Source organism: Gracilinanus agilis, chromosome 3 (genome assembly GCF_016433145.1).
Source record: "Gracilinanus agilis isolate LMUSP501 chromosome 3, AgileGrace, whole genome shotgun sequence".
NCBI lineage: Eukaryota > Metazoa > Chordata > Mammalia > Didelphimorphia > Didelphidae > Gracilinanus > Gracilinanus agilis.
The window spans coordinates 594,819,305-594,891,393 of NC_058132.1; the positions used below are offsets into that span (position 1 = coordinate 594,819,305).

Sequence of the window (72,089 nt, forward strand, 5' to 3'; positions counted from 1 at the left end):
TGGAATGATGATGCTTCTGGCTGGTCTGATCCCCACCCAATAACCACATACACAGCCCTGCTATGGGCCTGGGTTTGAAGTCTTTTCACTTTGGTGGGCTCTATCAGAATTGGCACGCCATTGGCAGAGCCTTCAAGGATGCAGACAGAAACTGTTCTGGTTTTGTCTTTGAGGCCTAGGATGGAGCACAGTGCTTAAAACATAGCCTGTGCTTAATAGATCCTTACTGACTGACTGACTGACTGATTGGTTGGTTGAGAGTCCAAGAGTCACCTTCACACCAGATGGGGCATTAGAGGAAGCTTGAATCAAGGACAAACTCCCTGTGAAAAAGGAATGCAGGTGACAATGCCCTGGTTTGCAACCTGGAAAATGCCCACCCAAAGCAAAAGGAAATTACTGTTTGGCATCACCTGGATCAATTGTACCTGCAGCAGAAAATCAAAACAACTGAGTCAGGTTTCTACAAATGCATTTAGGGATGTGAATTATTCCATCTCTGGGTCCACACTGATCCAATTCAATAGTTAATTGCAGAGTTCTGCTTTGTGCTATGAAGACACAATCACAGCAATACTTGCAACCTTAGACTTTAGTTTGGGCCCTAGTTAAATGGACAATGCTCTATTGTTGTTTGGGGGCAGGGGGTTGAAAGGGAGCCCTGGCAGACCAAAGAATTCTCCCACCCTATGATGGCACTGTGGAGACAGCTGTTAGCTTCAGTGAGCCCCTGCTGGAGAAAAAGGGCCTCATTCCCGCTCCAATTTTTGTAAGTTTGACTATTGATTAGGGATGATTTCTGATTAAGAAGTGTAATTATTAAGTTAAACCTGTGATTGGATTGATCTGATTTTGTAGTCAGAGACAGTCCCAGCTGTTAGGAGGTTTAATAGCTGAGTTGAATCGACTTTAATATTGAGCTTAATGTTTAAGATAATCATTTAGTAGCAGATAAATGAAGTAATAAAGACCATTTTCTAGGAATAAATATTAGATTAAGCTAGAATTCATAGGCTTTAATTCTCCTTCTGATAGCTGGCTGCTAAAGGGAGACTTCCCTTCTTCAGCAGCACCAGCTGGATCAAACTCTTTAAACTACCAAGTTTCCCTGCCAATTCCACACTCTGAATGCTGGCAATAGTGGGAAAATTGAATGTAAGAAGCCACAGAGAGCACTCTGGTCAAAGTGACTTGTCAGGAAAAAAAAGGGGGGGTCTCTTAACATTTTTTTCTCATGTCTTATAAGTCCCTGTTATTGGTCAGGAACAACTCCTTTAAATTCTCCCTCAAGTTCATACCCCTTTTCTTTTCTTTCTTTTTTAAAATCCTTACCTTTTGTCTTTGAATTAATACTGTGTATTTTTTTCAAGGCAGAAAGCAGTAAGGGCTAGGCAATTGGGGTTAAGTGACTTACCCAGCTAGGAAGTATATGAAGTTAAATTTGAACCTTGCACCTTCCATCTCTAGGTCTGGCTCTCAATCCACATAGCTTCCCCATTGGCCCCCCAAACTTTTTTTCATTATAAATTTGTTTCTATAAATCATCTATTTGACTCGGATCACTTTTGGTGTGTCTGCAGACCTTTTGTTTTTGTATGACTCATAATTCATATTAAAGGCTAATGTACTCGGAAGTTTTCTTCCCAGGCTTTTTCTTTCCATTTCTCAGCTCTTTTGTGAATTCCTTTTCTAGCCCAAGAATTTCATCTAGGTCTTCCCTGTACTCATCACCACATCAGTGAGATGGAAGAGACCACGTGTTTAGGAAGAGAGGACTTAGGGTGAGTTTGGTCCAGAAAATGAAATGTACTTAGGAGAAGAAGGGGGCCAAATCCCAGATCTTCCTAATGAAGTTATTCTATTTTTCCAAAAGATTTAATACAGTATACCCTATCAAATTGCTTGCCTTCTTGAGGAGGGGGAAGAGGAAGGCAAGAGAGAATTTAGAGCAAGAAAAAAAAAGTTATAATTTTTTTACTTGTAGTTAGAAAAAATAAAATATTTAAAATATATTAAAAGATTTACTCTGTCCATGTTCTAGTGCATTGCTTAGGGTTTATCTGAGAGGTTGGTTGGTTTGTTTTTGGTCTGGATTTGTGATTTCAATGGTTTGATTATTTTATTATTTTTTAAATTTATAAATTATTTTATTATTCCCATCAGGAGGATAAGATAATGTCTACTTTAACCTACCTATGGCAAGTGAGCAGATCAGAAACCCAGGGAAAGACTCTTAGGGACTCACTAGAGGAGTTAATGAACTCCTCTAGAGCAAACTCCCAGTCAGTTAGGATCAGTTGCCTCAGGGCAAGGAAAAGGTGACTTTACCTTGTCCAGAGTCAACTCAGCTTATATGTGACAGAGATGGGACTTGAACTTGGGTCATTCTAATTCCAAGGTCAGCTTTTATTGAATATAACACCAGAGTTGTGAGTATTAACAGGGAGAAAGAAGCTCAGGCAAGTATTGGTTCAGAATTCACAAGAATTTGAACTTGGCTTTTGGTGATTTGTAGAAGACAGAAGCTAGAAGAATGGGCCCATTTTGTTCATGCCTTGAGAAAGAAGTACCTTAGGCAAGGTTGAGCTGCCATGATTTTTATGAGCTTTGCCACACTGTCTCTGCTGAAAAAGATACATGTATTTTACAGGGGGAGAGAAGGGAATGGGGGAACAGGAAGGAAGTTCCCCCCCCCCCATCAAAAAATTTCCTCCTTCTCTACATCATAATATCTTTCATTCATACAGCACTTTGCTAAGGCTTACAAAGTCAGTGTTGCAACAGGGGGAGCAGCCCCAGCCCCAGAACATTTGCAGCTTTGTAGGTATAGAATGAATTTGTCCCAACCTGGACAGTCTCATGTCCTCCTTTCAGCTCCATAGTGAGTCCCTAAGAGACTTTCACTGGGTTTCTGGTCTAATACATGGGCCTCCCTGCTCACTTTCCATAGGTAGATTAAGATGGATGTTATCTTATTCTCCTGATGGGAATAATCAACTATTTGAATAATCCTATGGATGACATTGGTAAAAAGATTATGAGAAGTATCAGCTCATAAAAAAGAGAAGAAACAAAGTGAACATCAAACAAAGCTTCATGGGCCAGGTTATAGGAGAAGACCATCAATTTAGAGAAAGAAGGGAACCTCTATGAGGGTTTTAAGTTCAACCTTCTAATTTTACAGATGAGGAAACTGAGGCACAGAGATTAAATTACTTACCCTACGTCATATAGAGGTGGATCAGTAGATAGAACAGAGGGGGCCTAGAGTCAGGAAGACCTGAATTCATATCTAACCTCAGATTTACTAGCTGTGTGACCTTGGGCAAGTCACTTAATGCTGTTTGCCTCAGTTTCCTCACATATAAAGGAGTTGGAGGAGGAAATGGCAAACTATTCTAGTATCTTTGCCAAGAAAACCCATGAAGAGTCAGATACAACTGAAAATGATTGCCAAGAAAACCCATGAAGAGTCAGATACAACTGAAAATGATTGAATAGCAACAACAAAAGGGAGGATTTGAATCTTGATCTCAGGCCTTTCTATGCCATAGATATTAGTATTTTATAGACTGTATTAGAAATTAAAGGCATGGCCTTTGCCATGACAACAGAAATTTCGGTATCAACTGCAAGCTTTTGCCCTTCTCCCTTTAGTGTTTTTAGTGCATTCTTAAGGCAATTTTCATGGCCCATCCCTAGTTACTAGAGGCATGCTAGGACCTAGAAAGGCAAGTGGAAAGGGGTGTTGGTATTTATTCCCACTAAAAAAAAAGATTCAGTGGAAGTTGTTGATCACATAGGAGAATATATTGCTTATACCCTCAGTCAGGGAAGAGATGAATGAGAATCAAGGACCCTAACTCTTAGGATTAGGGGCTGTAGACCTTTTGTGAAGAAGGTTGAGTGTGCAAGTCTCACACCTATCTAAGTGATCCTTTTGAAGAAGATGGCTGATAAGAACAACTAGTCAAGAATGAGTCAGCTGAACAGGATGATTTTACACTAAAGGAATGAGACTGCTTCTTTAAGGAAAAAGCAGCAGCCACTGTAATATTATCATAAGAAACTTGGTAAAGAGAAGAAAAATGGAGAGCAGCAGGCAACAAAAGTTAGGAGGAAGTTCAAAACCATATTTGATATCTGTAAGCCAACAAAGTGAGTCTTTTTCATACATGTATAGAGTGTGAAGAATGCTCCTACTGCTATATTTTCTCTTTATGCTTTCCAAAATCCATACTAATCTATGTGACAAAAAAAATCCTCTCTGTGCTGTCTGCTAAGGACCAAGTTAAAACTTTGAAATTTGCATTTTCTTTTTTTAATTGTTATTTTTAAAAAATTATTTAATAGTTTACTTTTCCCAATTCCATGTCATTACAATTTTTAACTTACGTTTTCTGAAATTATAAGGTCCAAATTCTCTCCTTCCCTTCTCCCATCCTGAGGTGTTTTCTTTGATACTTTCTTGCAATAATAATTGTTGATTTTGATGATTTGATATTTCTTAGAATATATCTAAGCTTTTAAAAAAATCATGGCTTCCAGATAGTCCAATAATTCTTAAATTATCTATCCTGGATCTATTTCCCAGTTCAGTTATTTTTCCAATGGGATATTTAATATTTTCTTCTATTATTTCATTCTTTTGATTTGATTTTATTGTTTCTTAATATCTCACTTGTCCAATTTTAACTTTTAAGGCATTATTTTCTTTTTCTTTTTTTTAAAACCCTTACCTTCCACCTTAGAACCAAGTATTGGTTCTAAGGCAGAAGAGTGGTAAGGGCTAGGCAATGAGGGTTAAGTGACTTGCCCAGGCTCACATGGCTAGGAAGTATCTGAGGCCAGATTTGAACCTAAGACCTCTCATCTCTAAGTCTAGCTTTCAATCCACTGAGCTACCCAGCTGCCCTTCATTATTTTCTTGAATGAGCTTTTGAACTTCCTTTTCCATTTAGCCAATTCTATTTTTCAGATTTTGCACAATTCTGCTTTTTAATAAATTTTTCTCTTCAGTGGATTTTTTGTGACTCTTTTACCTTTTGGTGAATTCTGCTTTTTAAGATGTTATTTTCTTCTGCTTCTCTTATTTGACTTTTGAATACCTCTTTGAACTCTTACATGGACAATTCCCATTTTATTTTGAAGTTTTGCACATAGTATTTTTTTTAACCCTTAACTTCTGTATATTGGCTCCTGGGTGGAAGATTGGTAAGGGTGGGCAATGGGAGTCAAGTGACTTGCTCAGGGTCACATAGCTGGGAAGTGTCTGAGGCCGGATTTGAACCTAGGACCTCCTGTCTCTAGGCCTGACTCTCAATCCACTGAGCTACTCAGCTGCCCCTGCACATAGTAGTTTTGATCTCATTGTCCCCATCTGAGTTTGTGCCTTACTTTTCCTTATCTCCATAATAATTTTCTATGCTTGTGTTTTTTGTTTTTAAACCCTTATCTTCTATCTTAGAATCAATATTGTGTATTAGTTTTAAGGCAGAAGAGTGATAAGGGCTGGTAAATGGGGTTTAAGTGACTTGCCCAGGGTCACACAGGTAAGAAGTATCTGAGGTCAGATTTGAACCTAGGACCTCCTATCTCTAGGGTTGGCTCTCAATCCACTGAGCCACTGAGCTGTCCCTGTTAAATGTTTTTAAAAATGTTTGCTTATTCTCCCATCCTTTTTCTTAGCTTTTATTTTCATCCTAAAAGTGTGCAGTATTCCCTGGGTAGGGGACATTCTTAAACTTCAATTTTTTCTTGCTGCTACTCTTAGTTCTGGATATCTGCAAATTTGAATTCTTCCAAGGTAGTTTGATGATCTGTGATTCAGTCTTCCCCTTAGCCTGCAGTTGGCTTGCATAGCCAGGTACTCAGTGGTGGCTCATGACCTCACCAAGAGATTTTTCTAATGGCTCAAGACTTCCTGTGGGTTGTAGTTCAGAACCTTGAGCAGTGTGGCAAGTGGACAGGGGAAGTATTCTGCTAGAGCTCCTGGGTGTGGCCTTTCTGGGGGCTGTACTCTCCTCTCACGCCAGGGAAACACACTTTTTCTGTCTACCTTCCCAGGAGTCTTTGTTATCAAGAAGTAAGTAAATAATCTGAGTAGGGTCAAATGAAAGCAATTTGGGTGTGAGGAAGGATAAAGGGGGTATTAGGGATTATAAGGTGATTGGAGGGGGAATGAAGGTAAGGGAAGGTATATAGGAGATAGAGGAAATGGGGTATGTAGGAGAGGGCAGCTCAAACAGATTTATTCCCAGGGGCTTGAGACAGAGAATACAGGAAGGAAATTAGGGCCAGTAATAAACGTTTAGGCTTGACTGGAGAGTTTCTCTTGTTAGTTTCTCCAGTCTCTTTTGGGAGGGGTCGAGAGGGCCCCTCCCTGCCAGTCAAACTGATGGCTGGAGAAAGTCTCGGGGAGGTACTTCCTGCCAAGATGGATGCTCAAGTTTTCTCAAGAATGGGAATGGAAAAGAGTGAAGAATCAAATTAACACTGAAGTGGAAGTCCTGCATAATTGAGACTATGGGAGTACATTCCATAGTAATAGGAAAGTTGGGAAGGAGGGGAAGTTTTGGATAGGGAAAAATAATGAATTCTTTTTTGGACATGTGTTTGAAATACCAATTTGAAATGTCCAAGAGGAAGGTAGAAATATATAAGGAGCCTAGCAGAGAGATGTGGTAGATATATAAAATCAAGGAATCATCTGCGTAGTGAGGATAATAAAATCCATGGGGAGCTGATGAGATCACCAAGCAGTATAAATGAGAAATGAAAGAGTGAGGAGGAAAGAGTTTTGTGAGAACCCATGAAAAGTGAGCAAGCTATGGCCAAAGATCCAGGAAAGGGTAATCAGACATATAGGAGAAAAAGAGGAGTGAGCAGTATCATGAAAACTTAGAGCAGAATATCTTGAATGAGAAGGTCAACTACAAGATCTAATGCAGATAGATTAAAGAGGTTTGCAATTGAGAAAAGGCCATTAGATGTGACAGATTATTGATAATATTGGAGAGATTGATTTCAGTTGAATAGTGAGGTCAGAAGCCAGATTGCAGAGGATTTAGAAGAATGTCAGAAGAGAGGAAACTGAGGCACTGAGTATAGAGGGTTTTCTAAAGTATTTTAGCCACACAGGAGGAAAGATATATAATGACAGCTATGGTAGAATCAAGTAGAAGGTGGAATCAAGTGAAAATTTTTTAAACATGAGGAAGTCTGGGGCATATTTATAGGCAGTAGGGAAGGAGCCAGTAGATATGGAGAGGGTAAATAGTCCCTATAACCCGTTGACCTCTCTCATTTCTTACTCATAGACTATATTTTACAATGTCTATAACTCCATTCCCAAAGTCCACTGATATGAGACTCTTTCCTCATAGATGGAGGTGAATACCCTGCCCTATGTAAGGGATGAGTTAAATTAGCAGTAGTGAGAGAGCTCTAGAGTGTCTAGTCTTCTCTGAGTTCAGGTGCTACTGGCTTCTAACTCTGAGAGAGAAGATGAATGAGGCCAACTCCACTTCAGGTTACTGAAAAAAAAAGTCTTTAGGAAGGCATGAGAAGAGCTGCTGATCTTCATCATGTCTTATTCCCTAACTTGCTATATCCGAATCTTCAGGGAATTTCCCCTTGTGAGAGATCTAGAACTTTCTCTCTTGGCTGAACTGAGTCATCTCTCTCCCATTGGTAGAGACCCTTTATTCTATATTGTTTGATATATATTCTCCTATGTATATCTTCTCTAATTTTCCCCTTGCTATGCTCGGGTACAAAAGTGGGCAAGGGATCAAATCTAGGATATAAAGTTTGAGGTCTTCCTCTTCCCCAACAATGAACAGTGATCAGAAGTTAGAGTGAACCTGAAAATCTCACTCTCTAGACTAGTGATGGCGAACCTTTTAGAGCTAGAGTACTGGACACTGCCCCCAGCCCACCCCCCAGACATAATGCCATGCCTGCTCCCCCACTCCCAGAGACCATGTGCTGTGCCCCTCCCATCCTCACTTGCTGGGTATGCCCCCCTTGCCCCACAGAGGGGAGGGAGAAAGTGTTCTCATTGGGCTGTTGGACTGAGGAGTGGGTGAAATGAGGAATGTCTTCAGCTAGTATAAAGAGGGAGAGAGGAGTGGCCCGAGCACTCCCCTCCAACTCTGCCACCTGTGAGTCACCCATCTTCCCCGCTGTGTGCTCCCATTGGGCTTCTGGGTAGAGGGGACAAATGATGTGAAAAAATGTGGTCAGGCTCAGTGGAGAGGGGGAGGAGAGCAGCTCCACCCAAATCTCTTTGCCTTTCTAGTAACAAACTCTGGGAGCAGGGGGTGGGGAGGAAGGGTGGCCAAGTGGCCACAGAGAGTTCTCTGTGTGCCATCTTTGGCACTTTAAGCCTTCTGTCTTAGTATTAATTCTAAGGCTGAAAAGTGGTAAGGTCTAGGTAATAGGGGTTAAATTAGACTTGCCCAAGGTCACACAGTTTGGAAGTATCTGAGGTCAAATTTGAACCTGAGTCCTCCTGACCCAGATCTGGCTCACTCTGAGCAACCTAGTGCCCCAAGGCATATTGTTTTACAACACTTGGGGAAAAGTTGTGGTATGTTGTCAAGAAAATGAAAACAAAATTAAAAAAACACTGACTTGAGAATCACAAAGCAAATTCAAGATCTAACTCTGTTACTAAGGATCTGGGTAGCAATGGGCTATATTTCATTTCTGGTCCTCTGTTTTTTCATGTATAAAATGAAGGGAGTTAAGGGTCTGTTTTCAGAATATGGATGGATTGTTATTTTGAAATAACATATTTCTTTATATAATATCTGTGACCTGAATTAGTTTTGTGTGTCCAGTGATTGATCTTCCACTCCTAAGCATGGCACTCTTGGGCACCCCCTCCTCAAAGGATCTTGGACTTGAAAGTGCCTCCAAAATCAATAGGATAGAGTGGTAGACAGGACATTGGACTGCCAGTCAGAAACCTGAGTTAGCCAACTGTATGTGTGACCTTGGTCAAGTTCCTTTAGTTCTTCAGTGATCAGTTTCCTTACATGAAAAACGAAGAGATTGCTTTAACGATCTTTTCTCCCATAACATATCATTGATGGTGCTGAGTGTTTTTTCCTGTCAGACAGAGGGATTTCCAGAACAGTCAGTGGGGAGATTTACTGAATTTTTTTCTTTATGACAATGTCACTGGGGTACCATGAGAATGTATTTTATGGCTAAAAATTTATGGAAATGTGTTTATGGCATTTTCTCTTTGGCAAGGAGTAGATGCGATGCCTTTAAAAAAAAAAGGAAAGAAAAAAAGTTGACTGATGAGTCATTTGACAAAGTCACGTAGTTCATAAGCTGCAACGTTCTTTAGTTTCTACCGGAGTCCAGGAGGTGGGAATCGTCTCGCTTGCTTGTCCAGGAAAACATGTTTTGATCTTCAGGTAGCCGATCTTAACAGTAAGTGAAGAACTTTGTTTGTAGATTTAAAGGAAAAGCAACTTACCATTAGGAAAATATCTGAGCAATTCTTTAATGTTCTTTTAAAACTTTACTTCTTTCTTTGGTGCCTATTTGTTATGTATGTGATCAAGCAAAAAAAAAATGGCATGAATTTTAGTTCTTTTTCCCTTTTTAAAAATTCTAAATGTATGGCTAATTCCCTGAGCTCTCACATGAACTGGACATTTGTGGCTTTCTAAAGAAAGAGGAGAGGCAGCTGTGACTGGGGACCTAGAAGAATTGGAAGTGCTTGCTTTCACTGCTCCAGGATTCTGTGGGCTAAGAATACTTTTCAGGGAGAGAAAGATCTTTTAGGACTAGGGTTAAGGGCAGCTCTAAAATAGAATAGAATATACTTCTCCACCACCACCTACAGTCTCAAACTCACACGGGGTTGGAATAAATTTGACTGGGCACGTGAAAAGGGAATGGAGATTCAAATGGACATTGTTATTTCTTATTGGCTAAACCAAGAAGCACCCGTAATCCTCAAACGGCTTCTTACAAACTCTATGTGTAAAAGCAACTTAGAGATCATTTTGGACTTGGAGTCAGAAAGACCTGAATTCAAATCATGTATTTAACATTTACTGTCTCTGAAGCCATGAGGAAGTCATACAATCTCTGAGCTCAAGGCAACTCTCTAAGACTTATATAATGTAATATATGGAGGAAAAATCAGAAATCCTTAACATAAATCCAGGAACAAATCTTTTTATTTTGGCATTTATTCATTCGTTCTTTTTTTTTATTTTTAAATAAAAAACTCTTACCTTCTGTCTTAGAATCAACACTGTGTTGGTTCTAAGGCAGAAGAGCAATAAGGGCTAGCGGTAAGGATAAGCGGTAAGGCAATAAGGATTAAGTGACTTGCCCAGGGTCACACAGCTAGTAAGTATCTGAGTTAAAATTTGAACCTAGGACCTCCAGTCTCTAGGCCTGGCTCTCAATCCATTGAACCACCCAGCTGCTCCTTCCTTCTTGAGGTGTTTAGTTTGGGGGAATCATTTTTTACATACTGTGTTATCTTGCTCTTAAATTCTTAAGAATTAGAAAAAAGGGGGCAGCTGGGTGGCTCAGTGGATTGAGAGTCAGGCCTAGAGATGGAAGGTCTTAGGTTCAAATATAGCCTCAAGACACTTCCTAGCTGTGTGACCCTGGGCAAGTCACTTAACCCCCATTGCCTAGTCCTTACCACTCTTCTGCCTTGGAACCAATATGTAATATTGATTGGAAGGTAAGGGTTTTAAAACAAAACAAGACAAAACAAAACAAAATAGAAAAAGCATCACTGGAAACAAATTCGTGTAATAATATAAAAATAGTCAAGTGCTTTTTTTTTTTTTTTGCAAAGGGTAGACTAATTTGCCTCCCAATTAAATGTCAGAATTAAATTCTGAAAGAAATCTGCTTTTCAAAAAACCACACTTATGTTAACTTTGATGTATAGCAGTGATTCCCAAAGTGGGTGCCACCGAAGCGGTGATGGCCACAGGTGCATTTATCTTTCCTATTAATTGCTATCAAAATTTTAAAAAATTAATTTCCAGGGGGCTAAGTAATATTTTTTTCTGGAAAGGGGGTGGTAGGCCAAAAAAGTGTGGGAATCACTGATGTATAGGATTGTGCTTTTTCTCTACTCCTGCCTGTGGACTTAGCTTTCTGGACTCCCACTCCACTAACCAACCAACCTAACTAACCTAAAAAAAATCCTCAAAGTGAAAGCAAAACTGAGGCCCAGACGGGCTCAAATGTCTAGTCTAGTATGTCTGTCTTCCATTAGAGCTTGGGTACTGTGTATCCGTTCCCAGCCCCTGTGTTCCACCCATTGTCTGTCCTCTCTTCTCTATGCCCCTGTCCAGCCTCCATGTGCCATTCTTCCCCCTTCTGCCAGGTCCTCACATGGCTGGCCCAGCTCCCATGTTTCTTCTGCTCTTTTCTCTGTCTCTGGCCCCTCTTTCTTGAATCCTAAGCTGGATCCCTCCCTCCAGTCTTCCTGTCCCCCATCTTCTTCCCTCTCTTCCTTTTCCATAGCCACAGGCAAATTCTCATTACATAAAAATCACTTTACAGAACGGTCCACTTAATATAAAATATGCACTGACTGAATAGGAAGTCTTAAACTGTTTTGGGTCATGGATCCTTTGGTATTCTGATACAGTCTATGGATTCTGCACAATGAAGTTTTAAGTGCCTCAAATAAAATACAAAGAAAGCTACAAAGAAAATCATTGGTATTGAAATATAATCTGCAAGTAAAATAGCCACAAGAAAACAATATACATAGTAACTATGGCATTGTAAATGGAAAGAATGACACACCAAAAAAATTAAAAGTAAATGTAACAAAATTATAAAGATCAAGTGGAACTTGAATGAAAAGGTACCCCCAACCTAATCCTTCGTGGATGGGAGCTTCACAGGTGTTACACATTGCACGTGTTTTTGGACTTTTTCCACTCTAGTGATCCGTTATGCTAACATTTTCTTTCCTATTCTCAAAATGACTATTTGTCATGCTGGATGGGTCTTTGGGAGGTAGAGGAAGAGGAGTACATGGAATATTATGATGGTGTAAGAAACAGAAAATGTCAATGAAAACTTAATAATAAAAAAATACAATTTGTAGACAATGAGACGATGGTGATGTATGGTCATGGGGTGGTCTCATAAATATTTTAATTTCAAACTTGTGACTTCTAGGCATGTGCAACAACATTAATGTGATATGGAAATATCTGATATTTAATCAGTACAAAGTCACAGGTACTGCTATTACTGCTATAGTTTGTTACCTACATTCCTAATTGAAAGAAATACTCAATTCAATTAGTGGTTAGGGAAGATAACAATGTAATTTTTTTTCCATCCAAGCTCACAGACCCCCTGAAATTTATTCTTGAACCCCTTGTAGATGAAAAACTTTTGGTGTAATATGAAAAATTGACAATGGCAAAATCTCAAGCTATCTATACCTGGTCTATCTTATGCCCAAGAGCAACTACTATGATATAATCAACCATGTCAGATTTGAGGGAATTGAGTATGGGGGGGGGGAGGTAAGGTGGGAGAGAGATCTATAGTCTACCACTGTCTCCACAATTCAGAAAAGGGAGCAGAAATCTTGAACTCTAAGACAGAATTGGATCTTTCAGGTTACCTTAAGCTCCTGGGAAAGATCTCTATTCTTGAATATCCTGATAAAAAAATAATGCTTCTTGCCCATTCTCCCTAAAGGTTATAGCTAAAGGTAAAAAGATAAAAGTGAAAAAAATGTCAATGAGAAAGCAGGGCATTGGGTTGGTACTGTATTTTATGATTGTAGATTCATGCCAATACCTATGTCTATCAAAGTGGTCAATCTGTGGTCAATAGTGGTCAATAATGGTCAATAACTCTTATTATCTTATCAGGTTTGTATTTCTTCCTGGACAGTTGAAGAATGGAGGAAACACTACTAAAAATCAATAATGAACTGACAAGAAGTGATCTTGAAAAACTAAAATTTCTGAGCTCTGACATCTTACCATTAGGGAATCGAGAAAACATTCAGGAACCTCTAGCACTCTTCCAGGCACTCCAGAGAAGGCAATTGTTGGACAACTATTCCATATTAGAGGAACTTTTGTTCCTAATAGGCCGAAAAGATATCTTGACCAACCAACTGAATGTCAGGAAAGAGGAGGTGGAGAGAAAGCTTCAGCACTCAGACAGCCTGAAGGTTTCTCCCTATAGGTAAGTAGCACCAAGTTCCCCCACATCCCTCTAGAACCTTTCTTTTGTAATGCATAAAATGCATTACAACATTTTATTACTTGTATTATAGTTCATGGTATATATCTACCTCACTATCCTACTAGTTTGTAAATTCCTTAAGAGACATGAAGGTGTATTGTGTACCTTATCTATTCCACTGATCCATTGCTCTATTTCTTAGCCAGCACCAGATTATTTTGGTGATTATGATTTTATAATATAGTTTTTGAGATCTGATACCACTAGGCTACTTTCTTTCACACTTTTAAAAATTGATTCTATTGATATTCTTTTAATCTTCCAGATACATTTTATTATTTTCTCTAGCTCTATAGAATAATTTTTTGGTAGTTTGATTGGTATGGCACTGGATAAGTAAATTATTTTAGGTTAGTGTCATTTTTATTATACTGGATCTGCCTACCCATGAGCAATTAATATTTTTCTAATTGTTTAGATCTCTCTTGATTTGTGTGAAAAGTATTTTGTAATTGTATTTATATAGTTACTGGTTATATATATAAATAAATATAGTTATTTATATAGTTCTTTTGGCAGGTAGACTCCCAGGTATTGTATGTTGTCTACAATTCTTTTATTCATTTATTTTAAACCCTTACCTTTCATCTTGGAATTAATATTATGTACTGCTTCCAAAGCAGAAGTGCAGTAAGGGCTAGGTAATTGGGGTTATTTGGCTTTCCCGGGGCCACATAGCTAAGAAATGTCGGAGTCCTGATTTGAACCCAGTACCTCCCATCTCTACACCTGTCTCTATACCCATCTCTCTCAGTCCACTGAACCACCTAGTTGCCCCTACAATTATTTTAAATGGAATTTCTCTTTCTATTTTTTCCTGCTGAATTTTGTTGGCAATATACAGAAATGCTGATGATATGTGTGGGTTTATTCTATATCCTGCAACTTGGCTGAAGTTATTAATTATTTCAACTAGTTTTTTAGTTGATTTTCTAGGATTCTCTATATATACCATCATATCATCCACAAAGAGTAATAGTTTTATTTCCTCATTCATTGACTGTCCTAATTCCTTCAATTTCTTTTTCTTCTCTTATTGTTGTCTCTAGCATTTCTAGTACCACAGTGAATAATAGTGGTGATCATGGGTATTCTTGTTTCAGGCCTGAGTTTACTGGGGAAGGCTTCTATCTTATCTCTGTTACAGATGATGCTTGCTGATGGTTTTTAATAGACAATACATCTAATTTTAAGGAAGCTTCATTTATTCCATTGCTTTCTAATATTTTTTCAATTGGAATGAATGTTGTATTTTGACAAAAGCTTTTTCTGCATCTATTGAGATGTACATGGATTTTTTTTATTGACATGGTCAGTTATGCTGATAGATTTCCTAATATTGAGCCAACTTTGCATTTTTGAATCATGCATATGAATCCCACCCGGTCATAGTATATGATCTTTGTGATACATTACTGTAATTTCTATGCTATTATTTTATTAACATTTTTGCATCAATATTCATTAGGGTAATTGGTCTATAGTTTTCTTTCAGTTTTTGCTCTTCCTGGCTTAGGTATCAGTACCATATTTGTGTTGTAAAAGGAATTTGGTAAGATCTCTTCTTTGTTTATTTTTCTTTGTTTATTTTTCCAAAACAAATATTTAGATAGTATTGGAGTTAATAGTTCTTTAGATGTTTGGTAGAATTCACTTGTAAATCCTTTTGGATCTGGGGATTTTTTCTTAGAGAGATCACTAATGGTTTGTTCAATTTCTTTTTCTAAGATAGGATTATACAAGTAATCTATTTCTTTTTTGGTTAATCTGAGCAATTTATATTCTTATAAATATTCATTCATGTCACTTAGATTATTAGATTAATTAGCATTTAAATGGGCAAAATAGCTCCTAATAATTGTTTTAATTTCTTCCTCATTGATGGCAAATTTACTCTTTATGTTTTTGATACTGGTAATTTGGTCTTCTCCTTTTCTTTTTTAAAAACCAAATCAATCAATGGTTTGTTTTTATTGTTTTCTTTTCACAAAACAAGCTCCTAGTTTTATTTATTAGTCCAATGATTTTTCTTACTTTCAATTTTATTAATCTCTCCTTTGATTTTCAGGATTTCTATTTTGGTGTTTAACTGGGGGCTTTAATTTGTGTCTTTTCCCCCTAGTTTTTCTTAATCACATGCCCATTTTCATTGATCTGCTCTTTCTCTATTTTACTGATATATTCATTAAAGGATATGAATTTTTCTCTAAGTACTGCTTTAACTATGTCCCTAAAATTTTGGTATATTGTTTCATTGTTGTCATTTCTTTAATGAAATTATTGATTATTTCTATGATTTGTTCTTTGACTCACTCATTCTTTGGGATTAGACTAATTTCTAATTAATTTTTAATGTTTCCATAGCCCTTTACTGAATGTAATTTTTTATTGCAATATGGTCTGAAAAGGATGAATTTAATATTTCTGCTTTTCTGCATTTGGTTATGAGCTTTTTATGCCAAAATACTTGATTCATTTTTGTGAAGGTGCCAGGTACTGCTGAAAAAAAGATATATTTCTTTCTATTCCTGTTAGTTTTCTCCATAGTTTATCATATCTAACTTTTCTAAAATTCTATTCATCTCAATTGGGGAATGGCTAAACAAATTGTAGTATATGATGGTGATGGAATACTGTTGTGCTATAAAGAATGATGAACAGGATGATTTCAGAAAGATCTGGAAAGATCTTCATGGCCTGATGCAGAATGAAGTAAACAGAACCAGGAAAACATTATACTCAGTAAGAGCAATATTATGGAATGATCAACTGTGACAGACTTAACTACTCAGCAATACAATGATCCAGGCCAGTTCTGGGGACTTATGACAAAGAATGCTCTCCACCTCTAGAGAAAGAACTGTTGGAGTCAGAATGTAGATGAAAGTATACAATTTTTCAATTGTTTATTTGGGTTTATGTTTTGGGGTTTTGGTTTTTTATAAGATTACATTCCTTACCAAAATGAACAATGTAGAAATATGTTTTGCATGATAATACATGTATAACCCAGATTGAATCACCTGCCAGCACTGGGAGAAGGGAGGGAGGAAGGGAGGGGGATGAGTTTGATCATATAACTTAGGAAAACTCATATAGAAATTTATTATATGTAATTTTATAAAATTTTTAAAAATAAAATTCTATTCATCTCCTTAACCTCTTTCCTACTTATTTTAAAGTTAGATTTATTTAATCTAAGAGAAAAAAGTTGAGATTCCCTTCTGGTATAGTTTTGCTGCCTGTTTCCCTCTATAACTCATTTAATTTTTCCTTTAAGAATTTGGATGTTATGCAATTTGGCACATATATTTGTAGTATTGATATTGCTTCATGGTTTATGGTACCTTTTAGCCAAATGTAGTTTCCCTCTTCATCTCTTTTAATAAGGTCTGTTTTTGCTTTATCTGATCTCATGATTGGTATCCTGGCCTTTTTTTCCCTCCTAAGGGCTGAAGCATAATAGATTCTGCTACTGTCCCTTATTTTAATTCTGAGTGTGTTTCTCTGTTTCAAGTGTATTTCTTATAAATCACATATTGTTGGATTCTGATTTTCAATCCATTTTCTGTTTGCTTACATTTAATGGATGAGTTCATCTCATTTTCATTCACAGTAATGATTACTGTTTCTTTCATCCTATTTTCCTCTGTTTATCTTTCTCTCTTTCTTTTTATCTTGTCCCTTCTCTGAATTATGTTTTGCTTCTGATGACTGTTTTCTTTTTTCCATCCTCTTTTACTTCTCTCCCTCCACACTTCTCTTATCCTTTTCCCTTCCTATTTCCATGCTGGATAAGACAGATTTTTTTTATTACCAGTTGAGTATGTCTATGTGTTTTTCTCTCTTTAAACCAATTTAGATGTGAATGAGGCTGAAGTGTTGCCTGCCCCTTCCTTCCATTCTCCTTTTATTATAAAACTTCTTTCTCACACATCTCTTTTATGTATTCTTCCTTTCCTATTCCCATTCTCCCAGGCATCCCTCTATCTCTTTCCTAATTTCTTGGGATGGCATCACAACTTAATTGATTTATTTCCATGCTCTTTTTCTATATAGAGTCCTTCTATCTACCCTAATAATGTTAAAGTTCTTAGAAGGTATAATTATCATCTTCCTATATAGGAATGTAAACAGTTTAACTTTTGTTGCCATCACCTAGTCCCATAACTGGTGTATAATTCACATAGACTCTAGGCCAGCTTCCACCTCCATTTCACACATCTTTCTTTCCAAACTCCTACTTTTTCTTGGGCTGAAAAAATGTCTCCCTATGACCTTTTGTTGGTTTTGTCCCTCCAAAATTCAATATGCAGCATTATTTTAAAGTTGTTTGGAAGGAAATGTAGGGAGAGCTCAGTGTAGTGCTTTCTCTACTCCATTATCTTGGCTCAGATTATTGTCCATCTGCAGGACTTGAGTAAAACACAAATAACAAAAATTTAATTTAATAAGCTGCCCATACAATTATGAAATATTTTATAGCATCTTTAATTTTAGTTTTTGTTATATTGTGAGTTCTGAGTTGTCTCCTTCCCTTCTCCCAACCTCACATTAAGGAAGGCCAACATTTGATACAGATATATATATCTGAAACCATATAATACATATTTCTATATATTGGTTCTTTTTCTGGAGGTAGAATAGCATTTTCCTTATTACTCAGTATAGTTTAGAAAATTCACAGTCAGTCTTTGAACAATTTGCTTTTACTGAATACAACATTCTCATGGTTCTGTTCATTTCACTCTGCATTATTTCATGCAAGGATTCCCACGCTTTTCTAAAATCAAGCTGTTCACCATTTCTTATATCATGATAGTATTTCATCACAATCACATACCACAACTTATTCACCCATTTCCTAATTGATGTGCATCCCCTCAGTTTCCTATTCTTTGCCACCACAAGAAGAGCTACTATAAATATTTTAGAACATATAGGTTCTTTTCCTTTTTCCCTGATGACCTTGGAAAAGAGACCTAATATCTGAGAAGATAGCAGAATAAGGCAGGAAATTACCTGTCTCTCTCAAATTCTACCCCAACCCTACCACCAAATAACTTAAAAAAATGCCTCAAAGTGAATTTTAGAATGGCAGAAATAATTAAAAGTCAGAGTAAAACCATCCAGTTTAAGATAACTAGGAAAGATGTTAGGAAAGATTTGACCCACTAAGGTTGTGGTCTGGCCAGAGGGAAGTCCAGATAATGACCTATCAACAAACAGCAAACCCTGGGGAACTTTGGTCCCATGGTAGATGCCCTGCTAAAGGACCTAGAAAACTGAGGATTACTTTTTGTCAGTCTCCTGGAAAGTGGAGCCCTTAAATTCAGATTCAGGGCAGAGATGACCTGAGTCTTGGGGTGGTGCATTTCTGGAACCATGGGAAATGACAACATGTGGGTGGTTGGAAGCCCCTGGTTTGAATGTAGAAGTGGAGAGGGATACTTGGGGTCATTCCTAAACCAAAGCATAAGCTGGAAAAGGGGTAGCCACAGCTGGCCATGGATTATCCATAGTACATTAGAAAAACCAAAAAGTCAAAGACCTCATTTCTTGTACAATTGAATAACAGTGGACCTTTGCTTCACATCTGATGTTATTGGGAAGGACTTGAGCTTATCCCCATTACAGATAAAGCTTGCTGATGGTTTTAAGTAGATTTTTAAAAAATCATCTTAAGGAAAAAAATCCATTTATCTTTGTATTTTCTAGGAATGAGTGTTGTATTTTGGCAAATGTCTTTTCTGCATCTATTGATATAATTGTATATTTTTGTTGATTTTGTTATTGATATAATCAATTATTTTAATAGTTTCCCTTATATTGAATTAGCCCTGTGTTCCTGGTATAAATCCCACTTGGTCACAATATATAATCTTTGTGATATATTGCTGTAGTCACCTGGCTAATATTTTATTTAGGATTTTTGCATCCTTGTTTATTAGAGAAACTGGTCTGTAATTTTCTTTCTCTCTTTTTTTTTTGTTCTTCACAATTTAGATATCAACACTATATTTGTTTCAGAAATGGAGTTTGGTAGGGCTTTTTCTTTACCTGTTATTCCAAAATTTAATATTGACTTAGTTCATCTTTAATTGTTTGGTAGAATTGGTCCATAGATTTGCCCTGGTCTATATCATTAGGGAGACAGTGACTTAGTGGATTGAGCGCCAGGTCTAGAGAAGGGAGGTTCTCAGGTTCAAATCTGGCCTTGGATGCTTTCTAGCTGTATGACCCTGGACAAGTCATTTAACCAGCATTACCTAGTCTTTCCTGCCCTTCCGCCTTGAAACCAATACATAGCATTGATTCTAAAGACAGAAAGTAAGGGTTTTAAAAAAATCAAAAGGGCAGAAAGATAGGTGTGTTGGGGCAATCAGCCACTCTAATTCACTTTCTTATTCCTAAATCATGAACATTACTATCTTATTATGTGCTTATCTATATTTAAGTGATTATCTTATCATTAATCCTAAACATTAAAATTGACTTAACTAAGTCATTGAATCTATTAATAGCTGGGATTGTCTTTTACTACAAAATCAGATCAATCAGTTAATTTAATTTTAATAATTATACTTATGAATCAATCATTTCTATCAATAAACAAACATATTAACTGGGCCACTTGTAACAAGTACTCATTGGTAGTGATCCATGTTATTTGGCTAGAACAAGTTGGATTTAGAAGATAAAAATACAAGAAATGCTAGCTACTATTATTGTTATTTTTTAGGAAACTTATTTTCTTCAATTTAATAACATTTACTTCTTCTTTTACCAGAAAGCTACTATTTAACATTGCAGAAAACATGACCGATGATTATCTTGAAAGTTCTAAATTTCTGCTCCAAAAAACGCTTCCACTAAGTAAACTCGAAGATATTAAGGTGAGAAAAATCATTCATAGCTGACTGATGCACAGAAATTTCTATGTAAATAGGCTGATAATTGTCAAGACAGGGGAAGAGAAAGTAAAATTGACTATAATGCTAGGAAATCATGGAGGGGGTGGTGTGGAGGGGGAAGAGGGGGAAAGGGCATTATCCTCTTTCTTCACTGAAGATCTCCATTTTAGAACTGGTCAGTTGCTGGGCAGGGTGGGGTGTAGTGGGGCGTGTCAGACCAGACAGCTGTGGTGAAAGGAATATTGGACTAAAAGCCATTTTTTGTCCTAGCCCTGTGGTTAGCTAACTATGTAATATTGGGAAATCATCCTTCTCTTTCTCGTCTCATTTTTTCTATCTGTAATGCCTACAACCCATTTCTATAGTATTTGAAGGTTTACAAAGTATTTGCTGTATAATAATCTGATGTGGTAGACAGTTTAGATATTGAGAGTTCATTTTATAAACGAGCATAGTGAAGCTTAGCAAGATGAAAACACTTGATTAAAGTCCCACAGCCATTTGGGGGTCAAAGCCAGGATTTATACCCAGACTTTTTTGACTTTCAAGACAATATTATTTCTATAACATCTCGTCCTTCTTAAGGGACTGTTAGATAAATCTCTAGGTCTCTTTTTTGTTTTTAAACTATTACCTCCTGTCTTAGTATCAGTTCTAAGCCAGAAGAGTAGTAAAGGCTAGGCAAATGGGGTTTTGGGACTTGTCTAGGGTTCCCAGCTAGGAAGTATTTGAGGTCAAATTTGAATCCAGGTCCTCCTGACAATAGGACTGGTGTACTATTCAATGGGTTACCTACATGTCCTTCTTTCTTGGTTTAAAAAAAGACACTTAAGAGAAAAGAAGCAATATATAAGAATTATGAACACGAAATTTCTTTTTCTCCCTCAAAGACTGGAATTTGCCAAGGTTGTTTCATGAAGGGTAACAGGGAAATATATTCAATGTGAGGCAGTGGCACTGTACCACTGGGAACCATCCTGGATTTGGATTTGGAGGATAAAGATAAGAGCTGGAATCTCTACTTGGCCACTTACATCCTCTATAGTTATTGACAAGGCAATTTACCTCTCTGGGTCTCAATTTCCTTATCTTTTTTTTTTTAATGAGTTGAATTAGATGGCCTCTAAAGTCCCTTCCAGATCTAAATATATAATCTTATGGACCTTTAGGAAACAACTCCTCAAAACTTGATAATAGGCTGCTACAGGGTAAGAACTAGGTCTTTTTGGGGCAGCTAGATGACTCAGTGGATAGAGAGCCAGGCATAGAGAAAGGAGGCCCTGCCTCCAAATCTGGCCTCAGGTAACTTCCTAGCTGAGTGATCCTGGGCAAGTCACTTGCCCCCTTTGCTTAGCCCTTATCACTCTTCTGCCTTGAAACCAATATGCAGTATTGATTCTAAGATGGAAGGTAAGGATTTTTTTTGGGGGGGGGATCCATGTTATGGAAGGTTTTACTTTTTAAATTTAATTTTTATTGTCATGCAAAACACACTTCTATATTGGTCATTGTTGTAAAAGCAAATCATACATAACCAAAACCCCAAAATAAAACCAAAGATATACTGATGTGAAAGACGACTCCAACAGTTCTTTCTCTGGCGGTGGAGATTATTCCTTGTCATAAGTCTTTCAGGATTGTCCCAGATCATTACATTGCTGAGATATTCACAGATAATCATCATCCAATATTACTGTTACTGTGTACAATGTTCTCCCAGTTCTGCTTATTTCTCTCTGCATCAGTTCCTGCAGCTCTTCCCAGCTTTTTCTGAAATCATCTTACTTATCATTTCTTATAGCACAATAGTATTCCATCACTAACATGTACCACAATTTGTCTAGCCAATCCCCAATTGATGGACATTCCCTCACTTTCCACTTCTTTGCCACTACAAAAAGAACTGCTATAAATATTGTTGTACAAGTAGGTCCTTTCCCTTTTAAAAAAATTATCTCAAGGGGAAAGTAAGAGCATAAATCATGTAACCATGTTAACTTTTCTAAAAAATAAATATTAATAAATGTTAAAAAAATTATCTCTTTGGGATACAAACCCAGTAGTAGTATTATCAGATCAAAGGAAATGCACAGATTTAAAGCCATTCGGGCATAGTTCTAAATTGCCTTCCAGAATGGTTGAATTAGTTCACAACTCCATCAACAATGCATTAGTGTCCCAATTTTGTCACATGCCCTCCAATATTTGCCATTTTTCTTTGCTGCCATATTGACCAAATTAATATATATGAGGTGGTACCTCAGCATGGTTTTAATTTACATTTCTCTAATCAAGAGTGATTTAGAACATTTATTCATATGATTTTTGATGGCTTTGATTTCTTCATCTGAAAATTGCTTGTTTATATCTTTTGATCAATTGTCAATTGGGGATTTATTTTAAACCCTTAGCTCCCGTCTTAGAATCATACTGTGTATTGGTTCCAAGGCAGAAGAATGGTAAGGACTAGGCAATGGGGGTTAAGTGACTTGCCCAGGGTCACACAGCTAGGAAGTGTCTTGAGGCTATATTTGAACCTAAGACCTTCCATCTCTAGGCCTGACTCTCAATCCACTGAGCCACCCAGCTGCCCCCTGGAACTTTTTTTTTTTTTTAAAGAAAATAACTAAGTCTTCTACATTCTTTTTGTTTCTCATAGTTTCTGCTCTAATGCTGGCCACATGAGAAATCAATAAATCCCAGCAACTTGTGAAGACATAGAAGAGAACCTAATCTTACTCTGGTTACTCATGTAAAGGTGGAGAGAAAGGTTCACTCTTTGTGTGTTGTTTTTCATCCACAGACTCCATTAAAGCTTTTCACTGAAATGGAGAAAAATGGAAATATACATAGAAATGACCTTGAGATATTAAAGGAAATTTTGCAGAACATGAATGCTGAGAGTCTGCTACAGCTTATTAAAAACTATGAAGCAAAAACAAAAGGTAAGGATTAAACTTTGAGTGATGTGGAATTTTAAGATATATACATACTTACATCTATCTAAAGTATATCTATATATCTTGTTGCCGTTCAGTTGTTTAGTTGTGGATGATTCTTTGTAATTTCATTTTGGGGTTTCCTTGTCAAAGATACTGGAGTGGCTTGCCATTTCTTTGCCCAGATCATTTTATAGATGAGGAACTCAGGCAAACAGGGTTAAGTGACTGGCCCAGGGTCACATAGCTAGTAAGTATCTGAAGTCAGATTTGAACTCATGAAGATGAGTCATCCTGATTCCAATATATAATGGAACCCTGTCATATATTTATGTTGAGATCAAGAGAGACAGAGACAGAGAGAGACAGAGACACAGAGACACAGAGACAGACAGGTAGGTAAATAGATATTATGGCATTATATATATATATGTGTATATATATATATGTAAAGGCAACATGACATATTAAATAGGATGGTAGCATTAGTTTTGGGATGATTTAGATTCAAGTCCTGATGTTAAGGCTTATTAGCTGTGTGACCCTAAACAAGTTCCTTTAATTCTTGGGCAATTAAATAGGACTTATCTTTAGTACTAGAGACAGTTCTTAGAAATTTCCTACACTGATGAAATTGCCAGTTCTTTAAATATTTGCTTTTCTTTTTTTCTCTGTCATTTTCTCTCTGATTTTGTCTCCCTGCCTCCAACTGTCTCTTTCTCTTTATCTCTCTTCATTCTGTTTCTGTCTTTTTCTATCTCTTTCTCTTTCCCTCTCTCTATTTTTCTCTCTTTTTCTCTGTCTCTGTGTCTTTCTCTCTGTCTCTCCCTCCTCTCTATCTGTCTCTTTCTCTGCCCCCCCCTCTCTCTCCATATTTGTGTGTGTGTGTGTGTGTGTGTGTGTGTGTGTGTATTCACACACATGCAATTTATTTTTGGACAGGTTCTGTAATGCATATATAAGGAATTCACAGTTAGGTGAGTCTCTACCAGTTCAGAATGGCCACTATTTTATAATTTTAAGTCTTAAAGAGATGTTATTAAGGTAGAATCAGCAGAAGTAAAACTTTTCTAACAGATCCGGAAAATGCACTGAACTAAATCTCTGTGAGGAAATCCAAGAAAATAACACCAGGAATCGCTTTTCCAGCCCAGATTGGCACAGGAAAACAAGAAAGAAATGTCCGTGGACAATGGGGACCAGGTCTGGCCAGGAACTCCACTCAGAGCATTCCAGTATCCAGGGGCAGTTCCCCAGAACCCAGCCCTGCAACCACCTGCAGGAAATGGGAATGAGCATCAGACTGTAATTCTGTTCCTCATTACCCAGTTCCAAGTCACAGATGCAGGGTGAATAGAGGAAGGAACTTCCTCCCCCGGAAAGGAGGAAGTTCAGAGGCAAACAGCAGCTTTGTAGTTTGAACCCCAGAAGAGAAGTGGAGTCTCAGTACCAACTTCTAGCCCAATCTGAAGCCTACAGGAGAATAAGCAGGGCAAGAATGCCATGGCAAAAGGAAGCCCAGGCTTCTGTCACTTGAAATCGGAAGAGCTTTACAGTTGGCTGAGTCCAGCAGTATTCTGCTCTACTGGAGAGCAGTCACTTGTAAAGATCATAATCATCTCTTCCTCAATTCACTGCTCCCCAGACTGACCCAGAAGGGGTGGGGAGAGAAGAGTCTAGTTTACTTAGTTTGCCTGCTTCCATTGAATGGGGGGCTCCAGCTTTTCAGGCTTTATTTTCCTTTGGTCCCAGAAGACTAATGTCCTCTAAATAATAGTAAATACAGGGCTGATCATTTTTAGACTCGATTTGGTATCAGCCCATGATAAAAAAGTGAAGAACAATAACATTGTCTGGATCAGGAAGTACAATCCATTTTCCTAAGTGTTTCCAGGAATGAAGAAACTTCCTGTATTTATTTTCTGGGTCCTCCCTCAAAGGCAAGACTTTCTCTGCTCCTGTTCTGTAATTTTTCTTTTTCATTCAACTAGCCTTGGATCTGAAGGACCAGTATTTGGGTCATTGAAAAGGTCTTCCGCACCTCTTTAAATACCAGCCAATCAGTCTGAGGAATAACTTGCTGGTCTTCCCCACTCCCCATCCTCCAGCTCTTTGTATCACAGATTTTCTTCTCATATTTAAAATTTTTGTTTAGTTATGGCTAATTCAGTCCTATTTTCTCCTCTATGCAAACACATTTTCAGTATGTTTATCAATAAAAGAAATATATTTGATGTGGCTGGCTGGTATACCATTAAGCAATTAGAAAGAAACCATGTAACCAGCAGGCCAAAAATTAAAACAGAGTGGAAAATGGGTGTTGTTGTATAGTCATGTCTATCTCTTCATGACCCCATTTGGAGTTCTCTTGGCAAAGATAGAGGAGTAGTTTGTCATTTCCTTCTCTGGATCATTTTACAAATGAGAAAACTGAGGCAAAGAGGGTTAAGTGACTTGCCCAGGGTCATAAAGCTAGGAAGTGTCTGATTCAGAATTTGAACTCATGTCTCCCTGACTCCAGGTTCAATGCTACTTAGATTATAACACTTTGGTCATATAGAAAGGAAGTACTAGAGTCATTACCTAGGTTTAGATCCTCTGACTCCAACTTCAGTGCTCTTCCCACCATGACATATTCTTCCACATTTTATTGCTCATCTCTCTGTTTTTAGACCTGCCTGAATCAGCAGCTACAGCACAACTGGAAAGTCGTTTGGGAGATCTCAGACTTCAATCAGGTATTTTTCTGTTTTTCTATTTTATTTACAAAAGCTAGTAATTGTTAGGGAATAAAACCATTAAGCAATGCATTGGAAATGCTCGTCCTCTAAGCCAGAAGGTTTTCTTCATCAATATGAATCAATTATTGTTCAAAACATAATTTAAACCCCATCTCTCTGGTCAATCTGAAGCTTGATCTCCTCTCCTCTCCTCTCCTCTCCTCTCCTCTCCTCTCCTCTCCTCTCCTCTCCTCCCCTTCCTTCCACTCTCCTCCCCTCCACCCTCTCTCCTCCATTCTCCTCTCTCCCCTCTTCTTCCCTCCCTTCCCTCTAAACTCCTGTAAGTTAGTTGCCTCTGCTCTTTTGACAAATACCCATGTTCTGCCCTTGTCCCACCATTTCTGTCATTCTCTTGAAGTGTTACTTAAATTAAGAACTGAATTAATATTTAATTCTCCACGTGCTTATGTATTATTTCTAAAACTAGATTACAATTATAGGTTACACATTTATTATAAATTATTAAAATGAATAAGTTCCTTGCAAGAAGAGCCTTATACTTCTGGATATGGGATCATAGGACTCATTATAAGACTTGGGACGCAGAAGGCATTCAATATGTGTTTGTTTATTTCATTTGATTAATATATTTTTCACCTTAGCCCAAGATAAATCATGTTGCTCTCTTAGAAATAGCTCTCATTTGAGAGTGCTTTATCGTTTACAATCTTTTTTCACAACAAACTTATAAAATAGATAGAACCAGCATTGTTACCCCACCTCTGCCATCTTACAGATGAGGAAATCATTCCATGACTTTTTTTTTTTTTAAAACATTTACCTTCTGTCTTAGAATTGCTACTAAGCATCAGTTCTAAGGTAGAAGAATGGTAAGAGCTAGGCAACAGGGGTTAAGTGACTTAACAGTTAAGAAGAGTCTGAAGCTAAATTTGAATCCAGGTCCTCCTGATTCCAGGCATGATGGATATGGCGATAGCCATTGCACCCCCACCATGACTTCTAACTTAAATCCTAGTACTCCAGTCCTTCGTTATACTGTTAAAAATAGTCGGGTCTCAAAGAGAAAGCTTGTTGGGATTGGTCCCGCAGAACTGTGTTTATAGCCTTCTTTTAGACATAGTTAAGGGACTGCATGATTTCTGCTTGCTGTCATCTCTGCTGATCCTGAAGGATGATTGCTTAAGCTTATTTCCAACAATAATAGCTCATGTTATTATTATATATTATTTTGAGGTTTACAATTCTTTGCCTGAAGGTAGGCAAACTACAAATGAAACCTGCCCGCGATGGATTGACTCGTCCCATGTTGTTCACTTCTGGAGTTGGGCTTTCTGATTCTAGAATCCTACTTAAACCTCTACCCAATTCTGCTTTTCCAGAAAGATTATTTTGTGCTGAAATTTCAAAAAATGTTTCAGAATTTTGTTTGATAATTGACTTCTTCTAAGTCCTAACTAAGATCCCAGCTTTTATATAGAAAGTCTTTCCCACCCCTCTTAATTGCAATGCCTTCCTTCTAGATTTCCCATTTGTTCTTTCTATAGCTTGCATTGTATATATTTGTTTGCTTATTGTTTCCCCCATACATTTGTGAGCTCTATGAGGGCAGGGTCTGTCTTTTGCCTCTTTTTCTATCTCTACCACACTTGGCACAGTACCTGGCACATAGGTGCTTAATAAATATATATTGATTGACTGGTTGGCTTTGTTAATAAGGACAATATAATAAAGATTTGCATATGGCAGTTTAAATTTTGCAAAGTTCATTATATACTTTTCTCAGTTGTTCTTAATAACAGTCTTATGAGGCATGTACCAAAGAATTCACAGATTTTTTTTTTTTTTGCCCCTTCCTAGTCCCAGATCAGAAAAAAGAAAAGGAAAGTCCTTGTAACAAATATACATAGTCAAACAGAACAAATCTCCACACAGACCATTTCCAAAAATGCAAGTCTCATTCTAGTTCTTGAGTTAGAGATCATTATGCCCATTTCACCTAGAAGACAACTGAGGCTCTGAGAGTTTAAATGATGTTGCCTATGATCATGTAGCAAATGAGGTTCAGAGGCAGGATTTAATTTTAGACTTTCTTGACTTCAAATCTAATTCTGGAGCAGTAACTAGATTGCAAAAGTGCTGTCATTGTCAACTTTAAGAGACTTCAGGTTGCCAAGGACAAAGGTATTTAAGGAACACCTATGGGTGTTGTCAACAAGTTGGAAAGCCTTTTACCTTTTATACAGCCTCTCGGAAATCATGCATTTTCTGGGAAACAATCTCACCTGGTTCAGTCTAGCATGAGTCACACTAGAGTCAGGAGATCTAGAATCTACTGCTTACATTACTACTAGCTTCTATGTGACCTAGGGTAAAACACTTACGGTAACACCTGCCCCTCCTTTTTCATAGTCACTATTTAAAGATTAAGTGATCAAATAAGATCTCAAAGTGCTTAGCCCAAAGGGAAAGTTGTAGACTTCTGGGAAGAAAATAGTTAAGAAGCTTCGAAAAAGATACTAGCTGGGGGAAGCGAGAATGAGTCAGACCTAAAGATGAGGAGTTCTAGGTTCAAATCTGATCCTTGGAATTTCCTAGATGTGTGACCTTGGGCAAGTTATTTAATCTCCATTGTCTAGCCCTTTCTGCTCTTCTGCCTTGAAACTAATACACAGTATTGATTCTAAGATGGAAGGTAAGGATTTGAGGGAAAAAAAAAAAGACCTAGCTTCTCCATTTTTATTTTAGGTCCAGATCTATAATAGTATCTTCAGGGAACTCTAACCACAAAAGGAGATGAGCAATTTATTTGTAACTAACAGTCTGAGAGAAGTGCCTGGGGCACTTCATTGTCACAACTTGTACCACAGGCTGTTCAGCTACTGGATGAATTGGAACCTAGATCTTCTAGACTTCAAGGCCAGTCCTTGACCACTTTTCAGTGTTACCTCTCAACGCCCTAGCCCCCATCCACCCCAAATAGCAGAAGAAAAATGGGAAAAAAACAAAACAAAACAAAAACAAATCCAGCAGAAAAACAATTGGCTCTAGACAAAAAAAAAATCACTTGGAGAAATAAATCAAAATCAAATAAATCAAATAAACCAAAATCACATTGGAAATGTAGTATGGATTAAGAAAAAAGGGGTTGGTGGAATGGAAGATACCAATGGAAGCACAAAAATGAAATTTTCTCAAAACACAATTAACATGCATATGGAAGGAATTAAAGGAGGAAGTAGACCTGGGGGGTGGGGGGAACATCTCTTGATGACCTGGTTTCCTGCCTGTGATAAATCCTTGCTAAGCAAATCATTGAAGTTCTTGGGGCCTTCCAGATAATTTCCTAAAGCTATAAAGTGAAAACAAATTAAAGATTTGTATTTTCAACACTTATCAACCATGTGATGCAGTTGATAGGATGTTGAACCTGGAGTCAGAAAAACCTAAATTCAAACCCAGCTTCAGATATTTACTACGTGACCCTGGACAAATAACTTAACTTTTGTTTGCTTTAGTTTCTTCGATTGTAAAATAGGGTTAGTAATAGCACCTGTGTCCCAGGATTGTTGTGAGGGTCAAATAAGATAATATTTACAAAATGCTTAGCATAGTATCTGTCACATAATAGGTGAATAATTCTTATTTCCTTCTTTCCTATGAGACATTGGGCAAGTCATTTGACTTTTCTGAGGACAAGTATTCTTAACTGTAAAACTGAAATAATGTCATCTAAGGTTCTTTATAATTCTAAATCCATATATCTTATGGTGGAAGTATATCTTTAAAAAACTTTCCTTTTTAATTTCTCTAGAAATATTAAGAAATACTTTTTAATCCAACCTTAAACTCTTTCCAGACTTTTCCCTTTAGGAAAGTTGTCAGAAAAAAGCTAAAGTTTTCCCTTGAAATAAAATAAGGGTGGTGATCAAACCCATCTGTTCTTTAGATAATAAACTTGTGTCTCTACCATAAGTGATTAAAGTCTTCACCTAGCTAAAGATGGTGTCTTCCCTTTTGAAACTCAAAGTTAAAACATAAACCACCAGAAGGAACTCTTTTCCAACCAGGAAACTGGTCCAGGAAGAAAATGAGTTATCTTGGAAAGTCCAGGGTTGTGGTTGAGGAATAATTCCAAACCCCTCCTTCCCCTGTCTCTCTCTCCCTACTTTCCTCTCTTCTTTCTCTTCCTCCTCTTTCTTTCCTGTTCTTTTTATTCTTTCTTCTTCTTTCTCTTTGTTTTCCTTTCTTGTTCTTGTTCTTGTTCTTTTCCTTTTCCCTCTTCTTCCTCTCCTCCTTTTTCTCTTCCTCCTCCTCCTTCTCCTCCTCATTTTTGTTCTTGTTCTTGCCCATGTTCTTGTTCTTGCTCTCCTACTTGCTCTCCTCCTCTCTTCCTCCTCTCACTCCCTTCTTCAAGCTGGAAATGGTTTGGATATAGATTAATATTAACTTGGATAAATTTTGTTCTGAAAGACATGCCAAAATCACAGAATACATTTTTTCCTTTGACACTGTGATTAGGAGATATTATTAAAGTTTTATTCAATGGTCTCTTTTCTAGCAAGAATCCTATAATGGAAAATTAGATTTTTTAAAAATCCTTACCTTCCATCTTGGAGTTAATACTCTGTATTGGCTCCAAGGCAGAAGAGTGGTAAGGGCTAGGCAATGGGGGTTAAGTGACTTGCCCAGGTTCACACAGCTGGGAAGTGTCTGAGGCCATATTTGAACCTAGGACCTCCCGTCTCTAGTCCTGGCTCCCAATCCACTGAGACACCCAGCTGCCCCCTAAAAATCAGATTTTCCTATTATAATCTTCAAGCAGTCTTTTGAATGTGTGCCATTTAGTCCATGACAACTCTACCACTGCAATGTCTTCATCTGTTTCTCCTAGGAATTGCAGGCCAGGCTGCATCTCCCCTAAATGTACCTGAAGAAAGTGAAATGAAAACACTACCACAGGTAAGGAAAGGAAGCACTGTGAGAGATGAGCAAGAGCTTTTTTTTTAAATTCAAAGATATTTTATTTTCCCAATTACATGTAATAACAATTTTCAACATATGTTTGTCAGACTATAAGACCAAATTTCTCCCTCCCTCCCTCCATTCCCTCCTTCCTCTTAGAGAAGGTAATTATTTTGATATGGATACATGTATTATCATGTAAACATATTTCCATATTGGTCACTGTTGTAAGAGAATATTCATATAGAACCAAAATCCCCAAATAAAACCACAAATAGATTAATGTGAATGATAGTATGCTTTGATCTGCATTCCAACCTCAACAGTTCTGTCTCTGAAAGTGGATAGCATTTTTTGCCATAAGTCCTTCAGAATTATCCAGGATTACTGCATTGCTGAGAGTAGCTGAGTCTTTTACAGTTGATCATTCAACTATATTGCTGTTAACTATGTACAATAGTCTCCAGGCTCTGCTTATTTTGCTCTGTATCAGTTCATGGAGATCTTTTTCAGCTTTTTCTGAAATCATTCTACTTATTTCTTATATTACAATAGTATTCCATCATCAACATATACCTTAATTTGTTCAGCCATTCCCCAATTGTTGGCCTCCCCTTGATTTCCAATTCTTTGTTACCACAGAATTTTTTTCTTATTTAATCCTCTGATGAAATAATAAGGTTTTCCCTCTTGATCAGGGTAGAAACCTCATGAAGTTGTTTTTTTTTAAACCCTTGCATTCCATTTTAGAGTCAATACTAAGTATTGGTTCTAAGGTAGAAGAGCGGCACTATCTAGGCACTTGCCCTTTCTCAAGTGAAAAATGAAGGCTGTTTTTTCTCCTCTCACTTTCTGACTCCAGGTTTGTAATTGTAGTTTGAGTCAGTGGTCATTTTTATCTCACAGGCTCCCAAACCAGTGTAAACCTGACTTTCCTTTCATTTCCATCCTCTGATTATAACCTTCCAAAGCCTTGAAAACTGGGAAATGTGACAAAGACCTGAGATATTGCATATAATAGTTAATCACATCCATAATTAGTCAGAAGTTCATGTCTATACACAAGGTATATGCAGTAGCTTTCTCTGTGGTTTGTGAGGCTATTCCGAGTTATGTAAGTGATGTAAGGAACCAGTTTAGAAGCCCCTTGATTGAGTTCTTAGAGAAAGCTGCTTGGGAGCTCCAGAAAATTCCCTCCCCCAGGTAACCACCATGGCTCAGATACTTATATATACAGGCCAATTAAAAGTACACAGCTTCATAAGGGAGTGAATACATTCATCAATACATTTTATCTTTTGAGGCAGGAATGTCTTGTGGCTCCAAGAGTTCTGTCTTAAGATATAGCCCAGCATTTTGTTATCCTGGTCAGGAATGTTCTGAGCAAAGAAAGCCAATTAGGAAACTCAGCTGTACTCAAGACAAGATTTGTTGGATCTACAAGTTCTTGACCAGTTCTTGTCAGGTCTAGGTTAGATCTTATAAATATGTCTTTTTCTGGCTGCTTTTGCCTCAATGGGCCTGAGATTGTCCTCACAGACCTGTCACAAAGAATCAAAGAATCAGAGAATTTTAGAGTCAGGAGGGCCTCAGGAGGCCATCTGTTCTAACTCACCTTGGAAAAGAAATCTCTCCTCTATCATACCTGATAAATGGTCATCCATTTTTTTGAAGACCTCCAATGAGAGCTTCCAAGGCAAACCTGTTGTATTTTAAAATTCTGAACTGAATGAAGACTAAAAGAAACACATTTTCATGAAATAACCCTTTTAAGAGGTTTGTGAGGTCACAATTATTTTCAAAATAATGCTAAGACATTTTCAGTTCCATTATGGTATCAATAGATATAACCCATGTAGATAAAAGCTCTTTGGTGTCTTCAATGATTTTTAAAAGTGTAAGGTAATTCCAGAGAAACCATAAACTTTGAGAACTGTTAATCCAGTCCAGTACTCTCCTTTTATAGAGTGAGCCACAGAGAAGGTTAAGTGAGTAGGCCTGATATCACACTGTAGTGTAGAACTGACCCTCACTAGAACCTTCCTTTCCAGACCCTAGATTTGGGGACATGGAGAGGGCTACTTTAGCAGGTCCTGATGTGCTCTTCTTCTCTGTCTGCAGTCCATGTCCCCTTATAAGATGGAGCATGTACCCCATGGATATGTTGTGATCATTAACAACAAAGATTTTAGAGACCCTACTGATGTCAGACTTGGGACAGAAAAAGATGTAGGTAAGTCTTTACTAATTCTCTAAGACCTGGGGGCAACTGGGCGACTCAGTGGATTGAGAGCCAGTCCTAGAGACAGGAGGTCCTAGGTTCAAATATGGCCTCAGACACTTCCCAGCTGTGTGACCCTGGGCAAGTCCCTTAACCCCCACTGCCCAGCCCTTCCCACTCTTCTGCCTTGGAGCCAATATACAGTAATGACTCCAAGACAGAAGGTAAGGGTTTTAGAAAAAAAAATTCTCTAAGACCTGGAAATACTAATATAGTTCCTTGGAGTACTGCCCCCATAATAATCTCAAGATCAGAAAGGATATCTGATTCAGGGAATGAAGTCCTGGCCCTAAAGCAGAGGTCCCCAACTTTTTATTTTCCAAAATAGTTTAGGTCATGACCTAAATTGTTTAGAATAGTTTAGCTGATCACCAGTGAAGTCTTGTAACAGAGAGGGATGGGACTTAGGTTGCCTATGAGACGTGAAGGGAAGGTCCATGGTCCCCCGATCTAATTTTGCCTTTTTCCCTAATGAAAATGCTATTGTGAGGGGAAAGGAAGTGACGGTAGAGATTTTTACACTCTGAGGAACTGGGCTAGGCTTTAGGACTGACTTGCTGACAAGTACAATGGGCAGGATTGGGTCCAAATTACATAAGCCAAAACATATCCTTCCGTTTTGTTAACAAGATAGAAAGATATTTGAAGTTGCTGTAGTAGGCTTTTTTAAACTGTTTTTAATGGGAATATACTATGTGGGCAGTGCATAGATTGTTTGTTAGGAAGAAACTGATGCATTAAGACAAAAGGTATCCATTTAAAAATAAAATTTTTAAGTCTTTCTAAAATAAAAAGATTGGCTCACTTGCTAAAGATACTACCTGCAGAAAATGAAAAGTTCTGCATTATATTTGTCATTGCCTAAATCTCCTGCTCATCTTCTAGAGTACAGATTTCCTTTATTTGCTTCCAACATGATTTTTAAAAAATGCATTAAGAAATAAATAAAACAACCATTCCAAGGTGACAGATTAGATGTAGTACCACATCTAAGTTCTCCCAACATTCCCCTCCAAATAATTTGAAAATAATATCTCAACTTGAACTCTGTAGTGGCACAGCCAACAAAAGGACAAGAAATTGTTCCTGCCCAAGACAACTTAGGAGGGCAGATGGAGAGATCTGTGACAGTGAAGTGGGGGGCTGACCCAAAGCACGTGTAACAGCCACACTAACTGTGGGCCTTGGAGGTTAGGGAGACAGCAGCAGTTTTGGGAGCTCTCAATCTAGAAGCAGCAGGAGGATTGGAAAACTGATCAGAAAGAGATTACAAGGAATACCTTTACTAGTATAGAACCAGAGGCTGTTCAAGAACTCTATTGCCCAGACCCATTTCTGGGTCACAGGTACTGGGCAGAGAGGTATGCTGGAGCTTGTGGCTACAAGGGAGCAAGGGCCCTTCCTGGGTATGGACCAAAGCACAGACCAGAAGAGCAGTGAACACATCTCTCCCTCCTTGGAAACACTGAAAACTTATAAAACCCCAGAACTAGTAGCATCAAATATTTTGCAGCTTGAGACAGTGACTCCCTACCCTATCCTGGCCAGGGGAGCAAAGCCCAACTTTAACATAAAATTCAAAACCAAATAGGAACCATATAGGAATAGGAACCAAAACCAAAACAAAAATATGGAATATTTTAGAAATAGGAACCAAAACCAAAACCAAAAAACCTAACCATTCTAGCAGGAAGTGATTTAAAGAAAAATTCCACTTAAAATCATTGCACACCATATGAAATACTTGGGAGTCTACTTGTTAACGACAAACCCGAAAGACTATAAAAACACAACTGCAAAACATTTTTATGTAAATTAAGAGAGACCCAAACAACTGGAGAAATATTAATTGCTCATGGTAGAGTCAGTATAATAGTGACAATTCTAACTACACTAATTTACAATCAGTACCATATCAATCAAACTACTAAAGAATTATAGAGCTAGAAAAATAATAGCAGTATTCATAAAAACAAAAGGACAAAGATATCAAAGGAATAAAAAAGCAAACAGGAAATCAGCCCAAAAGTAACAGATTTCAAACTAAGTTCTCACTTTATATAAATTTGACTCTTTGTAGAGAATTCTGAAAGAAATTTGTATTCCAAAAAATCCCATCAATATTACCTTCACTCTACAGTACTGTGCTCTCTCTCTCTCTCTCTCTCTCTCTCTCTCTCTCTCTCTCTCTCTCTCTCTCTCTCTCTCTCTCTCTCCTCTTGCCCCTTCTACAACCCACTAAAAACCAAACAAACAAACAACAAAAAACCCAACTCAAAAAAAAATATTTTAAGTGAAAGCAGAGGAACCACAATGCATAGAGAGACTACCACAGCTATAAGCTCCCTGAAGACAGGAATCATGTACTTTTGATTTTTAAGGTCCTAAAATGCCTAGCTTTGTGTTCTGTCTAGAGATGACAGTCAATCAATGTCTTTCGAGTTACACTGAGTTGTCCCCGATATTGATGTACTATTTCACCCCTTTGCATTCCTATCCCCAGACGCTCTGCGAAAAGTCTTTACGTGGCTTCAATTCGAAGTGAAACTTCACAAGAACTTGGATGCCAGTCAATTGCACGAAGTCATGAAGTATTATAGCAAAAAGGACTACACAGATCAAGATTCCTTCATCTGCTGTATCCTCTCGCATGGCAAGAAAGGAGCGGTGTTGGGAACTGACTCTCAACCTGTAGCCATCAAGAAGCTGCTGTCTTATTTCACCACCAAAGAGTGCCTAACTCTGAAGGATAAACCAAAACTATTCTTTATTCAGGCCTGCCAGATTGAAAAGACAGATTCTCCCCCAGAAATGGATGTTGAATTTGAGTTGGAAGCAGATGCCATTGTCAGCAACCCCGCTCACGAATGGTCTGATATGTTTATTGGCATGTCCACTGTGGAAGACTTTCCAGCGCAGAGGAATATTTATCTAGGGAGCCCATATATCCAGAATCTCTGCCAAGAGCTTGAGGCTCACTGCCCTCAGTAAGTTCTAATCTCTTTTCCCACAGCACACAAAGGATAGATGAATACACCTTGGAGGAAGACCCAAGCTAATGCTAATGAGTTCTAGATGGTTCCAAGGGTGAAGAGAGCACAATTTCTCTTTCACTTTCCCTTACTCTCAAGACCTATTTATTGCAAAAGTCAAGGAAATGGAAGACTTTCTACATGGGGGTAGACTAGCAAAAGGTAGGACTGATATCTGGAAAGCTACGAGCAAAGACCAAGTTTATTATCAAAACCCATGAAATTATAAAAGGTAGGAAAAAGATGATCATTAATTCTGACCAAATTGCAATGCACTAGAATTAGGAAGTAAATGTTGCTACTCTAAATGAACTAATTTTAGGACAAATAATAAAAATTCATTCTTTGATCTATTTTCCGTACCAGTGATTTAGTCTTGCTCTCCTCTTCTCTACTGTGGATGCCTCATGGGATAGCTTAAGAATGTCAGGAGTAATGGGGTGGGGGTGGGGGGTTGGGAAGTCTCTACTTTTGACTTCCAAAAAATATCCATGTGTCATCCTTAATGTTCTTAGATAACATTCATAGAATGTATTTGTTGCAGTTAGGTACCACAACCAAACGCTAGCAATTTGTATATCTATCTGTGAGATACTTGTAATTAAAAAAAAAAAAAAGACAATGTATCAGATACACATAAAATTAGGTGCTTTTTCCTAAGCATAATGCAATATTTGCCATCTTATTATTGGTATTGGAGCTGGAAGAGATTAGATCAACTAGTCTCTTTCTGCTTCATAATATTCTACATTCCTAAAATTCAGGGAATTTCTAAAAAAATGCAATTAGGAATTTAAGTGGTATTGAGGATCGAGGGTGGGACTTGGAGTCAGGATTACCTGAGTTTGAATCTTGCCTTGAATGCTAGTTTTGTGACCCTGTGCAAGTCATTTGACCTCTCTATGTCTCAGTTTCCTCATCTGTAAAATAGGAATAATAGTTGTATCTACTGTCCAGGAAAGTGGTGAAGATTAAATGAGTTGACATAAAGTTTTGCAAACTTTAAAGTGCTATATGAGTGCCAGCAGTAGCAGCAGTGGTGGTGGTAGTAGTAGTAGCCATCTCTAACTCCCCAATTTTACAGATGAGGAAAATGAGGCATAAATAGAGTGATTTGTTGAAGTCACACAACTGGTAGGTGGCACAAGTGGAACAAGAAACCAAATGTCCTAAAGAGGGGCCACATGATATAAAGAGTAGGAAGAGAAAGACAAAATAAATACAAAAGAGAGAACTTAAATCCTAATTAGAAAAACCCTGCATTGTCCTTATGTTCGGTCCTCATCTGTTCTAAAGCAACAACAGGAACTTGGGATGTTGGAGCTAGAAGGAACCTTTAGAGATCATCCAATCTATCTGCCTCCTCACTCCATCGAGGATGAAGAAGCAGCTCTAAATATGGTCCCCATAGTATAAATATCTATTATTTCCTTGAACTTCAGGGATTCACTGATGGAGAATTTCCTTTAACATGTAGGATTAACTTTGAAGAAGGCTTTAGAGAGCTCTTTCTCATATGTAGCATGACTGAAGAGATGTCACATTGTAGCTGAGGAACAGATCCTGTTGAGGGGTGGAGGGGAGAGGGACATAAAAATAAGGGCCAAGGACTAAGTGGAAAGGAAGTACTCTTGGGAATGCAGAGGAAAAGAGTGTGTGTGTGTGTGTGTGTGTGTGTGTGTGTAAATGGGGAATATAGGCTTGCTCAAGACAGTGCTATCCATTCATGATACTATTCTAAAACGGTATCAAACATAATGCTTCCTTCATCTAAAGAATACTTAGATGAGTTAATAAATAATTGTGTGAAACATTAGGAATCTTGGGCCAGGATTTATAATCCCCTTTTGGAAAAAAAAGGAGGGTAACTCTTGACTGATTCGGGGTGAGGGAAGGGATAGGAAATATTTATTTTAATATTCATTTTTTCTCATCTCCCAGAAAGAAGGAGCTACTGGAGATTATGACAAATGTGAACCAAAAAGTGGGTAACAGTATCCAGATGCCAGAATTCAGGTCAACACTCCGAGGCCCTTTCATCTTTCAGGTGCCAGAAGAGTCACAGAAAACCCCAAATGGGCACTGAAAATATCTCCATGACAAGTTCTTCCAGCAACCATTTGCTCATTAAGCTGAGCTACATCTGAGCAAGGAAGATGTAAATAGCATTGAGTTGAGGATCAGGGATATTCTTATGTCAAAAAAGTTCTCAGAATCAATGATATATGTAAAACCCAGTGGAATTGCTTGTTGGCTATGGGAGGGGGGAGGAGGTAGGGGAAAGAAAGAACATGAATCATGTAACCATGGAAAAATGGAAAAATGGTCCAAAATAAATAAATAATTAAAGAATTTTCAGAATGCTCAGTTTTCCTTTAACACGGGCATTTTTGTGGTTGACTTTTACCAAATCCTTTGACTGAAATTTCTTTGCTGTTTCTTTTACAATTATCTGCAGTGCTTATTTGATACCTGAAGGCAGATCTTAATTTCTGATGCCTGTTCCTGTTTAAAATTTTTAGGCTGCATAGAAACTGGGAATCCATTTGTTGGGAAAGAATAACATCCTACAGTTATATGATAATTAAAAATGCTGAGAGACAGAGTTCCACATATTAAAATTAATTTATTAATAGACTAGTTTGATAGGAGCTGGTTCTCTCCAGAGATCCGCTCCAGGGGAGAAGAGAGAAGAGAGAAAAGTCTCTCGTGGATGAGAAGTTGACAGGATTGAGGGGGCCATGAATGGGATCACAGATTCCATTTTATTAAGCACACAGGTACAATATTTAAACAGTTTTTACACTCTATGATCAAAGGAAAATAATGTACTAAGAGCATACATCCTTGGTGCCACAGTTAGGAGCACTCTTCACCCAGGGGTAATTTTCAAAGTCCTCTTTGGTCTGTTGTCACTGGCATAAGGATTTCTTTTGAAGTACAAAGGTATCGGAGTAGGCTGGGCATATGCATAAAGACCACTTGTCCCAGAGATAGAGTTCAAGGTTTTGTGATGTTCTGAGCCAATTAAGAAGTCAGGTGTTCTTAGACAGTGATTTGTAGATCTGCAAGGTCAGACTGGTCCTTGCCAGGGTCTTGAGGCAAATCTGCAAATATGTCTTTTCTGGCAACTTTTGCTTCAGTGGGCCCAGAATGTTCTTATGGACTTGTTACTAGCTAATTTGTTACTAGTTACTAATTAATTTGGTCAATGATTCTCTCTGTAACCAAGGACAAAGACAAAGACATACACCATCATGAGTCATAAAATACAATTTGGGAAGTTCATTATTCAGCCCTCCTCTTAGACATCTCCAATCGTGAATACTTAATGAAAAGGAGAACTAATTTTCTCTCAATCTCTTTTCGATTCCTTGACCATGCTGGTCATGGCAATAACAAATTTTCACATAAGTTTTCTGAAGTTATATGACCCCAATTGTCTCTTTTCCTCTCTTCTCTCCCCCCTTCTAGAACTGGTAAGCAATTTGATCTGGGTTATAGAAATATTATCATGTAAATCATTATTCATTTTTGTAGGTAAATAATCATATAAAACCAAAAACTCAAATAAGCAAGTGAAAAATTATATGCTTTCATCTGCATTCCTACTCCAACAGTTCTCTCTCTGGAGACAGAGAGCATTCTTTATCATAAGCCCCCTCAGAATTGTTCTGGATCATAGTATTGCTGAGAGTAGTTAGTTGTCTTTCATTGTTGATTAAGTTGATCATTCCATAATACTGCTGTTTACTATTTACAATGTTCTCCTGGTTCTGATTATGGTAAGATTGGCAGAGGAAAGAAAGCAAAACCAAGAGAATAACGTGCACAATGACTACTAGGTTGTAAAATGAAACAAAAATACAAACTAAGGTTAATTTCAATGATCAATCTTGGTTCCTGAGAAAAGAGAAGGCAACTTTCCCTCTTTTTAGTACCAATAGGGGGACTAACACACACACACACACATATATATACATATATAGAGATATATATTCTTGGAATCATATATATATTCTTGGATACAGTTACTTTGTTGGTTGAGTTTTGTTTCAAATTTTCTTGTCACAAGGGATTTATTGGCAGTGTATATTGGGAAATGATTCCGATCCTTAAAAAAGCTATTATAAAAATTAATGGGATGTATGTGGTGTACAGGAAGGACTAGCACCAGGTGTAAGGGCTTACTGAACATTTTTCAGGGTCATTCATCCATCTTTGGCGTCTGCCTGTCCCCCAACTCTCACCTGTGGTGCCAAGAAGATATAGTGTGCACAGAAACCACATTCCAGCAAAACTGTCTTAGCAGACAGGCTAAACCAGGTTGAGGGTAACTGAAAGGCTATTATAAACAAAAAAGGGGATCCTAAGGAGATACAGATATACAGTGATGTGAATGTCTCTATCTGTATTCTCCCTAGCTGCAGATGATGGAGGAACACCAACCCCGATCACCCTTGATAGTTGTTATAATTTCCCCTTTCCTCTAACAGTTGCCCAGGGAGGACCCCGAAAGGTTAGATGGATGGATAACCTTTCCAGGTCCAACCTAGGGTTGGATAGATTAATATAGGGCTTTGATTTGCCTTGGATCACATTTGATATCTGACTGCATTGACTCCCTCCCCAAGGGTCGTGATATTAATACCACTCAGGAAGCTACTTGTTAAACTCTCTTTATCTAAATCAGGGAAAGGATAAACAGGACAAGGATTGGGAATTGAAGACCCTATCAACTTAATATCTATAACTAGTTGACAATCAGGACGGGAGGCTATTGATCTAGTAGAAACTGGAGCTTTATTCTCCACTACACCTCTGGCCCAGCCTGGCCACAGCCAAGCCAGAGAATAGGGAATGCTATTGATGCAGCTGTGTTGGCGATCTTATTCTCTCACCTTTCTCACTATCAGTGTTTGGTGATGCACTAGCTCTCACAGTCTTCAGGAAATATTCTTCATAGACCTCCCTGCCACCCTTCATCACCCACTCAGAGATTTCCCAGTTCAGAGACTATTGTCCAGAGACCTCCAGAACCCAGAGAGACCTAGAAAGACCCCCTCCAAGTAACTGTCAGGGGCATTTATACTGTCAGGCCAACTGATGTTTGCCCCTGGCTCATGGCATCTGGGGACGTTCCATATCTTCCAACTGCCTTCCCTGTCATTCAAGATGGCATCCATCATTTCCCAGGTTATGAATATAACAAGGCTTCGAACATGTCAGTAACTCTGGGGAAATTCCTTTTGCCAATGAAGATTGGTAAATTGTCTCCAACACACAGACTTAGAAGAAAAAAAAAATATATATATATACATATTTGTTTATTTATTTACTCATTCAACAACTATTAATTTAAAGAGATATATGTATATAAATATCTGTATGCAAAATTTTATGTATAATATAGGAGCAGTTAAATGGCTTAGTGGATAGAGTGCTGGGCCTTGAATCAGAAAGACTTGAGTTCAAATCCCTTCTCAGACACTTACTAGCTATGGGGCCCTAAACAAGTCACTTAACCCTTGTTTGCCTTAGTACACTGGAGAAAGAAATGGCAAACCATTCTAGTATCTTTACCAAGAAAATGCCATGGACATTATTGCTCATGAGGTCACAAAGAATTGAGCACACTTGAACCACAACAACCAATATATAATATGGGAAATAAATAAACATTCTATGGGAGAAAAAATTGAATGGCAATGTTAGGAACAAAAAATTCTCAGAGGAATACAGAATAGAATAAAATATGACTTACATGATGAGGCTTACAGTAAATGTATGGATCTTTAGTTTACCTAGAGCAAGTATCCTAATTCTCATGACTTGAAGGATAGTTCTGTTCTAGAATTCCCACCTCATCTCTGCTGTACCACATTCTTTCACCCTAGTTATGAATTAGAAATTGTCCCATCCAACCAGGCATCTGGAAGTCCTGAGACTGGATGTGCAAGATTCTATTACAGTGACTGGTTCTTGGACATCCTTGACTGCTAGGAAAGACTTCTATTTTTGTAGTAATAAATTTGAATTTGGTACCTTGAAACAAATAAGATGTTTGAATCAGCATCTGTGTTACTGTATTATAGGAAGTTTTTAGATTCAACTACCAGATTTTCTGAAAGGGAAGAGACCTGTAGCATTTGCCTTTTGAACTAATGACTTTTGAGAAACTATCTTGATTTTGTTGTTAATACTGCAATTCTAGCTAGAATTGGAAGGGACCAATTCGATTTATCCATTTTACCTTTTTTCAGAATAGACTATATTTTCAATTATCTAAATATATTAATAGCTGCATACAAGATCACTTATAAGAATTTTCCTTCCTTCCCTTATGAGAAATTCTTCCTTCCCTTATGAGAAGCTTCTCAAAGACAGGAAGAGTGTGTGTGAATGTGTACGTGTAGGTGCATCCCTAACATTTAGTAGAGTGATTTGTGCATATTCACCTCTTAATAAATGTGTGTTGAATTGAGTTGAATTTTCCATCAGCCAAACAATAAACATTTATTAAACTTTTATTACATATCAAGCACATAGAATAAAAATGGAAAGGGACAGGACTTTTAAGTCCATTGGTATTGGGAACTCCCAAGTGAGGAAACTTCTACTCCTTCTCTGGAATTAATAGTCTTAGTTGCCTAGAACACAAAGAAATTAAATGACTTGCCTAGGGTGACATAGCCAAGTTTGTGACAGAGGCAGGACTAGAACCCAGGTTATTCTAGCTTGGAGGCCTTTTGTGAAACTAAGTGCAGATGAAGCTTTTACTCAGGACTTGTACAGTACAGACATATTCAACCACCCTGTGACAATAGGTCGTCACAACATTGCATTGTGACCCAACCATAAAAGCTGTCAAGACTTCAAAAGTAGGTTAAGTTTTTCAATCATAAAAATGGTTTCATTTTTGTTTTCTCCAATGACTTAAAAATAAGCAGAAGCAATAAGAATAAAAATTAAAAAAAAAAGGTTGCTTGCTTGATATCGAATCCTCTATGGGTCTAACTGAAATTTTGCTCTCATTGGCTTTTTCCAGAATCTTCATCTGAGCCCTAAAATAAAATTCTGTAGTGGATAGAGTGCTGGTCATAGAATCAGGAAGATCTGAATTCAAATCTGACCCCAGAAACTTACTAGCTACAAGGGTCTGCCTGTTTCCTCATCCATAAAATGGGTATAACAAACTTGCACATTCGTGTGGATTGAATGATTGTAAAGAACTCGGCACACTGCCTGGCACATAGTAGGTGCTCCTTTCTTCCTTCCTTTTACCAGTGATTTGGTGGCTTGACTGTTGGGCAATTCCAAAGCTCTCGAAGTCAAAGAAGAGGACGCCAATGGAGGGTGCATTATCTATTTCTGGTAAAATGTTTTTCATGCCTCTTGGGTGTTTTCAATCCTGGTCAGGTGCCTCAGGGAAACTGAAACTTAATAGCTAATAGGAAAAGCTGTTGAGATTTTTAAAAAAAGATAAGATAAAGTAAGCATTGAGAATGAATAGGGATATCATAACATTTCACCCCCATTGAAAGTTCAAATTTGTGAGGATTTTAACAAATTATCTCTGCTGGGTCCTCAGTAGAGTGTTAGTAAACTTTCTAGGCTCTGCTGTGGCAATGAGGCAACTATGGCTACAGGCCAAGAAAACACATAAAATGCTTTGTTACCATGCCATGAGGCTGGGCCCTGGTAGGATATTATCTTTAAAATATAGAAGATGAACATTAATGTTTTCATCTCCTCTAACCTCTTCACCTGAGCTCTGAGAAATAACAAGTAGAACGACTGGAATTTCACTTCCTTCTATCTCTCACCCGAGGGTGGAGATTCTGCTGGCCAAATGGAAACTTCAGGAAGAAAGAGACTGTTAGAAGTGATTTGCAAATGAGAAAATGAATTTGGGAGAGCTGACATATGTGACCAGGCAAACAGGATCAGTAAATGCATTTACAAAAACAGAGGGTTGCCCAGGCTCCATCTTCTGTCTAGAAAGAAATTCCTCTCAGTCCTCATAGCCTATCTCCCTAATTAGTGCTTGAACAGAAAAATCACTAGCATTTACACAGTACTTTCAGTTTGGCAAAATGTATTTGAATACTATTATCTCCTTTGTTCTCTACAACAAATCCATCTCTTCTATCCCCCTCCCCACAGATGTCAAATGGATATTCTTTTTTTTTTTTTTTTTAAATTTTAAACCCTTACCTTCTGTCTTACAATCAATACCATGTATTGGTTCCAAGGCAGAAGAGCAATAAGGGCTGGGCAATGGGGGTTAAGTGACTTGCCTAGGAACATGAAACTAGGAAGAATCTTGAGGTCTGATTTGAACCCAGAACCTCCTGTCTCTAGGTCTGGTTTTCAATCCACTGAGTCACCTAGCTGGCCCCCCAATTCAATAATCCTTTAAGGCAGGGGCCATAATCCTCAGTTTACATATGAAGAAACTAAAGTTGAGAGTTACTAAGGATACATAAAATCAAATCCTTTTTAAGCAGAAAAACAAAAGCCATTTTCTTATGTAGGCTTTCAAATCTTTAGATATTTGTGCTCAATAAATTCACAGTCATGGATTTAGAGTTTGAAAGGATCTTAGAAGTCATCTCGTCCAGTGCAGTCCTTTTGTAGATGAGAAGCTAAGGTCCAAACAGGTGGTGACTTGTTGAAAGTCACTTAGGTAGTAAGTTACAGAACTATGATTCAATCTCAAGTTGTCTGACTCAATATTCTTTCTGTTGTACATACAGCCTGATAGATAAGACAAAGAAGAATATTCTTCCAAGTAGACACAGCTTGTCACAGTCATTTGCTGCAATTTTGTCTTTGTGTACTGGTGAAGCAAATAATTGATCACGTAGGCTAATTATCTTCTGTAGGGAGAGACAATGCTGCTTAATGGATAGAAAACTGGACTCTAAACCATGAAGATCTGGGTTCAGTTCTTTCTGCCACATATTTGCTGTGTGATTCTGGGCAAGTCACTTACCCTAAGGCAATTAGGTGGTACAGTGGATAGAATACTAGACCTAGAGTCATGCATGCGATGACAAAAAAATTTTAATCAAGAAGTAGGAACTTAGGGCTATTGTATTTTCCTTGAAGAAAAATACTTAAAACATCAAAACATGAAGCATTGTGTAGAACTGTTGATTTCAAACTTAACTCATTTTCTTCCTTTAGGAGGCTCCCACCCCTAGCATTAGGCCATAGAGCCCACTCCCAGTCTCTTCTTGAAGCCTTCCACCAGGGTCTCCTCACCCCACTTAGAGTCTGGCCCTATGAGACTGAATCAGACCCAGAAGTCCAGGGGGCCAAATGCAATCTACCCTCTGGAGTTCTAAGTAATGAACTCCTGTTTCTAAATGTTTTGGTGTCTGGTGTGTTCTTCCAATCTGTACCCCTACTAGATATTCTTTTAGGGGCTAATATTCTCTGAAGCATTTACCTGTTACCTTTCCAAGGACCACCTAACATTTGCTGATTTTATCACAAAGGGCCAAGTCTTTCAGCAATAAGTCAGAATATGTGGTCCACTAGAAAGGACCAGTTCAAAGATGTCCAAATTTGGTTCATGGTATACACCTGCTTGTTTTTAATATTTAAATGTTTCCCTTGGCCAGAGCCAATGGGGTGGTCGAAAGTCTCCCAATGATATAAATTACATGTATTTATATACATGGTCAAGAGTTGTGCTGGTGGTAAGGAATTGGGAATGAGGGCAGAAAAAAGTAGCATGGTATATTGTGTATATGTAGATCTATCTATCTATATGTATATATGTATATGTGTACATATGTGTATATGTGTGTACATATGTGTATATATGTGTATGAGTGTGTATTCCAAGATGCCCTGAATTTCAAAGGAAGAAAAGTTTTTGAATGGTGGTGATAAATAGAAAATCCAAAATGATGGCAAGGAATATTACAAATAGTAAGTTGGGAAGGAAGGAAGGAAATAAGCGTTTACTAAATGTCTACTATGTGCCAGGAACAGTGCTAAGAGCTTTACAAAGATTATCTCATTTGTTCATCACAACAATCCTGGGAGATAGGTGCTATAATTACCCTCATTTTACAGAAAGAAACTGAGGCAGATAGAGATAAAGTGACTTGTTCAGGATTACACAACTAGTAATGTGTCTGAGGTAGAATTCAAACTCAAGTCTTCCTTACTAGCAGGAGGTAAGACAGGCAATGGGGCCAGTACCAAGAAGACATGATGGAAGGAATGTCATTATGAGGGAATCGGGTCTTACCAATGCTAGTAGGTACAAGGAATGAAAAAGGAAGAGGTTTAGTAGGAAAGGAAATTTGTTAATCATGGAGCAAGCATTCCAGAAAGAATAGTGGAATGGGATTGATACATGTGTCGAACTGGATGAAAATAAGGCTTGGAACTTTATATGTGTGTTTGTATGTGTGTGCAAATAAACAAGTATGTTCATGTGTGTTTACATATATGAGTATATATGTAGTTTGTATTAACACATATAAACATATGCATGTAATTTGACTTTATTGGTCTTAGAGATATTCCTTAACTGACTGGAGATAGAAAACAGAGTTTATACATTAGTAAATAGGGGTTCAGAATGACTGGAATGGAGGGAGTATGAGGAGGTGGAAGTCCTCTTACTCTTGAGAAATAAGTATAAGAAGAATAGCAGTGATTGGAGGGAAGCCCATTTTTGAAATAGATTCAGTACTGTTCAATATCCTCCTAGGCATGGATAGAGCACCGAGCCTGTAGTCAGGAAGACCTGAGCTTAATTCCAACCTCCGATACTTTCTAGCCGTGTAACCACTGGCAAGTCACTTAAATTTTATTTGTCTCAGTTTTCTCAACTGCAAAATAGGGATAATTATAGCATCTACCTCAAAGTCTAGTTGTGAAGATTCAAATGAGATAATATTTTTTAAGTGCTTAGCACAATGCCTGGCATATAGAAGGTGCTTAATAAATGCTTATTTTTCCTCTTTCTCTTTTGCCTCCTTCTTGTAGGTCCAATCTCATGGTAGGTGGTGATATGGGAGCCCAGGAAATTGGTTTTATGCCAGGTACAAGTAGTTGGAGTTTAAAGTTCTGTGAATCTAGAAGCCCAGTTAGGAAAGAGGAAGTGGTGGTGGAAGAAGAGATAGTAGAAGAGAAACAGGTATTGGCGGAGGAAGAGGTAGAAGAGGAGGAGGAGGTGGGAGGACTTGGGGAGGAGGGGTGGTGATAGTGTAGGAGGAGGTCAAGGGAGATGGAGAGGAGAGGAAGTAATGGTGGAGGCAGGGTGTTGTAATGCCAGAAATTTGTCTAATCCATAATAAAACCACGGAGGCAGAGTTTCTAGCCAATAACTATCGTCAATCTGGAAAAACACAGAGCCACCAAAGTAGTTACAAAAGAAGTCTTTAATTAGGACAAGGGAGACAATGCTGTTATGGCCACCAGAGTCATGAGCACACACAACACCAAGCCAAGCAAAGCTCCAAGACTCTGGGAACAATGTCTCCAGGAAAAAGGTACCATGAATAGGAATTTCCATTCAATTAAAGAACTTGATACAATGAGAGAAACTTCCAAGTCAAAAGCTTGATTCAGAAGTGCTTGAGGGTTTCATAAAACAAGGTTGTCACTATTCTTAATAAAGAGACCTGACTCCTCCAACAAAAAGGATTCCAGACCTTCCTCATAGTTTTAAACCCCTTCCTTCTCCAGACTACAGCTTTTATTCCCTTCAATGCCCAGCCCCATTTTTTTGGTCAGTTCAGACTTCAGTGAGTGATTTTACTGGTGGGCTCCAAACTCTTGGTACATTTGCTACCAAATAGTAGTTTGTCTTAAAGCAGTTAGCTTATCCATTCCAACTTTGTGCCACCCACTTTATGATCAGATCTGCTTTATCAACAGACCCACTTCAGTTTCTCATTTAATTGACCCAGCTTGCTTCATAAGGGTCACCAGGGAAGCAATAACTGGGTGAAAGGGATTTTTTTTCTTATTTAATATATCATGGGATTTTCCACTGAAGCTTGGACACCTGGGTGGAGGCCCCCTTTCTAGTCATGTTAATTCCCTTCAAATCATTTTGACTAAAGTCTGATAAAGAACTCTTGGGGGGAAAAAACCCCTGTTCCTAATAATCATCGAACTATGAATATAACTGGAACTATGTATGACCAGTGATTTTTGATTGCTGTTTGTTAATAAGTAACTGATCACTATTCCTATAGGATTGTAGTAGCTTAGAAGATACTAATAAGTAACTAATCATCCCTATGAAATCACATTAAATTGGATAATAATAATTACAGTTTATCATAGGGATTATTATTAGTTTAAATTATTAATATTTTAAATTACTAATATTATATAAGTATATATAATATATGTAATTTATATAGTTTACATTATATAAGATTATATAAATTAAATTAAATTATTATTATTTTAAATCCTTACCTTCCATCTTAGAATCAATACTGCATATTGGTTCTAAGACAGAAGAGTGGTAAGGGCTAGGCAATGAGGTTAAGTGACTTGCCCAGGGCCACACAGCTAGGAAGTGTATGAAGCCAGATTTGAACCTAGGATCTCCTGTCTCTGGGCCTGGCTTTCAATCCACTGATCCACCCAGCTGTTAGGGAGGGATGATGATGGTGAAGGAGAAAGTGGCTGAATTGAAGAAGTCCTGGGAAGAGTAGATAGAAGGAACCCAGGAAGTGGGTGGCTGATTCAAGACCCTGAGTAGTTGACAACCAGAGAAGTCCCTAAGATAGTGATGGGCAACCTTTTGAGCTTAGTGTGTCAAAATTAGCCAAAAAAACAAGCATAACTCAGGTGGCATGCCACTTTGAGAAAAAAATAAAACCATAATTTCATGTTATTTAAAGTTTAAATAACAAAAATGTTTAATTGTAATATATAACTATATTTAATAAACCAAAAACTAATTATTTAACTCACCTGCTTAATGACTTCTTTGTTCATCTGTCAATCAGTTTCTTTTGTTGGTCTTGATATTATTTAACTTGTGTGGGGTGCCGTGAACTAATATAAGTGAGGGGGAGGGGGAATTCTTTAACTAACCTGCCTATTAGTGACTTTCCTGTTGCTGAATTTCATTGACTAATGAAAATTCATTTAACTGCTAAATCTTCAATTGAAGATTGGTATTTTGTACACTTCAAGCCCAAGCAAGTGCTACTAACTTCATCTGTCAATGTTTCTTTTGTTGGTTTTGATATTATTTGACACACTGAGAATAAGGTCTCACAAAAGTACGTAGAAGGAAAAAGTGTGAGTAAAGCCATTGTTATATTTTTTAGGGCAGTAAAAGTGTCCGGTAATTGGTTCCAGGCACTCCAAATTTCTTGTTTGTAGTGACACTCTTCTTGATTCTCCAAGTGGCACCTTTCCAGATTCTCAAGTTTTGATCTCAAGTCAACAAACACTTGAGCCCAGAATCTGTCTTGAAATTTTGCAAGTTGCATCTCCAAATCATCAATTTGCATCCATTGGAAACCATTTAATTCCAAACTACTCTAGACTACTACATCAGGATAATTAATTATTTTCATGGTCTGTTCTAGGCTTCTAAATTGATTAAATCTATCACTGAACTGGTCAAGTCTAAAATATGCTGGTACTTTATATGCAAGGGTTGTGTTTCATTTTGTACAGCTGCACCGGCCTTCTCAAAATATTTTATTACTCAAGGAAAATACTTACAAGTTTTAGTTTCTACATCTCGCTTGAAAATTTTAAGTTTACTTTCAAAAGCTGTTATGTATCGAAACATAACGTTAATACTTTTGCCAAAACCTTGTAACTTTAAATTCAGTTCATTAATATGAATAAAGAGATCTGTAAAAAACATCAGGGTGTTGGTCCACTTACCATCATTGAACTGAGGAAAGTTTTCCAGATCCTTATCCTCAAGAAATACCTTAATTTCTTCAAAGTATTCCACAAAGTGCTCAAGAACTTTGCCTCAGCTCAGCCATCTTACATTATTGTACATCAGCAGTCCACTGTAGGTGGAATCAACCTCCGGTAAAAGTGCAGAAAATTCTCACTCGTGAAGGGGCCAAGCAGCTATTAAATTAACTATTTTTGTAACAACTGTTACAAAATTTGTAAAAACTGTTGTGTAAACAACTTAAGTCGTTTAAGTTGGTGAATCTTGCCTTGGCATATAAAGCCTCCTGATGGATAATACAATGAAAAGACACAATTGGATGTCCAATAGCTTCCATAAACAATTTGATAAATCTGACTTTTTTCCCCACCATATTTGGTGCCCCATCTGTTGTCACTGACACAACTTTAGAGATATCAATGCTTAGGTCACGGAATGTTTGTATAACAACTTTACATATTTTGCTTCCTGATGTACTTATTGGCACTGATATTAACTTTATCAACTCTTCTCTCATTGTGAGACCATCAGAATATTGACCAATAATGGCCTGAGCATATGATGTAACATCAGTAGATCTCATCAAGAGAGATCAAAAAATATTTATAATTAGTTATGTCTCTCTTTAATTTATATTGTACATTTGTGTTCAGTCTCATTATTCAGTCTTTTATTATATTTCTACTGAGTGGTAACTCAGATATTCTCTTAATAATTGCATTTTTATTCTGCATATTGTGAAATAGAACTGGGGCACATCTTAGGAGAGTTTCTTTAATAAATTCTCCATCAATGAGTGCTTTTTCATGCTGAGCTATGGAGTAAGCAATGTTCAAACTTGCAGATGTTAAATTTGTAGAGCCTTTTATAAATTTAAGGATGGAATTAGATTGGCTCTTATAAAGGTGTGGCTTCCTGGAAATGTATTCCTTCCTTTCATCCTCACTTTTTTTTCAAGAGCTGGAAATGATTAGTTTCAAAATATCTATTTATATTCCATGTTCTGCTTACTACCATTTCAGTACATAGAATGCAAAATGATCTGCCATTTTTTTCTATAATGCCATATATCTCGGTCCATGTCTCTTGAAAGGGTCGGCTACTGCTACTACCACTTCCTTTATTTAATCTTGGTTTTTTATTTTTTGGGTCCTCCATCAGGGAGGCAGTGACAATAGAAGATAGACCGTTAGCCCTGCAGGCAATTAGGGGTTACCTAGTCTAACTGACCACAAGATGGCACATGTAACTGTCTTTTAGGAAAGGGCAGGGTTAAAAAGCAGAAATAGGAGTTAATAAGGATGCGCAACATTAATAGTGGTGAAACGGAGTCTGCACTATGCTGCAAGATGGCATTCCTTACATAAATTAAGATGGCTGCTGCTATTTCTAATGGCAGGAAACGGCACCCATAGCATAGGTCCTCTCCTCTCCCAGCCTCCCCCTCACTTATCTCAGTAATGATGGTCAATTAGAAATCTACAATACCCCAGAACAGTAGATTGGATGATGGTTGCTGGCAATGGTGATCACAAGGCCCCAGAGATGTGTCCTCACTGGCATTCTGCTGCTCCCTGCTCCACTGGCTGGAAGTGAGGTCAAAGGTCCCCTAATGGCCTGGAAGTCCCAGAATTAGACACTCTATGTCAGAGTTCTGTTGTTTTGGCCTACAGACCTCTGGCACAGAGTGTCTTCACTACACTACAACAAATGTTTCATCCTTGGCATTTGGCCCCATACTTCTCTGTATGTGGCCGCATGTGACTGTGTGTCATCGAAAATGGCTACACGTGCCAGTGCTGACGCATATGTCATAGGTTCACCATCACAGCCCTAAGATCAACAGCTTCTCCCTGAACTTCAGTTTTGTTTTTTGTTTTTTTTTTCTACTTGTAAGGGAAGAGATTAACTAGCTATTCTCTAAACTCTTCCTTCCAAGACTTCCTCTTCATACTGAGGGCAGCAGAAGTCACTGCCCCAAGGAACAAAAATGATCTCCAAATTAGCTTCTCCATCAGGTGAATAAGTCCTAGTGGGAAGTCTCAAATAGTCCTAAAATAGCAAAAGATTTCCTTTCCTTACTGAGTCAGGTTCTTGGGGAGGGATTATGAATTTAATTTGTCTCTGACCTTTTTCTTTTCAACTCATCTTGGAGTTATTAAGCATCCAGGTGAAATGGTGGGTTCTGAGATCAAACTTGGAACACAGCCCTTGCTCTCTGAGAGTTTATATTCTACTGGACTATATATATAGCCTACTATGTGGACATTCTACATGTGTCGAATGTATATGTAGTCCAGTAGAATGTAAACTCTCAGAGATGTGGGTACTATTAGATAAAAAGAAAGCAATTTTAAGACCCTAGTGAGTGGGGAGGAGGATGGAGAAGAAATGTTTATTTTTGGAGTAGGACATTTTGCAACTGCCCTATCACAGTGTTCTTTTGATTCCCTTCCCTCTCCTCCACTCCTTTCCCTCCTCTTCCTTTCATTCTTCCTTCCTTATCTTTTTCTCTTTCTTTCCCTCCCTCTCTCTCTTTTTTTCCTTCTCTCCCTCTTTGTTTCTTTTTGTTTGTTTGTTTCTTTTATTTTTATTGCTATCTTTTTTATCACTAAAATTTCTCCCAGTATCCCTCCCCCCACTTCCCAGAGCACCATTCCACATAACAATAAAAAGTGAAAATATATTCTATATTCAATGCTCTGCAGTAGACCTCCCACCTCTAGTGGGGATGGATTATCTTCTCATATCAAAGATATTTTGTTTAAGCCCTTACCTTACCTCTTAGCATCAATACTGAGTTTAGCTCCAAGGCAGAAGAGTGGTTATGGGCTAGGTAAATGGGGGTTAAGTGACTTGCCCAGGGACACACATTTAGGAAGTCTCCGAAGTCAAATCTGAACCCTAGACTTCCCGTCTCTAGGACTGGCTCTCAATCTACTACACTTGCCCCTAAAGACGTTCCTTACTCAATCTCCCGGACCCCAGAGGTTCTTGGTTCTGAAGTTGGGATTAGAGCTCCCAACAAGGTGCTTTCCAAGGTGACTTTCCTTTATTCTGAACTTCACCTTAGCTTGCTTAAAAATCAGGTAATTGTGCCCTGGTCCTTTAAATATTTAAATTTTTAGAGAGATGGGAGGGGAAATGACTCATTTTTTCTTTCTCTTTCCACTGTGAAAAAACTGTTTAGCCCTCATTTGTTTTTTTGACTTTTTGTTTTTTTTTCTTTCGGAAAATCTTTTGCGTTTTGCGTTGGTTGCCGCGGGGCTCCAGCACCGGACACTGTCCGAAGCCAGCGAACGCAGAGCTCAGCCATGCTTCGACGGGATCTTTCCCAGGCTGGTGACTTGATTTACCAACCCTGAGACTGTGAAGTGGCGAGTGACTGCTCCCCCTCCCCCCACCGCCCTTTGAATACGGAAGCTGCTTCTGTAGGTGAGTTGCCGCGGCCCAAGAGGGGAAGAGAGGAGAACCAAACAAACTTGCTACTCTTTACGCAAGCGGCACAAGGATTTATTAAATTCCTACCACCATGCGCCAGGACGCTGTGCCAAGTGCTGGGAATTTTGTAAAAAAAGCACGAAACCATCCCTGCTGTCCGAAAGCTCCCAGTTTGGTGGGGCAAGTAATAATATGCAGATTCACAAGGTCCGCGGATCTTGTCTAAGTAAGATACGAGTATCTTGCGTGGACTAGACACAGAGAAGATAGTCTCCGAGGGCAGACACTAGCTTTAGGGAATTCCCGGAAAGCCCTCTTGTAGAAAGTGGAATTTTAGCTGGAACTTGAAGGAAGGTAGAGAAGGCGGGAGATGGAGTTGGAGCTGGGAGGGAGAGAATTCCATGAATGGAGGATATAACTTGGGTTGGGCGATGGAGTGCTGTGTGTAAGGAACTATGGAAGGACCACTGCCACTGAATTGAGGAGTAAATGGGAGAGGGGGTCAGCTAGGGGCTTCAGGCCGGAGGACCCGGGTTCTGCAGGTGTGTTTAAAGACATTTCTTAATCCACTCCCCCACCCCAACCCCTCCGGGTTCTCAGTCCTGAAATCGGGTCCAAGATGACATTCCTTTATTTTGAACGTCGTTTAAGGATCAGGAAATTGTGCCCTGATCCTTTAAGTATTTAAATTCTTAGAGAGATGGGACTTGGACACTTCCTAGCTATGGGATCCTGGACAAGTCACTTAACCCCGTTTGTCTAGCACTTGCCCTTCTGTCTTAGAGTTGTTACTAAGACAGAAAGTAAGGGTTTTAATTAAAGAGGGGGAGTAAATATGAGGTTATTAGGGGTTAAGAAAACTGGAAAAAGCTGAGGGGGGCCAGGTAAGAAACTGCAGTTGGAGATGTGGGACCTGTGATCAGGAGAGAGATTAGGAATAAGTAGTTAAACGAAAGCTTCAGTTTAGAAGAGATCATGGAATCCACTGAATCTGATAAGCAAAATGATGGAGGGGGAGAAGAAAAGAGATCTAGAAGGGGGGGAGCTCTGAGAAAAAGGACATCAATTTGCATTTAAGGGATCCCTGGTAAATTTGGAGAAATCAGTTTCAGTTGAATGAATCAGACTTTAGAACTGAGAGTGAGAGAAAAGAAAATTAAGGCATTGTCAGTCAATAAAATATATTCAGTGCCTACTATGTGTCAGGCTCTGTGAGACATTGTGACATGATGTGGATACAAAAAGGCTCCCTCAAATAATTAGTCTAAAGGAGGAAGACATTAAAAAAGAAGAAGAGGGAAGACATGAAGGTACTGGGTACAAAAAACAATACTGGAGGCTCAAAAGTACAGCTTGGGCAGCCTCCTTAAAATGGAGGTTCTGGGTGGAGCCCACATGGAGGACGAGATGACCAAGGGTCCGAAGGTTCTCCTAAAGTGAAGAACTGGGAGGCGTGGGGTGGGGGGAGGCGGGGAGTGAGCTTCTAGAGTGAAGAGCCATTTGGAGAAAAAGCTTTCTGGGGAACTGTAGAAAAAGATCAGGAGACTGTGGGCGGGAACCCAGAGAGGAGAGGCTGGTGTGCTTAGATAAGAAATTAGTAAATTGAGAGATAATGAAAGTTTGAGTGGAAACGATGGAGAAGTCATCTGCTGGAGAAGACAGGATTGAGTGGGATCACTTGTCTGTGGAAAGGGGTTTGACTTGGCAGATAGAAGGGCCACATCTTCATGTGAGACTGAGGTGAAGGAGGAAATTGTGATGAAATACTTCTGAGTGTACCGGATAAGGAGTAGGGAAGAGGAGGGAATTCTCTATGAATGACCTCAATTTTTTTTCTTCAGTGAAATAAGCAGGATTTTCAGCTGAGAGGATTGGGACGAAAGGGGGGGGGGGAAATGGGAGAACTGAGAATAGATGAAACGAATGCTAGAAAATGATGATGAGCTTATTAGAATGGATGTTTATTCAGTACTTTAAGGATCTGTAATTTCCTTGATGAGAAGACCCCCTTCAATGATGCTGATAGCAAGCTTTCTACTATTTGCCTGGCAATCTTACCAAAGTGCTTTGGTCACTAATCACAAACCACTTTTCAGCTTTAGAGCTTGTATCTAAGGAAGGATTAAAAGGAAAGAAAGGGGGCAGTTAGGTATCTCAGTGGATAGAGAGCCACTAGAACTTGGGTTGAAATGTTACTTCAATCACTTTCTATGTGACTCTGGGCAACTCACTTAACCCCCATGGCCCAGCCCTTCCCACTCTTCTGCCCTGGAACAAATACATAGCATTGATTCTAAGACGGAAGGTAAGAAGGTTAACACCCCCACCTGCAACATCATACTTTAGTATCTTTCACTTCCTCCTAATTCTTGATCACATCATGTCTTCTCTTTCAACACCTTATTCTTTATTAAAAAAATAATATATATTTATATATTATTTTCCCCCAATTACACGTATAAACAATTTTTAACATTAAAAAAAATTCCAGTTCCAAATTCTTTCCCTTCTCTCTCCCTTCCCTGAGATGGTAAGCAGTATGATATAGGTTATACATGCATAATTGTATAAAACATTTTTATATTGGCCATTTTACCACTTAATTTTTTTTGTTAAGAGGAGAGTAGAGAGCAGAGAGAAGAAAAATACAATCTGATATGATAAAGGGAAATAAATAGTTAACAATTATAACCTTGTTTGGAAAACTTGGTAAAAAAAATTAAATGGTTTAAAAAAGAGTTATAACCCTGAATGTGATAAGAGGAACTCAGTATAAAATAAAAAACACAGCAGAATGGATTTAAAAATAGAATGTAAAAAAAAGTATTTATACACTAAAATGGGAAAATTGAAAGTGTTAAAATGAAGGTTGGAGCAGAATTTATTGTCTTTTAGGTGAACTATTAAAAAAGGATGATAAAATTATTTTTATTATTTTTCATTGTTTATTCATTTTTTTTACCAATTATATGTAATAACAAATTTCCACATAAGTTTTCTGCTGTTATATGATCCATACTGTTTTCTTCCCTTCTTCACTCCCTACCCTGCCCTTCCTAGAGCTGGCAAGCAATTCAATCTGGGTTATACATGGATTATCATGCAAAACATATTTCCATGTTATTCATTTTTATAAGTGAAATGTTATTAAAAAACCAAAACCCTAAATCATATACCCAAATAAACAAGCAAAAAATCCTGTTTTTATCTGCATTCCAACTCTAACCATTCTTTCTCTGGAGGTGGAAAGCATTCTTTAGCAAAAAACCCTCAGAATTGTCCTGGATCACCAATCTTTTTATTATCTCTTTTAAAAAATAAAATTAATTAAATTAATTTAGAATATTTTTCCATGGTTACACGATTCATGTTCTTTCCTTCCCTCCCTCCCTCCCTCCCAACTCCCGTAGCCAATGATCAACTCCACTGGGTTTTGATTAAAACCCATTTCCATATTATTAATATTTGCAATAAAGTGATCCTTTAGACTCTACATCCTGTTGTTTGGGGTTAGATCTGTCATTAATTTGTAGATATTAATAGTCAATAGACTATAGAAGATTTAGTTGTTGGGAGTCGGTGGTTGAGAGTTGGTTGGACTAGTAGTTGAAGAACTTAACTGGAGATGACCTTCTATAAACCTGTTTATTTATATTAATTTCTATAAGAGCAGTGATAGGATAAGGAAAATGGAGATATTGAATTTGGAAAGGTATGAAATGTAATTCCCTAATTCTAAATTTATCTTAACTAAAACCACCCCCAAATCTGTCTTGCAAGAGACTTTCTTCTTCCTTGACCAAATTCAAGGCTGACTTAACTACTCTGCTATCTACTAATCCCCAAACTAGCTTTCTTTCTATCCTGACACTAAAATATAAATTTATAAATAGTGAGAGATAAATCGGATTTCTTCCTTCTGCTCAGATGAAATTTAGCAGGTCAGAAGTCACTGACACCTCCACTCAGCTATTACTCTCTCCTGCCACCACTAGGAAAACAGAGAAACTGCGACACCATTCTTTTGTCAACCATTTTCTCTCTTTGATGCTAGCTAGGATGTTTCTAAGTGATAAATCACCAGATCTCAAACTCTCAGAGCAGCAACTTGGACAACCTTCCTTGATCAGGACCATTCAAAGAGTGATTGTTAGTCCAACTATTCTTCCCAAGAACCTCTGGGAAATTCCTTTTCCCCATCAACTTCTTTGAGAATTCCACTCTGAATTAAAGAAATCTAGTTCACGCAAACTCATCTCTCTATCCACCTATACCTAATCTATCAAGAGTCTTTTATTGCTTACTTAATTAACAAATAACTAATTTCAATCTCCAGTGATAAACTTTTAAAAAGGTGAACTAAAAAAGCTATTATAATCTCAGACAAGGCAACAATATAATAAACATTTTCAAAAGAGAACAAAGGGAAATATCATTCTTAAAAGAACCACATGTAATAAAACCAATAATACAAATATGTCCACCACATATCAAAGTATTTATGTGCTTAAATGAAAAGTTAATCAAATTATAGGGAAGCAAAGGAAACTAGGATTCTCTATGTGCCCCTTTGATACCTAGACAAAATGCCAAAAAGATAAATAGGAAATAGTTTAAGGACCTGAGCAGAATTATCAAAAGCTTAGATATGTCAGATCTCTGGCAATTATTGAATGGGAATAGAAATATATCTCAGCTGTGGATTGTGAGCTTTACAAAAATTGCTATGAGATAGGGCTTAATAATCTTATAAACAAATGTAGAAAAACAGAAATGCTTTAGTATGTAATAAATACACTATGCAATATACATTATGGAATAAAATAATAATAAATAAATGAATTTTAATGAAACGATTCAGACTTCAATGAAGACTAAGTAATATAATCCTAAAAAATTTGGGGTCCAGGAATGGATCATGGAAAAGACAGATAATTTCATTAAAAAAATGACAATGACAATGAAATAACACGACACTTTATGATACAGCCAAAACATTTGTTAGGGAAAATTTATATGTAAATATGTAAAAAGTTCACATTTTATAAAAGCAACAAAATTTTTTAAAAGACCCCAACTAAACACAAAAGAGCAAATTGTGAAAATCAAGGAAGAGATGAACAAAATTGAAAGTTAAAAGCTACTGAAATAAAACTAGGAAGTTTTAAAAAAGTAATAAAAGAGATAAACTGTTAGCTGATATAATTTCTTTTTATTATTTTGTAGATTTATTCCATATTTGTAACAATACAATAAATGACCAAGATGATTCAGAAAATTTCTCCTATAATCATATATTCACTTAAAAGTTCCTCTTCAGGAAGAATATCCTACTGCTGTATGATTCTTCAGCTTTATCTTGACTTAGCTTTTTAAGATATAAGAACAATAAAAAAAAAAAAACCTCTTATCTTCTGTCCTTGTATTAAAAAAGAGCTGCAAACATTAGACAATGAGAGGTTGCTGAGGTAGAAGTATTTGAGGCCAAATTTGAACCTAGGTTCAACTCTAGGTCTGGCACTTTATCCACTCTGCTACCTAGCTGCCCCAATACAAGAACAATTTGCTGTCACCCAGTCAACTGTGTCCAATCTGTATCCCTTACCTGTTTATTAAAAGATAGAATATGTTGTAATGAAAATATTTTGTGTTTTTCATTTCACTTATAATTATTTTTATTTCATTTATTTATTTATTTAATAAACTCTTATCTTCCATCTTGGAGTCAATACTGTGTATTGGCTCCAAGGCAGAAGAGTGGTAAGGGCTAGGCAATGGGGGTTAAATGATTTGCCCAGGGTCACACAGCTGGGAAGCGTCTGAGGCCAGATTTGATCCTAGGACCTCTCATCTCTAGACCTAGCTCTCAATCCATTGAGCCACCCAGCTTCCCCCTACTTATAATTATTTTTAAAATGTTACTCTGTAAGCATTTAGGTAAGAAAAAAGTAAACCAAAAACCCCACAAGCTTTTTCTTTTAAAAATTCAAGCTTACAATAAGGGCATTTATCAATCAGTAAGCAATAAGTGAGCAAAGATTCACAATGGCCACTTGCTTTTTCTTCTAATTAACAAATGCTTTTAAAATCTGTAGCACAGGCAAATAGGGAGAAAATGGGTTAAAAAAAAAAACTCCTCAGATTCTTACAGTGAGCATATTTGATGTTATAACTGACGGAAATTCCTGACTGCTGAATTCAATGCATCCTTATAGAAAGTTGTTTTCTGTCCTTAGTATTTGAGAGGATTTGAGGTATTATTGTTACTATCCAAATACTCTAGTAGTGCCATGTTGGCAATGGCATGGCACGTGTGCCAGAGGGGGCTGCTCTGTTCCCCTTCTCCACAGTGCCAGAGGAAATTAATTGTATGTCTCGCCCCTCTGTCCAGCCACCCAATGCAAGTACTTCTTCCCTTCACTGTGTAATATGGAAAATAGCAGGGTGGAATTCCTGCAGGATACAGGGTCAAACCTCACTCAGAATTCCAGGGGACCCCCCCCCCTGGAGAACTCTGGGTGAGGGGACAGTTGGAAAGGAGTTGAACAGTTGATTCCTGGGGGTTGAGGTGAGCAGGTCTCTCTGCTCGCTGTTCCTGGTTTGGGGTTTGCCTGGGAGGCCATAGTGGCAAAAGCCATTGTGGTTTCTACTCTGGAGTTTGCCTGCCTAGTGGTATTAGACCTTCATTGCAATAGCATTCTGTTATTTGTTTAGTTATTTAGATATTAGGAGTAATTACTTTGAGGGCAAGTTAGCTAAAGGTCTGCCACTCCCTCCTGGAGGGGAGGGGCAGTTTCTACCTAACAGATCAGGGCTTCCCAGTTTTATCCAAATCCTTGATACCCCTTCCCTGCCTTCCCTTCCTTCCTTTATCAATATAAGCTTTATCTTTTAATAGCTGTTCCTGGATATTATTTTGGGTATGCTCACTACTGCCATTAAATTTGGTTCCTGTCAGTTGCTAGCCTAAGAAGTCAGATCCTTCTCAGTCCTTAACATCAAGAGATCAAGCTTCCCCTTGGTCCCTCAATCAGACCTGTGAAGAATATAAGTGGAGACAGTGAACATCATTAGAGATTGGCTTTGCTGGGTCCTGTCTGAAGACACACTGGCCTGCCTCCATATTCAACTGAAAACCAACTGATGGGGGGGTGGGGAGGGGTTTGAGAGTAAGGAGTACCTTACCCCCTCCCTACTCACTCAAGCCTGTTTGTGGGGGAGAAGTAAGTCTCGCAGGCTCCTAGTTCAGGCCAGTCCATCAGCTTCCGAAATATCCCTGTTATTACTAGCATAACAGCTGTCTGGGGTAATGTGGAAGGGGAGGGCTCATAGGCAGCTTGAAGTTGCAGTTTTGGCATGCAATCTTGAAAAATTTGACCAACACTGTATTAAAAAGTGGCAATACTTACTCCCAATCAATGCCAGCTCCTTTTTTAGGACTTTTTGCAGTAGAGTCTTAGGAATAGTTCTTAATCATAGAAACAACAATGACAAACTTCTAAATACAAACTGCTCAAGTTTTTTTTTGTCTGCTTTAAAAACCTGATCAGCATTCTATTTGATTGTTATTTTTATTGTTCAGTTGTTTCAGATGTGTCTAGCACTTTTTGACCCCATTCAGGGTTTTCTTGGCAAAGATACTGGAGTGGCTTGCCATTGCCTTCACCAGCTCCTTTTACAGATGAGGAAACTGAGGTAAACTGAGTTAAGTGACTTGTCCAGAGTCATATAGCTAGTAAGTGACTGAGGTTAAATTTGAATTTGGGAAGATGAGTCTTTCAAACTTCAGACCCAGCAGCCTATCCACTGTTCCACCTAGTGGTATAGTAGTAATTTTGTGCTCAGAATTACAAACCATAGATTTTACTTCACAAAGTCTAATAACATTTGAAAAATTAATATATTTAATACAACTAATACATTTCTTTTGAACCTCCCCAGCAATTTTTTATTTAAGAAAAATTGCTACAAAAGGAACAACAAATGACTTGACAAAACTGAACTAAAATTTTTGAAAATTTTAGCCAAGTCTCTCAGCAATGCAAAGATCTGGGGCAATCCTGAAAGGAAGGTTATCCACCTCCAGAGAAAGAATTGTTGGAATTGGTTGGATGCAGAATTTACAATTTTATTTTGGGGTTTCCATTTTGTATAAGTGTGCTCTTACAACAATGACCAATATGGAAGTGTTTTGCAGGATAATAAAAAAGAAAATTTTAGCCAAGAGTAATCAGAATTTCAGTTTACTAATGTTGACACATTTTATGTGTAAAATGCATGCAAGAAATTTTTAAAAATCATCTTAAAACCTAATTAAACTGCCTTTTCTAGGAATATAAGCTTTATCACTTGAAAAAAAATTTTGTGTATAGTAATTAGTTGAAAAAAGCTGTTTGGTCATTTTACTTGCTGGCTTCTAAAAAAGATTTTCCAGAATTGATGTTAAATGATTAACAAAACCTTTAACTATTATGTGTAGTAGGTATTTTGTTTCCCTTTTTTATTTCTTTCACTCCTGCTTGGGCAGAAAGTAAAGGTTATTAAAAAGAAATGATGCTTCTAATACAAGGTCAGGAATAGAATCAGTTTCAAGAGATGTGGTAGTGCAAGTGTCAGTCTAGGAATAAGATGTGTTCAAAGTTCTCTAGGGATCTGTCATAGAGTTTCCCCTGCACCAATACGTTGATTAATAGTCAACTAGCATTTATTAAGCATTTATACTATGCTAAGGCACTAAAGCACTGTGCTAAGGGCTAGGGAATTTTTTTTTTAAAGGCAAAAGGCACACTCTGTTCTCAAAGAGCTAACACCTAGTAACAGAGGAGATAATATGGAAACAATTGTGTACAAACACAATTGTTGTTTTTCCTTTGTGTTCAAAGAGGATCAATGACATCATGGGTGATTTCTTGATTTGCCCACAAATTGGATTTCAGTGAGGTAGAATTTCACAAAGTTGTCAGCCTCAGTCTCTCTCTTCCAGAGTCATCCAAGTCCAGTGGCAAGACAAAAGTCAGAATGCCTGAGAATGGCCGAGGATGTAGTGAATGACACTGGCATCTTGGATGTCTGACCAAGCTGGAGGCTCTCCACAGTGCCTGCTTCTAGTGCCTTAATGGTCATTGGAACTACTTGTTTTTATCTATCCATTCCACTGAGGGAAGTCTTCACATGCTTTGGGTAAACATTCTCCTAACCCACCATGGGTTTGAGTCTTGATGGTTATCCTTAACTTGGTTTACACTGTCTGATGGTTTTATCCAGGTGTGGCTGCTGTGTGTGCTACAGTTTCTTGAAGTTAGATGTGTAAGGGGAAAAGGGAGTTTTTGGTTGAATATATTAAAAGGTTAGGTCGCCAGGGAATTGAATAATTATCAATTCCCAATTAAAGAATAACCTCAAGTCAAAATGACTTTTATGGAAGCTTATTTACAAAATATAGGAGAGAGTGGAAATAGGGAGATGAGAAGAGGGTAGAATTAGAGATTTGTATTTAAGTCTGGGCTTTACTCTGGCAGGGCTCCAGAGGCCCAGCCAGAGCCTAAAAGTCAATTAACAAGGGGTTTAGCCACAAGGGATTCTCCCAATCAAGGGGGCCTCCTGGAGGCTAGTACCTCCTGGGAGGTTAAAGGAGTCAGCCTTCTTCACTCACCACGTGTAGTTCTAAGAGAGAGATTTAAGAACAGTCTCATAAAGGTCTTAGGGTCCCAGGTCCAGGTCACAAACCAGAAGTACTCCTTCAGGTCCCGTTCATGAACCAGAAGAGAGCCCTCAGCTCACTGAACTCTCTTTATAAAGGGGCCTCTTTTGCATCACTTCCTGTACCTTCTTCTTAGTTTACATGTCCAATCACAACAGATACTTTTCTTAGGACTTCCCAGGAGGCAGTCAGTAAATTCTGATTTGTCACTCACTCTATCATACGTGGGCTACAGACCTCCCAACTTGTGAGTTAAATGGAGATATTTTCACCTTTGGTGATTAAATCTAAAGATGGGCAGGGTAGATTTAATCTCATTATCACAGATGGCACATGAATAGAGCAACAGACCTGGGGTCAGAAAGACTCATCTTTTTGAGTTCAAATTCAGCCTCAGACACCTATTAGCTGTGTGACCCTGGACAAGTCACCTAATCCTATTAGCCTGAGTTTCCTCATCTGTAAGATGAACTGGAGAAGGAAACCACTCTGATATCTCTGCCAAGAAAGCCCTAAATGAGGTCCTGAAGAGTCTAACACAACTGAACAACAATACAAACCAAATATTTACAAACTATATTGGTGGTAAATTCAAGGCCAAGATTAAGGAAGACTGGGAATGACTTGCAGAAGCTTTAGGTGAGCTTTGGCAAGTAGTAATGGAAAGAATGCTGGAACTAGAATTAGGAGAAAGATCTAGGTTAATATCTCACCCCCTTTTCACTATTAAATTGGAAAAAACACAGAACTATCAAATAGTCAGAAAAAAGACATATTTAATCAGGAGAGGAAGGACAGTACAATTTCTTTAAGCCTCCATAGAGTCACATGCTCAAAATCCACACAGAGCCCCAAGGCTCTGGCTACTGACCCCTGGGAGTGCCACCATGCTACATGACAGCTCTGAGGAACTATGAAAATGGGGGAACTTATATAACTCTTGGGGAACTGAGGAGAGTGTGGTTGATTGGTTTTATAATGGCTACAAAGACATGAGGAGTCCTAGACAGGATTATCAGGGAAAGGCTGATGCTTTACAATGGACACAAAAGGGAAAGATCCAGCCTTGTGGTCAAGGCTTAATGTCACTGAGTAATGGGTGTTGCCTAAGGGAGCTTGACTCTGTTACTAAGGATAGAAAACTTTGGGGTACAAGTATAGGCAACTGGCATTTGGGGACACTTCATGTGCCTGGTACTTGGACATTTGGGCCAGAAAGGTAGGCAAAATTCCCCCTCGTTGGCCAAGTTCTAACAAACAAAACACTTCCTCATTTCCCCAAAGTTTCTCGGTCTTTCTAATCTGGTGAGTCCTGAGTGTGGGTCCTGATATAAGGTTTCTGTGTCCTTTCCCTTGCAGACTTCTCCTTTGTGCAGACAGCTTCATTGCTGCAAGAGAAAACAGGAGAAATCCATAAACATTATCTAATAGATTTTGATTGACTCCCAGCATACTTACTCATCTGTAGGATTAATATATGTTGCTAATTTTGGTCTGATTTAAAATGTTGTCAATCCTTAAACATTACTTGACATTGGTGCTTAAATCAATGTGTGTAAATATGAAAATGGCCTTCCTCACTGTTTGTGGCCAAAAATAAAAAGCTGTAAAAAATTTAAAAATATTAAATTACATTATAATTCTCAATTTATTTAATTATTTATTAAATTATATTAATAAAAATATTAAATTATTAAAAAATATAAATTTAGCTAACACTAAATAAATTCGAATTAAGTATCTTATTATAAAAAACCCCAAACTGTACTAAAGTGCTTTCATGACAGTTTCAACTTTAGAACAATTTTAAAAGTCAAACTCAAAAAGTCTCAACATTAAAATTAAATTTAAAAAATTTTCAAAATAAAATACTTCTAACTTCCCCTAATTTCAGCATTCTCACACCCCACTTGTGAAGGTTTGAGAAGCTGATGTAAAAACTTGTTTTCATTCACCATTAACTATTTATTTACCAACTATAACTATGCTCAAATGGCTTAAACTTTTTTATTTTAATCCCATCAACTCTTGTATGAAAGAAATAATGCAGCAACTGAATCACAGCCAAAGCAAAAAGTCTGTAGATAGAAAATATTGTGGAAATAATTCTCTTGTTGTGACAGTATCACAGGACCTCCTGATTTAACTGAGTTTTAGCCTTACTAAATTGGTTTGGGCACACTTTTCAAATTCCTGAGTATCTGTTCATGGTCAATAAGGACTACATTTACCACTGAATTCAGGCCTAGTCTCTAGGTGATTTCATTAGTATTCCTAGGCACAAAAGGCTCCCTTCTTAACTCATTGTTTCCTGCATTGAAGCTCCAAAATATATACACTTCACTGGTACTGAGAAGCAATTTGGTGTTCTATCTGATCCTTGTTTATCAAAAATGTTGTTTAGAATTTACTATTTGTATGTATTGATTCCCCCCCCCCTCTTTTTTGGCACTTAAGTCTGCCAGATTCTGGTTCTTATGGCTTGAATTCTTCCTACATTTAAAGCCTTAGGAAAAAAGGGACCTCTTCCATGTGCTTAATTATTTAAAATGGTTAAAAATTTCTACTTAGTTGCCTTTTCAATTTCTTATATTTTAGGCCTTGCCTCTCTAAGGCTTCCTACATTATTTGATTACAGAAAATTTGCCATAACAGGAGAAAAGTGGGAAGTGATTAAAATGAGGGAGAAATGTTCTCTAATTTGAACTATTAATGCCATGTATAAATTTGGCCATGATGCCCAGCTGTGCATAGAACTTGCCAGGTATAACACAGAAGTTTCTTCCTAGGGAACCCAGCTGAGCAACCTCTCAGCCCTCCCATAATCTGAAACCATACCTGCAGTTCATACTCAGGACTGCTTTCATCCATTCAAACTTAAATGGCAATTCTCTCTAACCATGCTCAGAGTTAAAATAACCTATCTCCTGTTGTTAACAGTTACTTCCAGGCTCCATCATTCTTTCCTAAATTCTTCTGATACTGCCTTGGGACAATTACATCCTGCAATCCTATATATGTACTGAACCTATGCTCACCCTGGAATCTCTTGCTGCAAATTTTCAAATTAACAGATATTATTTTAAACCTCCTAACAAAGTAAAATGCTAGTAGTTGAACTTTTTCCTACTTTAGCTAGATCTGGGAACTAGTTCTTTTTTCCCTTCTACTTCTCTATTTAAAAAGGATCTCACTCAGGGTAAATATTAGGATTCCCAGGGGAAATAAAATGGCAAGTTATATACCTGCCATAGTAACAATTCTAAATGAAAACGATAAGAAATGGAATACTTATCTGGTTCCAGTAGTCTTGGAGGACTCCTCTGGATTCCTCTAGAGATGTCTTATTCAAAATCCTTCAAGTTCTAGGCTGCAGCAAAGGAAAGTGGTGAATGTTGGAGGGGATGTGGCAAAATTGGGACATTAATGCATTGCTGGTGGAATTGTGAATTGATCCAACCATTCTGGCTGGCAATTTAGAACTATACCCAAAGGGCTTTAAAAGACTGCCTGCCCTTTGATCCAGTCATAGCACTGCTTGGTTTATACCACAAAGAGATGATAAGGAAAAAGACTTGTACAAAAATATTTATAGCTGTGCTCTTTGTGGTGGCAAAAAATTAGAAAATGAGGAAATGTTCTTCGATTGGGGAATGGCTGAACAAATTGTGGTATCTATTGATGATGGAATACTATTGTGCTCAAAGGGATAGTGAACTGGAGAAATTCCATGTGAACTGGAAAGACCTCCAAGAATTGATGCAGAGTGAAAGGAGCAGATCCAGGAGAACATTGTACACAGAGATGGATACACTGTAGTATAATTGAACATAACGGACTTCTCTACTAGCAGCAATGAAAAGATCCAGAGCAAGGCTGAGGGACTTATGAGAAAGAAAACTAGCCACATTCAGAGGAAAAACTATGGGAGGAGAAACACAGAAGAAAAACAACTGCTTGAACACATGGGCTGATGGGGATACCAATAGGGATGTAGACCCTAAACGATAACTCTAGTCCAATTATTAATAATATGGAATTAGGTCTTAATCAATGATACATGTAAAACTCAGTGGAATTATGCATTGGCTAAGGGGGGTTAGGGAGATTTGGGGGAGAGGGAAAGAACATGAAACATGTAACTATGGGAGAATATTCAAAATTTTAAAAATGATAAAATAAAATTTAAAAAAATTGAAAAAAGTTCTAGGCTACAGGAAAAATCTTGTCCAGGTTTTGGCCCCAGGGGTTAATAGTGCTCCAGGGGTTCTGAATGAATTCTTTCTCAAACAAGAAATCTAGCAAAATTAACATTAACAGATTCTGATAACTTCACCCACACTCCCAGATTGGAATGATAAATGTGGGTATCCCTTGGAAAATTCCAAGGTGGGAAATTCCTTTCCCTAAGTAGCAGTCTGGGCCAATGGTAATCTATCAGAGAAAAATAATGCTCAAAAATAGATGCTAAATTGGGCCAGTCTTCCCTACGTAAAAGGAAAGGAAATAAGGGTAATCTCCTGCCAAAAAGCATTCATCAGTTTTTACTAGTCTTTTAAAAAACAAAAACTTAACTATTGTATTGGTTGCACTCTGGAAATTTGCCTTAAAAACTCCAAAATCATGGCCTTTTTTCTTCTCAAAAAGTAAAAACCAATAAAGATTTCTCACCAAATGCAAAACTTAGGATTATTAAAGAAAAGCTTAAAATTACTTTCTAATCAGAATAGCTATCCATTCCCATCTCTTTACCTTTTACTTTAATTTCTTCTGTGGCTACATTTCTCTCAGCTGTGCTCTAAATCTCCTTTGGCCTAAGACAAAAGGACATTTCTTAAAAGGACTTTGGTTGTTCAGTTTAAAAAGCTCAGGTTTTTCTTACCATTTAACACCACACATTTTCTTGTCCATTTACAACACAATAATTAGTCAAGCCTGCAGTTAATCAAACTGAAACGACTTTCTTTGCTTCAGAATACACATACACGTCAATCAGAAAAACCTTGTTCTTTAGACACAACAAGCAAAAAATGTGAAATTATAGCACTCAAACCAAAGTTAATACCTAGAATAAAATTCACTTACCCAGTCACACTGCTAACTGACCTCCTGACTTAACCCTAAATGGGTTTTGTGGGTACTTCACATCTTGGAGTCTGTTAGCAAGACGGCTCAGGCAGCAACAACTTCGGATCTCAAAGGGGCCTCCAAATGTTAAACTGGAAAAAAAACACAGAACTATTAAATAGTCAGGAAAACCACATCTTTAATTAGGAGAGGAATGACAGTACAATTTCTTTAGGTTTCCATGCAGAGTCACACACTCAAAATCACACAGATCCCCAAGGCTCTGGCTACTCTGGCTACTGACCCCTAGAAGTGTCACTGCACTAGATGTCAGCTTCAGGGAACCATGAAAATGGGGGAACTTATATACCTTTTGGAGAACTGAGGACAGGAGAGTATGGTTGATTGGCTTTACAATGGCTTCAAGGATATGAGGAGTCCTAGACAGCATTATCAGGGAAAGGCTGATGCTTTACAATGGACACAAAAGGGAAAAACAATCAGGACAAAAAAGGGTACTTTAAGGTCCATTGCTAATCTGAAACTCTGAAGTTGGGATTTCCCCTCAAACTTGAAGTCTTCAATTTTTAAGCTACCTAAACTTGTGGCTTTTCAGATCTCACATTGCTACAAAGGGGGTTCTAGATTCCAAGCTGACATCACTTATTGACTGGGCAATTCTTTGAACCTTTCTGAAATTAAAATTTATTCACATATAAAATGAAGATAATAGTGCCATAAAATTTACCTTACAGGGTTGGTTATTGTGAGGATCAAATTAATTTTATGAGTATTATATAAATTTAAGCTATTATTACTGAGTCCAGGTTTTGGAAGTGAAACCTTTCCTAATTCCTTCAGTTTTTGGCCTTCCATTTCCCCTAATTATTTTTTATCTATTAGTAGAATGTAAACTCCTTGGGTGTTGAGACTTTCTAGTTTTTTTAATTTGTATCCCCAGAATCTAGCACAAGACCTACAGCATGATAGGCTCTTAAATGCTCCATTTCATCTCTCTCCTTCCATTTGTCCTAATTAGAAAGTATGTTCTTAGGGTTAGGGAAAGTCTTTTTGTTTATATTTGTATCCCCAGCTCATATCTCTTAGTAAGAGCTTAACAAATGCTAATTACCTTATCAATCAATCAACCAATCAATAAACACTTATTAAAGCCTGCTTTGTGCCTGGCTAAATGCTGGAGAAACAAAAAGAGGCAAAAGATACAGTCTTTGGCCCCTAGAAGCTTAAGAATCTAATGGGGAGGCAACATGCAAACAAATATACACAATCTATCTGCTTATGCACTAATTAAGAGAAGGAAGACATTAGAATTAAAGAAGAGTTGAGACACTCAAAGAAATTATTGGAAAAAATGTGGAGGATGGATGTCTAGCAGTTCCACATTTTAAACTGTCTTATAAAGTAATAGTTATCAAACTAGCTGGTACTGGCTAAGAAAAAGAAAAGTAGATCAATGGAACTGAATATCCAACAAATGGTAATAAATGATTATAGAAACCTTGTGTTTTACAAAAGTAAAGATCTAAGCTTTGGGAATAAGATTTGACCATTTAATAAAAATTGTTGGGAAAACTGGAAAACAGTCTGGCAGAAACTAGATACAGATAAATCTCTTACTCTATTTACCTAGAAAAGATTAAATGGATAATGGATATGTGACCTAGACATAAAAAGAGATAGCATAAGCAAAATAGAAGAATGAGAATGTATTATCTATCAGATTTATGGTTAAGACAAGAATTTATGAATAAACAAGATATAGAAAGCATTGTAAGATGTCCAGTGGATAATTTTGATTACATTAAATTAAAAAGGGTAGCCAAGATTAGAAGGAAAGCAGAAAATTGAGGGATATTTTCATGAATAATTTCTCAGATAGAGGTCTCGTATCTCAATTATATAAAGAATTTTGTCAAATGTATATGAGCTACTTGCCCAATTGATAAATGGTCAAAGGCTATAAATTGACAGTTTTTGGATGACAAAATATTCTACATCATTATTGATTAAAGAGATCAAAACAACTCAGATATCATCTCTCACCTTGACTAAAATGATAAAAGGGCAAAATGATAAATATTGGAGGGGACGTGGACAAATAGGGACACTAATACATTGTTGGTGGAACTGTGAATTGATCTAACTATTTTGAGAGCAATCTGGAATTAGACCCAGAATTATAAAACTATGTATACCTTTTGACTCAGCATTACCATTTTTAGGTTTGTTTCCTAGGGTAATCAGTGAAAAAGGAAAGGAACCTATATGTTATAAAATATTTGTGGTGGCAAAGAACTGGAATTTCTAGAAGCAGCCTCATGAAGCCAACAAGTGGGCGGGAAGTGGGGGAACTCTTTGGCCAGTCTCTTCCTCCATTATATGTCTCTCACTTACTAACTGAAATGTCAGCTTTTCGAGGCCAGACTATTTCACTTTGGCATTTCATTTGGCATGTCAAGGGAAATACTAGGAGTTTATAACCACATAATGAGATTTTCAATTTCCTTAGTAATAGATGAAGCTGCAAAAAAGCCCTGGTGTGGGCCAACACACTTACCCTCCTTCTAATGACTAAAATTTCAGGATGTTATGTTGTCACACAGGAAGTCACTTTTTAGGCCCTATTTCAGCTCTTCGCTTATATTCTGCTCAGCTCTTCCTCTAAACTGCTGCACTTGTGAGAGAGCCACTCCACGACTTCTGTCTTGGGGTCAGATCCTGTTGCTTGAAGTTCTTTGCTTCTGACTTTTCAGGATTGGTGAAGGTAAACATCCCTCTCCCTGGTGGTGGTGGAGGAGGGAGTATAGGGGTGGCAATAACTACACTTCCTTTACTTTCTGTTTTACTAAATATTGATTCTTAGGCAGAAGAGCAGGAAGGACTAGGCAATTGGGCTTAAATGATTTGCCCAAGGATTTACAGCTAAGAAATGTCTGAGGGCAGATTTGAACCCACATCTTCCTGTCTCTGGACTTGGCTCTCTGACCACTGAGCCACTTGTTGCCCCAATAACTTCACATTTAATCAAACATGTATGAACTGTCAGAAACCCTGGGAATCTTCCATTTTAACTTAGAAGTTGAATACTAAAATTCAAATTCTAAATTTACAACTCATTCTATTGATACCAGACAGTGCAAACCAAATTACCAATTTACCCCAAAACCCCAAAATCAACCCAATTACTTTAACCTGCTTCACTTTAGAACTCTGGAGCTCCAGCAATCCATCGACTTTAATCTCCACAGTAGCAGGGATTATAGGTATAGACCACCAGGTCTAGTTATTTATAGGATTCTAAAAAGTTTGAGCTAGGTATGTTTTTATAGGAGTAGAGATAATCCTGATAAAAGTTTGCCTATCTATATGTGTTGGATTCTTACACTTATTTTGTCCTATATTTCTCTTTTATTTGTTTTCAAATTATTATTTTTAATGTTATTTATTTTTAAATGTTTACATGATTCATTTTCTCTCCCTCCCCTCTTCCCTTCTCATTCCTGGAGCTGACAAGTAATTCCACAGCAAGCCTTAGAGATGGGTGATCCTTGGTTCAAATGTGGTCCCAGACAATAACTAGCTTTGTGACCTTGGGAAAATCACTTAATCCCTATTGCTTAGCCCTTTCTTGTCTTCTACTTTGGAATAATACATAGTATTGATTCTAAAACAGAAAGTAAGAGTAAAAAAATAAAAAGGACATGATCCTTGCCTCCTAGGTGTTTAAAGTCTAGAAATAATTTAAATCCCTTGTGATTATATGCTGAAAATTGGGAAAACAAA

General features: G+C 37.7%; 2 protein-coding genes across 2 annotated transcripts in view; both read left to right on the forward strand.

Moving 5' to 3' along the window:
* Positions 1-9,370: 9,370 nt before the first annotated feature.
* LOC123240075 (caspase-8-like) lies at positions 9,371-38,441 on the forward strand. Its single transcript, XM_044667453.1, has 9 exons — positions 9,371-9,450; positions 12,906-13,227; positions 20,078-20,183; positions 23,005-23,146; positions 25,813-25,878; positions 30,773-30,840; positions 32,965-33,076; positions 35,628-36,111; positions 38,098-38,441. The coding sequence occupies exons 2-9, from the start codon at positions 12,935-12,937 to the stop codon at positions 38,240-38,242; spliced, it is 1,416 nt and encodes a 471-aa protein (XP_044523388.1). The 5' UTR covers positions 9,371-9,450; positions 12,906-12,934; the 3' UTR covers positions 38,243-38,441.
* Positions 38,442-53,247: 14,806 nt separating this feature from the next.
* The window catches only part of LOC123242697 (caspase-8-like), a 37,687-nt gene continuing 18,845 nt past the window's right edge, over positions 53,248-72,089 (forward strand). The window contains exon 1 of the mRNA XM_044670640.1: positions 53,248-53,512. The gene's annotated coding sequence lies outside the window, so the exon portion shown is untranslated. The remainder of the gene's footprint in view (positions 53,513-72,089) is intronic.

What these genes read in the sequence shown, in the direction of transcription:
- LOC123240075 (XM_044667453.1), top strand. Translation starts at nt 12,935, where the DNA reads ATGGAGGAAACACTACTAAAAATCAATAATGAACTGACAAGAAGTGAT. An exon ending in GTAAACTCGAAGATATTAAG is followed by an intron (nt 20,184 to 23,004) that starts GTGAGAAAAATC and finishes TTTCATCCACAG; the next exon opens with ACTCCATTAAAGCTTTTCAC. An exon ending in CTATGAAGCAAAAACAAAAG is followed by an intron (nt 23,147 to 25,812) that starts GTAAGGATTAAA and finishes CTCTGTTTTTAG; the next exon opens with ACCTGCCTGAATCAGCAGCT.